We start from the raw sequence: 72089 nt of genomic DNA, 5'->3' as shown, positions 1-72089 counted from the left end.
AATATTTTCTGATGAATTATGCTCCTTTCAAAAGGTCACAAAAGAGAGGAGCCATGGTGATAAATGTCTGTGATGTGTGTAGATCCTAAAACCCAAGTTTTGAGTTCAGAAAGGTTGGTTGATTTAAAAAAATGCTCCTATGAGTTTGCATTTACTTTATTTGAACCTAACAGTTTTTTGCAGTGTTAAAATATACACTGTACAAGTAACGACTTTGAGCTTTTGACAGCATGTGTAACTTCATAACTTCCTAAAATGTAAGATAATAAAATATTTTTATTATTAATATTATATAAATTATTATTATTATATTGTTGGCTTAGCTTTAATTTCCTTAAAGCAGAACTCTCTACAGGAGTGAATGGGCTGGACTGAAGAATCATCTAAATTATAAAACTGGTATTTTGAAGCGTGGAAAGCAATGAAATCACTGGCAAAATATCCCTCTGTGTTCCTTTCTCTTTACTTGAATTGGTCTCAGGAATAAAACTCACTGTAAGAAAGCATTTACTTTGAACAGTACAATCCTCTTTGAGTGAGGACTTGATTGCTTTTGATATTCCATAATGCAATGTACACAGTTATAGATATAGCATATGAGGCTTTCTTTTTGACTTTGAGCCACAAAGTATAGAAAGACCAAAGATTAAAGGTGTTCAATCATTCCAGCATACTGTATAACTTCTTATGTCATATACTCCAGCAAGGAAATGTGGCCAAATGTAAGATGTATTTATACCATGGTGGGTAGGATTTTTTCTTTTTACCTAATATAAACCTAGTTGTTTAAGACAGACTACAATTGGTTTCTGTTTCTGAAAATAATAAAGGGTAGATTCATGGCTACCAAATAACTCCTAGAAAATTTTATTTCCCTCTCAAATATAATCAAGTCCATGGTGTAGTTTATTACAAATATTATAAATCAGTTTAATTTTAAATATTTGCAACTATTTTACAAGCACTTGGCATTTAAAGCTGTGGAAATGAAGTAAGTAATTCGTTGAGGTTAACAATGCAGTAAGGAAGAAAGATTAACTCCATATTTTAGATCACTCTTTCACATATTTTCCTGGGCAACACTGCTTCCCAAAACCTATATCGGTTACAGATAAATTGCCATAAATGACAACTATCAACATTTAAATAAACAGTAAAATGAAATACTTCCTAAACAGAGGGTTGTTAAATTCAAGAATGGATTTCTTATGTTAGAACTGTAGTAAAAGAAGAATGGTTTTGTGACTCCAGTACTGGCTTGATTGTGGTTCTGACTGAAGGCAGAAGATAGCAAAAATAATACTGAGATCTTTAGAAAAAAATGCAATTATCAAATTCAGAATTGGGTTCACATACCTCAGCAAGATTTCAAGCCACTTGCATAATGAAAAATGTTCTTAAGTTTCCCAATTCTCTATTGTTTTAACTGAGATTGTTATGCAAATTCTCTGTGTTGCTTCTTTGGCAGAGAAGGTTGAATCAACTGCCAAACTGAACAGAAATTGGCCTCACATTTCCATCCAGCTACCCCATGCTGTATAATCATCTCCCCTTAAAAATACACTTTTCTTCATACTAATGAACAGTAAACACCAGTTATTTAAAACTATACTGAATACTGTCGTTTCTGTTCTTTCAGGTGTCTCAGAAACAAAAAACTTGCCTTGATTGTTTGATGTTATCATGTTGAGAGCCAACTGACCTTTTCTCCTAATAAAGAGTTTTAAGCACGAAAATTAAATACTTTTTTAATATCTTTATTGGAGTATAATTGCTTTACAATGGTATGTTAGTTTCTGCTTAATAACAAACTGAATCAGTTATACATATGTCCCCATATCTGTTCCCTCTTGGGTCTCCCTCCCTCCCACCCTCCTTATCCCACCCCTCTAGGTGGTCACAAAGCACCGAGCTGATCTCCCAGTGCTATCCGGCTGCTTCCCACTATCTATTTTACGTTTGGTAGTGTATATATGCCCATGCCACTCTCTAACTTTGTCACAGCTTACACTTCCCCCTCCCCATATCCTCAAGTCCATTCTCTAGTAGGTCTGTGTCTTTATTCCCGTCTTGCCCCTAGGTTCTTCAGAACTTTTATTTTTATTCCATATATGTGTGTTAGCATACGGTATTTGTTTTTCTCTTTCTGACTTACTTCACTCTGTAGGACAGGCTCTAGGTCCATCCACCTCACTACAAATAACTCAATTTCGTTTATTTTTATGGCTGAGTAATATTCCATTGTATATATGTGCCATATCTTCTTTATCCATTCCTCTGTTGATGGACACTTAGGTGGCTTCCATGTCCGGGCTATTGTAAACAGAGCTGCAATGAACATTTTGGTACATGACTCTTTTTGAATTATGGCTTTCAGAGAGTGTATGCCCACTAGTGAGACTGCTGGGTCATACGGTAGTTCTATTTTTAGTATTTTAAGGAACCTCCATACTCTTCTCCATAGTGGCTGTATCAATTTACATTCCCACCAACAGTGCAAGAGGGTTCCCTTTTCTCCACACCCTCTCCAGCAGTTATTGTTTGTAGATTTTTTGATGATGGCCGTTCTGACTGGTGTGAGATGATATCTCACAGTAGTTTTGATTTGCATTTCTCTAATGATTAATGATGCTGAGCATTCTTTCATGTGTTTGTTGGCAATATGTATATCTTCTTGGAGAAATGTCTATTTAGGTCCTCTGCCCATTTTTGGATTGGGTTGTTGGTTTTTTTGATATTGAGCTGAATGAGCTGCTTGTAAATTTTGGTGATTAATCCTTTGTCAGTTGCTTCATTTGCAAATATTTTCTCCCATTCTGAGGGTTGTCTTTTAGTCTTCTTTACGGTTTCCTTTGTTATGTAAAAGCTTTTAAGTTTCATTAGGTGCAATTTGTTTATTTTTCTTTTAATTTCCATTACTCTAGGAGGTGGGTCAAAAGGATCTTGCTGTGATTTATGTCATAGAGTGTTCTACCTATGTTTTCCTCTAAGAGTTTGATAGTATCTGGCCTTACATTTAGGTCTTTAATCCATTTTGAGTTTATTTTAGTGTATGGTGTTAGGGAGTGTTCTAATTTCATTCTTTTACATGTAGCTGTCCAGTTTTTCCAGCACCACTTATTGAAGAGACTGTCTTTTCTCCACTGTATATTCTTGTCTCCTTTATCAAAAATAAGGTGACCATATGTGTGTGGGTTTATCTCTGGGCTTTCTATCCTGTTCCATTGATCTACATTTCTGTGTTTGTGCCAGTACCACACTGTCTTGATTGCTGTAGCTTTGTAGTATAGTCTGAAGTCAGGGAGCCTGATTCCTCCAGCTCCGTTTTTCTTTCTCAAGATTGCTTTGGCTATTTGGGGTCTTTTGTGTTTCCATACAAATTGTGAAATTTGTTGTTCTAGTTCTGTGAAAAATGCCAGCAGTAGTTTTATAGGGATTGCCTTGAATCTGTAGATTGCTTTGGGTAGTAGAGTCATTTTCACAATGCTGATTCTTCCAATCCAAGAACATGGTATATCTCTCCATCTATTTGTATCATGTTTAATTTCTTTCATCAGTGTCTTAGAATTTTCTGCATACAGGTCTTTTGTCTCCTTAGGTAGGTTTATTTCTAGATATTTCATTCTTTTGTTTGCAATGGTAAATGGGAGAGTCTACTTAATTTCACTTTCAGATATTTCATCGTTAGTGTATAGGAATGCAAGAGATTTCTGTGCATTAATTTTGTATCCTGCTACTTTACCAAACTCATTGATTAGCTCTAGTAGTTTCCTGGTAGCATCTTTAGGATTCTCTATGTATAGTATCATGTCATCTGCAAACAGTGACAGCTTTACTTCTTTTTCAATTTGGATTCCTTTTATTTCTTTTTCTTCTCTGATTGCTGTGGCTAAAACTTCCAAAAGTATGTTGAATAACAGTGGTGAGAGTGGGCAACCTTGTCTTGTTCCTGATCTTAGTGGAAATGCTTTCAGTTTTTCACCGTTCAGGATGATGTTGGCTGTGGGTTTGTCATATATGGTCTTTATTATGTTGAGTAAAGTTCTCTCTATGCCTACTTTCTGGAGGGTTTTTATCATAAATGGGTTTTGAATTTTGTCAAAAGCTTTCTCTGCATCTATTGAGATGATCGTACGGTTTTCTCCTTCAATTTGTTAATATGGTGTATCACATTGATTGGTTTGCGTATATTGAAGAATCCTTGCATTCCTGAGATAAACCCCACTTGATCATGGTGTATGATCCTTTTAATGTGCTGTTGGATTCTGTTTGCTAGTATTTTGTTGAGGATTTTTGCATCTATGTTCATCAGTGATATTGGTCTGTAGTTTTCTTTCTTTGTGACATCTTTGTCGGGTTTTGGTATCAGGGTGATGGTGGCCTCATAGAATGAGTTTGGGAGTCTTCCTCCCTCTGCTATGTTTTGGAAGAGTTTGAAAAATATAGGTGTTAGCTCTTCTCTAAATGTTTGATAGAATTCGCCTGTGAAGCCATCTGGTCCTGGGCTTTGTTTGTTGGAAGATTTTTAATCACAGTTTCAATTTCAGTGCTTGTGATTGCTCTGCTCATATTTTCTATTTCTTCCTGGTTCATTCTCAGAAGATTGTGCATTTCTAAGAATTTGTCCATTTCTTCCAGGTTATCCATTTTATTGGCATAGAGTTGCTTGTAGTAATCTCTCATGGTCCTTTGTATTTCTGCAGTGTCAGTTGTTACTTCTCCTTTTTCATTCCTAATTCTATTTATTTGAGTCTTCTCCCTTTTTTCCGTGATGAGTCTGGCTAATGGTTTATCAATTTTGTTTATCTTCTCAAACAACCAGCTTTAGTTTTATTGATCTTTGTTATTGTTTCCTTCATTTCTTTTTCATTTATTTCTGATCTGGTCTTTATGATTTCTTTCCTTCTGCTAACTTTGGGGCATTTTTGTTCTTCTTTCTCTAATTGCTTTAGGTGTAAGGTTAAGTTGTTTATTTGAGATGTTTCTTGTTTCTTAAAGTAGCATTGTACTGCTATAAACTTCCCTCTTAGAACTGATTTTGCTGCATCCCATAGGTTTTGGGTCATTGTGTTTTCATTGTCATTCGTTTCTAGGTATTTTTTGATTTCCTCTTTGATTTCTTCAGTGATCTCTTGGTTATTAAGTAGTGTATTGTTTAGCCTCCATGTGTTTGTATTTTTTTACAAATTTTTTCCTGTAATTGATACCTAGTCTCATAGAGTTGTGGTTGGAAAAGATACTTGATACGATTTCAATTTTCTTAAATTTACCCAGGCTTGATTTGTGACCCAAGATAAGATCTATCCTGAGAATGTTCCAAGAGCACTTGAAAATAATGTGTATTCTGTTGTTTTTGGATGGAATGTCCTATAAATATCAATTAAGCCCATCTTGCTTAATGTATCATTTAAAGTTTGTGTTTCCTTATTTATTTTCATTTTGGATGATCTGTCCATTGGTGAATGTGGGGTGTTAAAGTCCCCTACTATGATTGTATTACTGTCGATTTCCCCTTTTATGGCTGTTAGTATTTGCCTTATGTATTGAGGTGCTCCTATGTTGGGTGCATAAATATTTACAATTGTTATATCTTCTTCTTGGATTGATCCCTTGATCATTATGTAGTGTCCTTCTTTGTCTCTTGTAATAGTTTTTGTTTTAATGTCTATTTTGTCTGATATGAGAATTGCTACTCCAGCTTTCTTTTAATTTCCATTTGCATGGAATATCTATTTTCTATCCCCTCACTTTCAGTCTGTATGTGTCCCTAGGTCTGATGTGGGTCTCTTGTAAACAGCATATATACGGGTCTTGTTTTTGTATCCATTCAGCCAGTCTGTCTTTTGGTGGGAGCATTTAATCCATTTACATTTAAGGTAATTATCAATATGTATGTTCCTATTACCATTTTCTTAAATGTTTTGGGTTTTTGATTGTAGGTCTTTTCCTTCTCTTGTGTTTCCTGTCTAGAGAAATTTCTTTAGTATTTGATGTAATGCTGGTTTGGTGGTGCTGAATTCTCATAGTTTTTGCTTGTCTGTAAAGGTTTTAATTTCTCCGTCAAATCTGAATGAGTTCCTTGCTGGGTAGAGTAATCTTGGTTGTAGGTTTTTCTGCTTAATCACTTTAAATATGTCCTGCCACTCCCTTCTGGCTTGCAGAATTTCTGCTGAAAGATCAGCTGTTAACCTTATGGGGATTCCCTTGTGTGTTATTTGTTGTTTTTCCCTTGCTGCTTTTAATATGTTTTCTTTGAATTTAATTTTTGAGAGTTTGATTAATATGTGTCTTGGCATGTTTCTCCTTGGATTCATCCTGTATGGGACTCTCTGTGCTTCCTGGACTTGATTAACTATTTCCTTTCCTTTATTAGGGAAGTTTTCAACTATAATATCTTCAAATATTTTCTCAGTCCCTTTCTTTTTCTCTTCTTCTTCTGGAACCCCTATAATTCGAATGTTGGTGCATTTAATATTGTCCTGGAGGTCTCTGAGACTGTCCTCAATTCTTTTCATTCTTTTTTCTTTATTCTGCTCTTCAGTAGTTATTTCCACTATTTTGTCTTCCAGGTCACTTACCTGTTCTTCTGCCTCAGCTATTCTGCTATTGATCACTTCTAGAGAATTTTTAAATTCACTTATTGTGTTGTTCATCACTGTTTGTTTGCTCTTTAGTTCTTCTAGGTCCTTGTTAAACGTTTCTTGTATTTTCTCCATTCTATTTCCAAGATTTTGGATCCTCTTTACTATCATTATTCTGAATTCTTTTTCAGGTAGACTGCCTATTTCCTCTTCATTTGTTAGGCCTGATGGGTTTTTGCCTTGCTCCTTCATCTGCTGTGTGTTTCTCCGTCTTCTTATTTTGCTTAACTTACTGTGTTTGGGGTCTCCTTTTTGCAGGCTACAGGTTCATGGTTCCCATTGTTTTTGGTGTCTGTCCCCAGTGGCTAAGGTTGCTTCAGTGGGTTGTGTAGGTTTCCTGGTGGAGGGAACTAGTGCCTGTGTTCTGTGTATGAGGCAGGATCTTGTCTTTCTGGTGGGCAGGTCCACATCTGGGGGTGTGTTTTGGGGTGTCTGTGGCCTTATTATGGTTTTAGGCAGCCTCTCTGCTAATGGATGGGGTTGTGTTCCTGTGTTGCTAGTTGTTTGGCATAGGGTGTCCAGCACTGTAGCTTACTTGTCATTGAGTGGAGCTGGGTCTTGGTGTTGAGATGGAGATCTGTGGGAGATTTTTGCTGTTTGATGTTACATGGAGCTGGGAGGTCTCTTGTGGACCAGTGTCCTGAAGTTGTCTCTCCCACCTCAGAGGCACAGCCGTAACATCTGGCTGGAGCACCAAGAGCGTTTTGGGAGGTCTGAGGTCTTCTGCCAGCATTCAGTAGGTGTTCTGTAGGAGTTGTTCCACAAGTAGATGTATTTTTGGTGTATTTGTGGGGAGGAACGTGATCTCCATATCTTAGTCTTCCACCGTCTTGAAGCTCCTCGTAAATCATTTTTATTCTAACATAAATCTTACAAACTACAAAACTCGTTAAGATTTAACTTAGGTTGAATTTACTCTTGTATACAAATGATAATCACCTACCACCAACTAAATTTTATATAAGTCCATTAAAGTCATAGGCAGGCAAGCTTAGAAAAAAAGTCAACCAAAATAAGATTTTGTGACAACTATGGTATCACTTTCATAATTTATTTTTATTGGAACTGAGTTCATAAAATTAAGTTAATATAATTCTTGCTTTATGAAAACCTTTTAAAACTGGCTCATGTACGGTAATCATTTACATATTTATGTATTAGCTTATTTGCTCATTCATTTGAATACATGCAAGCATGTATTCATTCATTTGTTTATTTGATTATAATAATATAATAAGTATTTATAAATCAATAATCCAGGATATGAACTTTTCTTATATTTATTTACTTATATGGGCTTAATTTCATAAATATTTTTAACACTTTAAAAATTTTTGTTCTCTTTAACTTTGTAATATAGGGTTATTGTGACAGATGCAACTTTAAGAACTTAGCTGTCACTTAATATTATATTGCTATGATTCATACACAGTTTTATATCATTATTTTTCATTATTTTTGATTGATGTATAATATTCCATTGTGTGAATGTACTATAGATTAGTCATCCATTCTCTTTTTAATGAAACTTAGATTATTTCCAGGTCTTATGTAATTTGAACAGTGCTTCATGAAAACATATCTTGCTGAATATAAACAAGAGTTTTTCTTGGGTATGAATCTAGGAGAATGGCTTAGTTTATTTTTTGTAAAAATGCTAAGCTATTTCTCAAAGTAGTTAAAACATTTCAATTCTCTCAAGTTATATTAAATTTAGACTAGAAGCTGTGAAACCTCATCTTCTCCAACACCAGAAATATTTGATTTAAATATATACATATTTCCAACTAAATAGTTAAAAATGGTAACTCGTTACCTTCTTGACTTGCATTTCTCTGATCATTAATGATATCAAATATCTGTTCTATGTTTATTGAACATATATGTTTGCTTTGGGGAAAATGTCAGTTTATGACTTTTGCTCAGTTTTCTATTCATACTTATTTATTAATACATAGAATTTTTTATATTTACTAATACATATATTTTTTAGTTATAAGTGTTGAGAAAAATTCTCCATTTGAAACTTGTTTTACTCTCTTAAAATGTATTTTTATAAGCTACATTTCTTAATTTTAATATAAATGAAAATTTACTGTTAAGAATTTATCAAGGCTTCAAAAAGAAAAAGGATAAACTTTATGAAAATGTATTCAAGAAATATTAATAAATGTATAGATATACCATGTTCATGGATAAGAATAATATATTGAAAATATATCATTTTTTCCTAAGTTTATTTTCAGTTTTAGAAATTCCAATAAAAACCTCACAGGAATTTTCATAGCATTTAATAAAACGGTTCTTAAATGTGTGTGAAAGAACAAAGGGCAAGAATTGTCAGTAATAATTAAGGGTAAGAAGGAGAGACTTGCCCTTTCAGATATCAGGATTTATTATGAAGCTATAGTAATTAAGAACCTGAAGTATTCACATAGGGGTAAAAATGTTTAAGTAAAATAAGTTTGAGTTTAGGCTTTAATCTCCATTTTGTCACTAAAAGTCATTTTGCTTTGTCCCTTTGAATGTAAAAACTTTGTTCAAAAAAAGAGTATACTCATTATGAACATATTTCTATTCTCCAAAGCTATCAGTGAGTATCAGGAGAGCATTTATCTTGAAAACAATAAAGCCAAATCCCATCCCACCACTATAGCATGGCAAAAAGCCTCATTATTTTCTAATTCAAGTATACTACTGAAATTCACCTCTAGAAGTAATTAATAGCCTTATTACCAAGGAAGAAAGTGGCAAGTTTTATTGGTCCATATGTGTCGAATCATAGCTAAACAAAATTACCTTACAAAGTTGACAGAAAATAAACAATGAAATATAAATGAAATCCCTTCACAAAGATTGAATTGTGGTACATTACTGTGTAGTTTAAATAATTACTTTTTTCTACATGACTCTGTAGAGCTTTACAAAATTTTGTTGATTAAAATACATGAATACAGCTGTCCCATGGAGAATTACTAACACCAAAATTTAATGTCAGTGTCAGTATAAATCAAATCCTCTTTTCTGTTGATATGAAGATTTTATAGAATTACTTCATTAATATTATATTTATTCTATTTTTATTCCAGTTTATATAGCATCATTATTACTCTATAAAGTTACATTTTAATTGATCTTTCATTTCATATCAAGTCAAAGTGGCAATTTTTTTTCACTTTTATGGCAAAATTTGTTAAATTCCTACACCATAACCCTTGCCTTTGGTTTATCTGAGTAGTAAAACTCTTAAAACTACAGCTATGGGTTTTGCCACTCAAATTTGTGCCATCTTATAAGAAGCTTCTTTCTACTATTCTACCTTCCATTTCAATCCCATCTCAATTGCAAGCCCCCAAATGTCATACTTTTTCTGCCTGTACAAAAGGAAAAAGAATAGAAAAACCCATGTCACTTCAATTATGGCAACAGTAATGTATTTAGTTTATATGTGTCTCATACAGGGCTGGTCTCCTGAAAAAACCTACCTGAGCTAGGGAAAAAATACAGACATCTCACTAAAAAGAAAATAAAGTGAAACTTAAGTTCCTCTAATTGATTATGTTTATTTATTGATTATTTTAAAATTGTAAATTATCATTACAGAGAACTTCAAAAATGTCACATTGTGACTGAGCAGGACCCTTTGGGGCCCTCCTGGGACAGGCCTTCCCCCATATCCTCTGCTTTAGCTCCTCTCTGAAGTACCTAGATAACAGTATTTGATGCACATTTCCTGAGTTGTTTTACAGATGTAAACAACACCCCTCCCCCAATGGAAGATGTTAACTACTTGATGACCATGACCACATAGCCCCAAGCTTCCTGGAGCCTAAGGACTGATAAAGTTAACCTCTGTGACACCACCCTGTTCCCTCACTATCAGCCAATCAGAGAATTTTGCACAAGCTGATAAAATACACTGCAACCACCCCCCTCACCTGGCTTGTAAAAATGCTTTGTTGAAACCCTCCTTCGAGGAGCTCGGGGCTTTAAGGTCATGAGCCACCCATCTCCTTCAATGGCCCTGCAATAAACCTTTCTCTGATCCAAACTCTGACATTTCAGTTTGTTTAGCCTCACTGTGCATCAGGCACACGAACTTGTGCTAACAACATACCACAGAGTTTCTCCATAACAATATATGTATAAAAACATAAATGATTTCACTAATAAGCTTTTAAAAATTAATAGGACATTGAAATCCTGGCATAAATTATCAAACATTTTTTTCATGCTTGTTTGTTTTAACCCATAAATCATTCATCATATTGAGGGCCAAGCTAGGCTACAGGTATAGGTAACTCTACAGCTCACTGATTCCACAGACACCCCCTGAAAAACAGCTGGACAGGGAACCATTCCTTTGATGGTTCTTGCCACCAGAGAATCTCTCTGGAGCAGAGAATAGGTGGCTCACATTCCAGCTATGATTTTAAATAAATATGCATTTCAAAAGCAGCCCAGTCATCACTACTTTATTTTTCTGCTTTAGGGAATATCTATGTGATTACATTTGACTCCAGATTGAAAAGACATCCGATACATTGCTTCAAAGACACATGCAATTCCTTTAAATATTAGTGACAAAATGAACTTAAGGATCTAAAAATAAATGAATTATTCTCATTATTCCCAACCTAAGCAGGCTCAAGCAATCTTAACATCTTTGCACAATGGAAAATGTAATTGAAAGTCTATGAGAGAAAAATTCCCTTTAGTTAACTTTTTTCCTTTTCTAGCTGATAAACTCCAAAGTGCCTTCATTTATCTTAGTTATGCCTTCCACTGTTTCCCTCAGAGAGAGGTAGCATGACACTCTAGTCTCCAGTTAGCACAAGACCTATAGCTAACTCTCCGCTTTCAGTCTTCAAGCCAACTGCAATTCAGCACATGAGAAAAAATAACAGCCGGTGCAAAGTTCTTAGGGTCTGGCCCAGCAGGGGAAGTAGAAGCAAAAAGTCATGTCAACAACAATAACAATGAAAACATTTTTAAAAGCTCTGATATTATGAATAGCCTCAGTACCAAAGGCAAGGCCTGCTGTTCATGCCTTAACAACAGAGCAAAAAGAGCAGACATCCTCATTTACACATGCTAGTTCAATTCCAAAGACACAAAAGTAGGGAAGACAATGTAGGTCTTAGGGGAAGCATTGCAGTTAGGTTGATAGCATTATTACCGCACCTCTTACACTAAAATAAATGCTACCAATAAATGAGAACATCCATTTTCTCATTTTAATATTTTCTGTTCTCTAAAGTGTTCGTCTTCAGCTATGATAGACTAAGTGAACAGTATGTAAGAAAAAGAGTGTTGCCCACCACCAGGTTCTACAAGGACTGAGTCATTAGCTACCGCAGTTCCTAAGACACAGTATACCCTGAAAGGAATTCCGGGAGAAGATCAGAAATAAGGCACTCTGTACTCTGAGAAAACAGGACAAATAGGTTCTTTTTTTGCTTCCTTTTTTTAAAATTAATTTTTATTGGAAGGTAGTTGATTTACAATGTTGTGTTAGTTTCTGCTGTACAGCCAAGTGAATCAGTTATACATATACATATATCCACACTTCTTCAGGTTCTTTTCCCATATAGGTCATTACAGAGTATTGAGTAGAGTTCCCTGTGCTATACAGTAGGTCCTTATTAGTTATCTATTTAAATATAGTAACGTGTATATGTCAATCTCAATCTCCCAATTTATCACTCCCACCTCTCCCCCCTTGGTAACCATAAGTTTGTCTTCTACATCTGTGACTGTATTTCTGTTTTGTAAATAAGTTCATTTGGACCATTTTTTTAGATTCCACATATAAGCGATATCATATGATATTTGTCTTTCTCTCTCTGACTTAGAAATATATCAGGAGAAATTTTTTATGAACCTGGATTCTTGCATATTCCCATACTTAGAAAAGCAGTAAAATCATTAATTAAGATATCTGTTCCTTGTGACTAGCAGTAACTGTCTACTGAGATGATATGTATGCTTGATTGAACTAGCCCTTCATGAAAATCACTGGCTTCTCCCCCAACCTCTTCAGAGCAGCTCCTCAGAGCTATCTGAGAGGCTGTCTCCCAGGCTATAGTCTTCAGTAAGTCCCCAAATAAAACTGAAACTCACAGCTCTCACATACTGCACTTCATTTTTCAAATCAACAACGACTTGACAAATATCCAGGACAAAAAGTTATTCTGCTCTTAAATCTTAATCATTTTGTTAACTAAGGTGTCACTGTATTTATGTAAGGTAAATATGTAGACATGGAATATCTGCAATCTTTCATATCAGGATAAATTACTATATTTTATGAAAATCTAAACTTGACCATCTTTGGATATAAAATAGGGTTCATTTTCTCACACCCTGAAAAGGCAACTTTCCTCATATATATTGAATTCAGGTACAGAGATAAAAAAAAAACTGACAGCTATGAGCCAGTAAAATTGAAAGTTCATTCTGTCTACTATTTGTCTACATTTGATATAAAAAGTGACCTGAATGAAAGATAGGCAAATAGTTATATATCCTGGAGTATAGGATTAAAAAAAAAGTCACATTCATTTTGAGTCTGTGTTTAAAATTAATTACAGAGCACTTCAATTTCCTCTTGGCTACTTGAGTCTTCTCAAGTTTTAAGAGACCATTTTGTGTAACACAGAGTAATATTAATTGTCTTCCATTATTATCTGGCATAAAATTGGGAAATGGCTTCTGTGCCCGTATTACATTATTTAAAATGTTATCTTTTCCCACTAGTCCTTGAAATTTCCCATTAAACTAAAATTTAAACATACCTCCAGAAGAGGGTACATTTGTACTTTACATTAAACCTAACCATATCACGCATGCCATTCTTCCCCTCAAAATTAGTTGAAGCCTCAAACGACCCCTTTCCCTTTCCAACATAAATTTGTATTTCAAGCTTTTCACTAATCTAGCCTGCCCCACCCAATCTGTCCCATCTGATCAGACACATCTGTCACACTACCTGCTGTTTCCACATCTGACCTCCTGATTCTCCCAGTAGCAAAGCTTTCTCAGATCTATCAACCTGGCCAGAAATGGTTATTCCTTGCCCAACCACCAGATTTTGGCTTTCCATTTTTTTATATGTATATTTGAGTTAAACTTCTTTAAGAAAATTGTTTTATAAGTAAAAGTAGACATGTGTCATTTTAGTCTCTAAAGTCTTACAATACTATGGTCCATGGACCAGCATCATTCATATAATCTAATGCTTATTAGCAATGACGAATCTCAGGCCCCACCCAAGACTACAGACTCAGAATCTGCATTTTTAACAAGATCTCCAGGTGATCCATATGCACATTAACGTTTGAAAAGCACTTTCAATATTTCCAAAAACACAAAAAAATGACAACAGCAACAACATCACAACTAGTAGCTAGAAATGAGGGAGGAAGGGAGAGGAAGGGAAAAAGTGAATGTCAAACAAACTGCATTCATTCTGAGTTATGTGTTTAATAGAAAATATAAAATCTAGATTGTGTTCACTTAGGTACATATATAATTAGCTAGGTATTCACACAATATAGGAAGTATTTAAATATATGCTCCAAGTGTGAATAGTTTGGTCTGATAGAGATTGTTAGTACTTTGAATAATAAATAATTTACTAATGTCACATATTGAAAGAAATTTTTGTGCCCAATAAAATGGCACCAAAATAGTTACTCTTCAGGAAAAAATTGTGTCAATAAACTTATCCTATTCATCCTAGTGCAAGTTATTAATAAAAGGAGGAAATTATATGTTCCTCCTCTTAGGTAAATTCAATTATTAGAAATATGGGGGGAAATGTGAAACAAATAAGATTTTTTTGCATTTAATAAATCATTTTTATTTAGAATAAACATAATATGGTAGAAAGAATATTACAGAATCATAGATATTTAGCCATGGAGAAAGCCAGTGACAAGGGCCATCATGCTTGGGCCTTTGTGGGAGCAGATTTAGAGATGCAGTTGTATGTGTGTGTGTGTGTGTGTGTGTGTGTGTGGTGTGGTGTGTATGTGGTGTGTCTGTGCTGGGAAAGTTGAGCTATACCAGTGGGATCTAGTCATACTGTAACACCTAAAGGTAGGTAAAACCAAGTAAAATGACATTTTATTAATTTCTTTAAAATGGTGTTTTCATCAAATAACCTCCCCTGAGATGATCAAAATCTTCTAAGGCAGTGTTTGCTTATAAATTCCATGTTAGAGTCATACTACTTTTCTCCTTTATTCTAGAAAAAAACAAAAAAAAAACTTCAACAGATAACTCCTCATATGATATTTGAAGAAAATTAAAATTTTGACCTACGTCATCTGGGCCCAACATAACTTCGAACCTTTATAACACAAATACTTTCCAACAAAACTGCAATTCAGGCAGACTAAAATATTCTATGGTTCAGGGATGAAAGTGCTAATTACAGGTGAAAACTTTTCCTATCTTTAAAACTCTCCACTGCCTTGAGAGGTCATTTTCATTCAGTAAAATTTTAGCTTCAATGTTACACCCTTCATGAAACCTTTCTTTTCTCCATAGATCCTTCTATTTGGCTACTGCTACTAACTAGATAGGCTAACCTTGGTAATATAGTTAATTGCTTTGGATCTTCATCTCTTCATTGGTAATAAAAGTGGTTGGCCTAGATCTATGAATTTCTAACTTTTATTACTCATATGCATCCTAAAATAATCTTTTAAAATCTATATACTGACTCATATATTTTAAGTTGACATTTAAAATGTTTCCTCATGAGCGTAAATAACTGAAAATGATGTAACTTCCAGCATAATGTAAATATTGACATTTTAACATAAAGCTGTTACACCACTCTTTTAAATACACCCAATGGGATCTAAATATCATAGTGATTTAATACCCACTATCATGTAAAAATAAATGAACATGTCTTCTCTAATAGTCAACATTTTTGTTATTTCCTTTTCTTCTTAAGTTCATGTTTTCAATCAACTCCCCCCATAAAACGTTATGGTAAGCTCATATGGTTTTTGCTTGAAAATCTTATACTGACCAATCTATCATATATTGTTGCAATAAAATATTGAAATTAACAATTTATTATTATTTCTTTTAATTATAATGTTCTAAGGCTGCAATTTGTTTTTCTGAATTTTCTTATTACAGTTATAAGCAAAGAACTAATCAAAACTACACAGATATATAAATTTAAAAACAACTTTAATTAAAAATAAAATTTGTTAGAAATTCATGTTTTATAGCAATGAACTAGACTTTTTTTTTTCCAATTAGGATAGATAGTACTTATTGCTATGCACTCACAATCAATTCATTTCTGTTTTTTTATTGTTTTAGATGTAAGCATTCGGAAATCTTGCTTACATAAATAAATAGAAATGGAAATAGTCTTTTACAGCATCATGACTTAATTCTTTGAACTTGAGTTATATGTTAAATACCAGAGTAATTTGCCATTAAAATGATAACTTTATCAGCTGACAATTTATTAGGTCTTTCTTCAATTTGAATGAAAATAAAGAACTAAAACCACTTGACTTGAAATAGAATTTGATACACAGCCTTTCACATTCTCAATACCAAGTTTTTAATTCTCTTTTGTTTAATACATGTCCAAGGAAAAATGTACCTTAATAAGATTTCAGAAGAATGAAAGGAATGCTTTTCTTTTTACAAGAAAAAGAAAAAAAAGCAATTGTGAAAAGGGAATTGGTAAAGAGAATTAGCTTGACAGTTTGAGCTTAAACACAATGTAATTCTCAATCTTGGACATGTTCTTTGATTCTCCAGTTTACATGTACCTCAGCTGGAGGTACTCTCATACTACTTTGTGTATGTTTATGGGTTACTCAGGTGTTGCATCCTACACAGTGCTTTGCATAAAGCCTTAAATTTAACACTATGTACATATAAAATTCATAATTTCTAAAGCCAAATTTATGCCATATGATAATATATCTAATTGAACTATATACAACATTTTTTATGTAAATGAATATGACATTGTCATTATGGTTTTCAATATTCATTCCCAAATATGTTGAATGACAAGGGCACTAAATATAGTGTAAGGAGCTTGTGAATATATTGTATTTATTAGGCCTCTATGGGAACACCAGGAAATTAACCCACTATAACTGTATTCGCAGTTTCTCCCATTTGCATTTTCTACAATTTTTTTCCAAGTAATACTACCTCCCAGTCAAGTTTTCATCTTCAATATTCTCTTTTCATTTTTAGACTCTGGTGCAACACCTAACTACACATTGCCAATTACACATACCCTGTCCATGAATATTAGCCAATAGGTGAAGTTTTTTCAGCAGAAACTTTTTTTTTTTTAATTTAAAAGTGAATCGAAGTAGGCATTTTATCTGGGGACCATGTGTCTAACAGAGCAGTTATTTCCAACTAAGGATATGAAGTCAAAGTTACAGCAAATCTACTTTGCAATGTTATCACACATGCCAAACATAATATTGAACTACCAACAAAAGGACTGTGTTATGCACAATACACTATAATTAACCTTATAAATTCACTGTACTTGTAGCCCCAACATGTATGTACTTTGGTGACAAGAACCACAGTGCTGAAAGCAAATGTGAAATTTGCTAAATGAAATTTTGGAAGCTTAAGTCATTTAACCTTTCCAGTTTAAACAACCTAATATAAGAGTTAGTCATTCTTGGACATGAGACATTACAAATAAACTGCCCAAAATAATAGTCATCATGTTCTGGGATATTTGTACTCTGAATTATTATAGTAAATTTCTCTTAAGTGTTTCAATAAATAAAATAATAATATGCAGTCTTCTGAAATCACAGGTAAAGCTAAGAATCAGTCACCCCTCTAGTATCTATATACACAAACAAGACTCACAAGTTGTCCCTGAAAGGGTACAGGGCACTTGAGGAATTTTGCTCCAAGATTCAGGGTTTAAATTTATGCCATGATTTATGAGAATTTTCCTTAATATACTGAATGCTGACTTAAATATTTGATCTTTAGTGATGTGTAAGTTCCTTACCTCAATTTAATATTTACTCAGGAAACACACAGGAAATAAATTATGATTGATAAATGAGGAATCAGAGACCTGGAAGTGATCCCTTAAGCTTATCTCCTCAATATCTAAATAAGACTCCCTCCAAAGTCTGAGGTCAGTTTCCAGAATATCCAAGAGAGAAGCTATTACCTATTCTCAAAGGCAATTTGAAACAATTCAATTAAAAATGATTTAGTAGCTACAATTAGAATCCCAATGTGAGAATTTCTGTCTCTTTATTTGAAAAAAAAATGGCAGAAATGAAAATACTTAGAAATAATATTTTTAAAGCACTACATTAAAAAGAGCATGTACTTTTCATGATAGGTACCAATTACATTTTTGACTGAATATTTACATATAAAATTGAAGGACTCCTGAGTATCAGGTTTTCACTGATTTCTGTCTTTTGATCATTTTTAACCAAGGGGATTTGAATACATATGTACTGTCTCTTACTCTCTCTCTGCCTTATAATCTGTCCTCTGCTTTCCTGCCTATACATATACACATTGTCATGCTTATTACTGCATCTCCCTCTTATACTCACAATCTTATAGAGCGGATTGCATCTGCAGGATTTAAGTGTGATTAAGTCTCAATACTCATGCTTGAGCTTCAAACTTTATGACATTTGCAAAGTAGCTAATTATTTGGCCTTGAATAAGAACTGATTTTCAACATGATAAAGAAAAAGCACTGTCACAGCAAAGTCATTCAGAATTTATAAAGAAGTCAGAATGGTACGACGTGCCTTCTTTTAAAAGAAACAATCCTGAACCATGTTAGACAGACCATCAAAACCAATTATTGAATCAAGTAAAGTTGTTTGATTCTGAAACACTATCCAATCACGGATTAGTCTAAGTTCTAAATAAATAAGAACTTGAAGACTTCTCAATGTAGAGAACAGAAATATTGTATGTTATAAGACAAATTGTGTACTCTTTAGTTAGAATTTATTTTGTTTGTTTTGGCCATTTTTTTTTTTTTTGATGTATTTCAAAACTTTGATTCTCTGGAATCTGGAACCTCCAAGGGAAAAAAATACCTTTCTAGATAGCTGACTTTTCCTCCTAAGACTTTATTCTGGTTATGATAAAAGCTAATACTTAATAAGTACATATTATATGCCAGGAGCTGTTTTGTTTTCTTACTTTATCCTCCCAACACCACCACAAAGGAGATACTATTGTTATTTCTAGCCATCTCCAATTTATACATGAGTACCCAGAGTGGTTCAGTACTCTGCCCACAGTCACACAGTGAATAAGATGTAGAATAAAGATGAAATCCAGATCCTCTGATTTATGCCATTTATACTGATTAAAGCAATGATGTTCCCAATCATTGTTTTCTGCAAAGGAAACTTTATGAAGTGTGTAACTAGTTAATTCTTTACCAGAGTGGAGATAATATAATTTAAACATTTATTGATACCTCAAGGCCACAACTCTGAACATATCTACTTGCTTTATGCACTTTGCATATGAAGTGCTGGGATGCACTCAGAATTTACTCAGGCACAGAAGGCAGTGGTCCCACAGAGGCCCCAGCACCAATGGAACTCGAGTACATATTATCATATCCTTTCTGGCTTTTGTCCTGTTTCCTTGCTGCCAATATACTCATTCTATATAAATCTTTTCCCGTTTTTTTTAACTTTTAGACTTTCGTCCCCTAGCAGCTTTGAAACCAAATTAATCAGCATGTTGTAAATATGTCTGTAAAATAAGGTAGGCTCTGACTGGAGTCTCAGTATTGCTGCAAGAATAAAGAACTTCACTATAGGAACTCATGGCACACCTAGAAGAGACGTGTGCCACCCTGCATTCCAAGCTAAACAATTAGAAAAGGTGTTTCTTGTAAAATTATTTGGAAAAAAACTGTATTTTTCTTAGAGAATATATTAGGCTTTTACGTCGTAATGTTATAAACATGATAACTATTAAGCTACAAGAAATACAGAAATATGTGAGTGATTGAGATATATAAAATCTTGTAGAAAATGTAAAGGTTCCTTCCAGTCTACTTTCAAACCCAGTGTAGTTTTAGAAAAATGTTTGAACATACCAAAAGCTTTCTGGGGAAGTATAGAGTGTCCTCAGAGGATTCATAGAATATCTTCACTGACTTTCTCAGACATAGAGTCTACTAGATTATAAATGCATTTTTTCCTATCATGACAATCATCTAAGCAGCAGCACATAATCATGCCCCTTAACTGACCAACAAATGAATAGTAGCAAATAAAATGTAATTACTGAGTTATGACCCTTCAAATCTTTACATCTTAAGATAGATATTCCAGGACGGATAATTTCAGGTGTAGATAACTTGATAATTTCCAAATGCCTTTTCACCCTCTTTTTTTTTTTGCAGTACGCGGGCCTCTCACTGTTGTGGCCTCTCCCGTTGTGGAGCACAGGCTCCGGACGCGCAGGCTCAGCGGCCATGGCTCACGGGCCCAGCCGCTCCACGCCATGTGGAATCTTCCCGGACCGGGGCACGAACCCGTGTCCCCTGCATCGGCAGGTGGACTCTCAACCACTGCGCCACCAGGGAAGCCCTCTATTTGTACGTTTTAAAGGGAATCCATTGCTTTTTTAAATTTAATTTTGTGTTTTGCTTTGAATTGGGAAAGTAATTTCGCAAATCAAAGAAGCCTTTTTATAATGTATGAGAAATTAAGCAACTATTTTCAGTTACATTTTTTTCAACATTTAAAAGAGTATTTAGAATGTATGGGCTTTATAAGGGTGTCTGTATCTTTAATATAAACTAAGGGCTATTTCTCGTCTTCCTCTTTAGAAATTAAGGCAATTACGTTTCTGTTATTTCCTCTTTGCAGCCATTCTTTTCTTTTCTTTTTAAAGGAGGTTAAACAATATTTAAAGGGGAACTGATGTGAGGCAAACTATGTGTTTACTAGTACATAGAATTTGTTTATCATTTTATTGTTGATTATTCCTATTCATCTGTCCTGAAGTTCTTTTTTTTTTTTTTTTTTTTTTTTTGCGGTACGCGGGCCTCTCACTACTGTGGCCTCTCCCGTTGCGGAGCACAGGCTCCAGACGCGCAGGCTCAGCGTCCATGGCTCACGGGCCCAGCCGCTCCACGCCATGTGGAATCTTCCCGGACCGGGGCACGAACCCGTGTCCCCTGCATCGGCAGGTGGACTCTCAACCACTGCGCCACCAGGGAAGCCCCTGAAGTTCTTAATATTTTAATTTTCTAGTCAACCAGTACGGTTGATCAGTCAAATATTTAGATTATGTCTCTATTTTATGAAGTTTAATTTTGAATAATTTTTATGGAAAATGATTTGTGTAGGAAGGAGAGATGCTGTCTCTAAAATAACAAAAAATAAGGGTATAAGAAACGTCTAGGTGTATGTGCTCCTGTGTCCACCCTATGTGCCTCCATTCAGGGAAGTTACCCACATTCTCCTATTGCTTTATTTTTTCTGTTATATATTGATATAGTGCATATGTTAATAAACAAGCAAAAATCTTTTAAGTAAAAAAGCCATAATTTTCACACAAAAGATGCACCTATTTTTTTTTAAGATGCACCTATTGATACAGATTTTTTAACTAAGCTCTAAAACGATTTGTGAAGGAGTAAGAAAGCACAGCTTTCTTGTAATCTTAGAAAGATTACAATCTATAGCAATAACAAAGTTTGCTTTTTATTCACTTAAAAAATTTAGTACCATATTTTAGTACCTTATTTACTATCAATATTTTAGTGCTATATTTTACAGTTCTCTTCTAACTCTGACTCTTAAAAAATATTCTAGGTCAAGACATGCAGAAACCAAACTTATTTGTAGATATTAGATATTATAATAAAGTGATTAAAAACAGGTCTAAATAAATAAAATCGAGTGACGTTATCGTAGCTAAGGAATCGTATTGGACCTCTTGTGGTAAATCTAGATGTATATCAAGTCATGTAAAACAAATGCAATTCTAAAAACCCTGCTGGGTAAACCTCAGGTTTATTACTGGACTAAGAATGTACAGAAACCATCTACAAATCGAGCTGACAATTCCTCTGCAATGCTGACCCTTGTCTGGAGTTTACAGCATGAGCTTGGCTACTGGCCAAAATGAACAATGTTTAAATTTCTTTATGGCAGCTCAATGAGCTTTCAAACGTTCATCTGCTTTACCTACTGTGCTTACTAAAAAGCAAGCCAACACATTTCTCATTTCCTTTTCATCACTAATAAGAGCAACCATCAACCTTATGAAGGATATTGTCTGCTTTTACTTTCAGCTTTCTTTTTCCCAGTAGCTCTGCACTGAAGCACTAATAGAACACCATTATCTCACCCATCATCATTACACAGATTTGGATATAAAGCAGTGTATATCTTGTCACTAAAATATAACAACTATAAACAGTAAAACCCCTAGGGAATTACTTCTTTTCTTGAACATCAACATTTAAAAGCGTTTCTTTATATGAACAAAATAGTTGCTTTATGTAAGCATTCATGTTCTGGAAAGCTTAAAAGTTTAAGAAATTTCTAATAGCAACACAAAATTTATAATGTATAACACCAATAATCTTTTCAAAGAAAAATTAGTTTTATACATGATCCTCATGTAAAACAACCTGATTAGTAATTCAGGAAGCATGTGCATTCTAAACTACATTTATTTACCTAAAAACGTGTAAAGATTTATGACCATGTGCTATCTCTCCAAATTTTGGAAATTATTCATATTATATTTATTAACTTATTTTGTATACTGTCTCATTCTAAAAGCAATGTAAAGAAACATAAGGATATAAGCAGCAGCCCAACACCAGATGAAGTTCATTTTGACATTTTATACTTCACTCATCTTCATTTTTTTAGAAATAAATGTTTAAGTACATTTATAAGTACACATATTATAATAATTATATAAGCTAAGTATATAATGCTAACGTATATGTGTATGTAAACATACAATCTGCATATATGTATGCATATACACATGCATCCATATATGAATATAATATACATATACATGTTATATATGTCTATCTACATACATACTTATGTGTACACATGCATATATGTTTACATATATGTGTATATTTTTTTATATATCAGTGTTTATGAGCTTTGAAAAAAACCCAATATGTGTAGCATATATGTCAGCCATCTCCAAAATTCATTCCCAATCTGCCACTTGGAGATCTGTCAAGCTAATAATGAAGCATATTGTGCAAGCATACACATTGGGCACATAGCGGGTGTTTTGTGAGCCCTGGTTCCACACTCGCCATCATCTCCCATCAATCATGTCCTCAGCAACAGCAGGGGCAATGGAACTAGAAGCAGAGGTAATTAGAGGCTTGACTCAGTTCCACAGGCCTGGAAAATAAAGGCCACAAATACCCTGTTAAAACATTTTTGTGTTATAATCTTACCCAGGTCTATACTGAAAAGAGAGGAAAGTATTATGTTAATGAATATGAAGTTCTTTCCTCTTTAAATAACTATTGTCAATCTTTTTTTCTTAATTCCAATAACTAAATTCTCCGGCCACTCCTTTAGCAGCGAGAACTTGCAAATTTTCACATTATGAAGCCGTGCAAAATATCATCAAAAGAAAGATATTAGCTTACTATATTAGAAAAAGGATTGGGTTTCAGAATTAGACAGACCTAAATTTACATCATGGCATTGTGACACAGGGCAAATTAGTAAATTCTCTTAGCCCTTCCCTGGTAAAATGTGGCTAATAATATTTACCTTGTAAGGCTTAAGTTGAAGATTAAATGGTATGTTAATCACTGGGTACACGCTAGGCAATCAATAAATGGCAATTCAAATGTATTTATGACTTATACTTGAGACAGGATACCCACAATTCAAGATGGAGTCTATTACTATAAAATACTTTTTAAAAGGTGAATAATAGCGCACAAAGGGAATATAAAGGGAAAAAATAAAATTGTGAGTTTAGCATCAAAAAGACATGTTGAGAGGGTGTAGCTGTTTGCAGGATGTAGGAAGAAACATAATTCTGTGTTCTTTTATAGGGAATGCAAACAAGATGCCATGACCGTGACATGAATCAATTTCCAAAAGTGAAAACAAGCCAGTAGCCCAAGGAGCACAAGCACTTCTGGCACTGGAGCCAGAAGGAAATGTGAGGGGGTCTCAGAGAGAGGACATAATGAAAGGTATTGAATAACATCCTCAAAAGCATTCTTGCAGTAACTACGGCCTGAGCTGCACAGGCTATTTCTGAAAACACAGGCTGGTGGGCTTCAGATTCCTCACTTCCCCAGGTTCTCTATACTAGGGAGGCAGAGGGAACGCTAGTCACATACAAGTGCTCTGCACTCAAGGTCCAGTTTCACACTTACTAATTGTGTGTGAACTTGGACAATTGTGCAATTTCTCTAAGCCTCTAGTTTCCTCTCATGGGAAATGGGTACATGATAGTGGCTTCTTCATGGGCCGTTGGGAGAATTAAAGGAAGTGCCAGCCTCAGTTACATGTCAGAGGACAGAAATGGCTGTTTTTAAAAGAAACAGCTGATGTGGAGGTGCTCCTCTAATTTTCAAAGAAGGGACAGTCATAGAAGTAGAACCATAGGAACTTTTCATACAAAGGCTATTAATACAATACGTCCTGTAACATAACCACATTTACCTGTCAACTTTGCATTAGTATCACATTGCACACTAAAGGGAGTCAAATGTCAGATTTGGTTTCATGTCAGCATGTCAGAGTATCCTAAAAGGGAACTAACTTTGTAGCAGCTGTCTGAACCCTTTGCATGAGAAAATTCGCTCAGTCTCCAAAGGTTTTCTCCTTGGTATTTCTTTCATTACTCTGTTCACATTCTCAGTTCTTGTACTACCAAATCTTAGCCACTGACTGTCAGTCACTTTTTCCAGCTCTGTGCAAGTAACAGTCATTTCCTGTTTTTAAATATCCACCTTCATGTGAATATTTCTGAAATCTTTATTCTTTCTCCCAGATAAAGAATCTACATTTTGTTTTTCTTTGCATAAGTGTCACTTTCCAGTTAGCTAAGTGGTTAGTAGGACTTCACATGCCTCCAAAAGTTATATAAATTTCTAAATAAATCCCAGAAAGGATGAGTCCTGAGGTAAAATTGTGAGTGAGATGCTTCAGCTTGGGTTCCAATTTAGGATCTGCTAGTGTATAATTTGACCTTTTAGCCTTAATTTATAGCTCTGTAAAAGGAGGGTTTATTCTAGACCAGGTTTTCTCAAACTTAACATGATTTGCCTCGATAATTCTTTGTTGTAGAGGCTGTCCTGGTGCATTATAGGATATTTAGCAATATCTATGGCCTCTAAGCACTGGATGCCAATAGCAATCTACTCCCCCAGCTGTGACAACCAAAAATGTCTTCAGACATTGACAAATGTCCCTTGGAGGCAAAATTGCCTGGGTTGAGAATATTAGTCTAGGCTTTAAAATCCTATGAGTGGTACACTGAAAGAATCTGTATTAGCATTTGATTTCTTTATATTTCCAATAAAATCTAAATTCCTTGAGGGCAGGGACGTTTTTATGTTTGGTTCAGTGCCACACTTAGAGTGAATACTTGGTATAGTAGGCACTCATTAAATTTTTGTTGACAAAATGAATAAATGATGGAATATCTAACTCCATAAAGATTGAAATCTCTCCATTTATTACATCTTTGTAACACATTTCGATGGGTCCTTAAACGATATTCGTCTTTCATGCTTATTCCACTTTTATTTCCTTATAAATATTGCCTTGCTTCCTTTTAACATAAATTCAGTTCATATATCCTTTAGAATCCAAGATACTTGGGAGCAAGAACTGTATTCTCTTTCTTCCCAATTCATCACATTAATAAATTCTGTATGTCAGAGAACCTTTGTATGTGCTAAATTAGATTGAAATATTTCATATATTTTCAATACAGAAGCATGACACAGACAGTAAATGGACCCAAATTTCTGAAATATAGATTTTCTTCCCTAATAACTACCAGAGAAACAAAACTATTTCTTTCCAACCATTTACATATACAAGTTTGTTTCTGAGTTTCACAAACCTTTATGTGTTCTTTATGCATTCATTCAGGAATGGTATTCTCCCATTCCATAGCATATGCTTTCTCTTTTCTTGTTGAAAGTGAGTCTTCATGTCAAAAAGTAGCAGCTGTTCTCAATTAGAGCATCGGCTTTTAACCTTTTGTGGCTTTGTAACTGACCACTGAACAGAGAGTTCAGGAATATTTTACATTCAGGGTCCTTTGCTATTAGAAGCCATTCTTACTTCTTATTTTTTAAAAATAATACAAAAAATCTGTAACTGATCATATGATGATTATGAGTTTCATGATCTTGACTCTCCCTTGGGATTCCTGGTCTCCTCTCTCAGAGCAAATATGTGATTAGATGTCCACATCGTGATTGTGTTTCTAAAAGACTATCAACAGTTATGCATCTTAGAGGACTACAGGAACAGCGGTAGATGAAAACATGACCAAAGTTTTATTCTAGTATAGTTCTATTATTATCACAGATTCTGTTCTCTACCAAAGGTGTCCATAAGTGATTTTAGAGTTATCTGCCAATAGGATTGTTTTCCCGCATCCCGGAAGATGAGAAGCTACAATAGCAGAGTATACATGCAGTCTTTCTAGTCATATGATTCTTTCCAAACGGCTCTGATTGGGGAGATTTTCATCAAATATTACCAGAACTCATACTTCTCTCTACAATTGCTCTCTATTAAAGTTTAGTGCCAGCTGTCAGAGCTGTAATGTAAACCCTTATTAGCTCTTGTAAGTTCTACTCTGGAACTAATAAGGGATTGTCAAAACTACCCAAACACAGACAGAAATGGGGGGATAAATCACAGAAAAGAAGATGGAAAGTGTTCAATGAATCTGTATTAGCAAAACAATCTTTGTGAAACTATTACCAATGAATTTCACAAAATCTGTGTATCTCAAAAGGGAGAAAAAGATCTAGTTCTCAGTTTATTTTGCATAGGGTTTGATTCTCTTTCTTCTAGGAGGGGTTGACTAAAAACAATAAAACAAATTGGAAAAGTTAATGAAATATCAATAATCTTTTTAGAATCGCTCCATGTATTCTTAAAAAAATTACAATGCATTCCTCAAATTTTAAAATATATGTTTTGATAATATCTGAACATCTAGAAAGAAAAAGCATTAAGTTTGAAAAATTGAAGATGAATATTCTTTACAAAAGTCATAGATTATGTAATATCTTAGCTTTAAAATTTTTTTTACATAATGGCATACAGCAAATCAGAACCAAGGAAGGCTTTCTATATAAACCCCAAAATAAACTAAGTTAAAGAAATGAAATTTTAACACTTCCTGCAAGGTCCAACTAGGTTTAATGGTAAATTACTATGGCAGATCCACGAGTTATTTGACAAGGTGATATTCATTAAGATGCCAAAGTAAATATAAATTTTATATATCCAAAACAACCAATATTCCACCTTTCACAGGTATGGCTTTTTCTTGGAAAATTCTCATCACTTTTCATGTGAGTCTACATTTAATAGATATTTTGTAAGTGGTATCAGAGCAATATTCTGATCCTCCTTTGAAAATGAGACTGAAAATGCAGTGACAGAAACAACATATTTCAAGGAAAATCAGAGCTATTTTACTTTCTGCAACTGACATTACTTTTTCCATGTCTTAGACTCTCATAGTGAACACGCTCCTGGGAACCTTAATCCATACTTGTCACAGACAGACTCTCAAACAAACTGCACAATGAGCAAATTATTTGTGTTCCCCAAAGACTATACATTTGGCATATCAGTGTTACCTAAATTATTATGTGCAGCTTTGAAACACAGGGCCAGACGAAGTATATGAAAGTTCACAGACCTTATCATAGTTAAAAATAAAAGAAAAAAAGAACAGAATTTTATATACTAAAAGCAAATACCCTATAGCTATTTGATAAGGGATGATTGGTTAGAACCTCAGGAAAATACCTTAATACTGATATATCCAGGTTAGGATAAAGAGTAGTAAAACACTTAATGAAAGAAGAAATATCTTACTATTTATTCCTCTTTGAACAATGTAATTGATATTATATAACTAAAGATAATCCATATAAGGTAAAATAAATGATATTTTACTAAAACACTGTAATTCTTATTTAGTTATAATCTTGTGTGAGAATGTTAACATCTATAAAACTGCCTGTGATTTTTAAGGTCTTTATGTTGGTTCATTGTTGATTATTTAACTTGTTCTTATTCATTATGAGTTATTTAAATAGTTAGATATCATTCTGTTCTACTCTGTAAATTTAACAACAGTTATATCTTTCCTAAGTATGTTTGCAATTAAATTGTCTGTGACTGCTCAAAATAATCTGATTTGTAGTATATACAGAACAAAGATTCCACATTTCTTTCTAGTATCTTAAACCTGCAAATCCACGGTTTAAATTTATACTGTTTGTTTTTATACAGACGAAAGATGAACTACAATACTTAAGTCACAAATCAAATACACTCCCTTATTTTTCCTCTCTTTCTCATATTTGAAAGTTTTTAGTTAATTACTGTTTACATAGCGTGTTGACATAATTTGACTGAAAGTTTCCATTAATATCACATAGTAATTCATGTAAGCACATTTGGCATTTACTTCATACAATTTATACTGTTTCCTCCACTGCTATTTTTTTTTTTTTTTTTACTATTTGGGTGATTCTCAAGTGAACATAGTAAATACCTAAAGTAAATCAAATAGATATAGTTTTTTTTCTATATAGAGTCAAGTAAATTGGTTTGGCAAATATTTTTACTTACTTGATTACTTATTTTTGATTCCCATGATTTCTTCAAGGAAAGAACATTATTTATTATTATATCTTCATCAACTATCTAGTCTTGTATACAAAAAATGTTAGGGCATAAAACAGTAGGCAAAAATTCTAGGTTTAACATTTTGGAAATGTAACAATTTTATTTTACTATTGTCATTGTTTGCTTGTTTCCTAAATTATATGTTTTTAAATCAGTTAAAATCTGAAAGTCTTTCTGGGTATACAATATAAAAATGTCTATGTGTAAATTCATGGCAACCTTTGAAAAATCGGTGGAAAAGACCTGTGTTAGAGAAAATAAGAGACTGAGTCAAATACCAGATGGGAAAAATCAAGGGTCACTAATCTTTAGAAGAAGAAAAATGCTTACACCTAAAGCAATTAGAGAAAGAAGAACAAAAAAACCCCAAAGTTAGCAGAAGGAAAGAACTCATAAAGATCAGATCAGAAATAAATGAAAAATAGATGAAGGAAACAATAGCAAAGATCAATAAAACTAAAAGCTGGTTCTTTGAGAAGATAAACAAAATTGATAAACCATTAGTCAGACTCATTAAGAAAAAAAAGGAGAAGACTCAAATCAATAGAATTAGAAGGGAAAAAGGAGAAGAAACAACTGACACTGCAGAAATACAAAGGATCATGAGAGAGTACTACAAAAAACTATCTGCCAATAAAATGGACAACCTGGAAGAAATGGACACATTCTTAGAAAAGCACAATCTTCTGAGACTGAACCAGGAAGAAACAGAAAATATAAACAGACCAATCATAAGCACTGAAATAAAAACTGTGATTAAAACTCTTCCAACAAACAAAAGTCTGGTACCAGAGGGCTTCACAGGCAAATTCTACCAAACATTTAGAGAAGAGCTAACACCTATCCTTCTCAAACTCTTCCAAAATATAGCAGAGGGAGGAACACTCCCAAACTCATTCTACAAGGCCACCATCAGCCTGATACCAAAACCAGACAAAGATGTCACAAACAAAGAAAGCTACAGGTCAATATCACTGATGAATACAGATGCAAAAATCCTCAACAAAATAAAAGCAAACAGAATCCAACAGCACAGTAAAAGGATCATACACCGTGATCAAGTGGGGTTTATCCCAGGAATGAAAGGATTCTTCAGTATACACAAATCAATTAATGTGATACGCCATATTAACAAATTGAAGGAGAAAAACCATACGATCATCTCAATAGATGCAGAAAAAGTTTTTGACAAAATTCAACACCCATTTATGATAAAAACCCTCCAGAAAGTAGGCATAGAGGGAACTTAACATAATAAAGGCAATATATGACAAACCCACAGCCAACATCATCCTCAATGGTGAAAAACTGAAACTATTTCCACTAAGATCAGGAATAACACAAGTTTGCCCACTCTCAACTGCTATTATTCAACATTGTTTTGGAAGTTATAGCCACAGTGATCAGAGAAGAAAAAGAAATAAAAGGAATCCAAATCGGAAAAGAAGAAGTAAAGCTGTCACTGTTTGCAGATGACATGATACTATACATAGAGAATCCTAAAGATGCTACCAGGAAACTACTAGAGCTAATCAATGAGTTTGGTAAAGTAGCAGAATACAAATTAATGCACAGAAATCTCTTTTATTTCTATACACTAGTGATGAAAAATCTGAAAGTGAAATTAAGTAAACACTCCCATTTACCATTGCAACAAAAAGAATAAAATACCTAGGAATGAACCTACCTAAGGAGACAAAAGACCTGTATGCAGAAAACTGTAAGACACTGATGAAAGAAATTAAACATGATACAAACAGATGGAGAGATATACCATGTTCTTGGATCAGAAGAATCAACATTGTGAAAACGACTCTACTACACAAAGCAATCTACAGATTCAATGCAATCCCTATCAAACTACCACTGGCATTTTTCACAGAAGTAGAACAAAAAATTTCACAATTTGTATGGAAATACAAAAGACTCTGGATAGCCAAAGCATTCTTGAGAAAGGAAAATGGAGCTGGAGGAATCAGGCTCCCTGACTTCAGACTATACTACAAAGTTACAGTAATCAAGACAGTATGGTACTGGCACAAAAACAGAAATGTAGATCAATGGAACAGGATAGAAACCCCAGAGATAAACCCACGTACATATGGTCACCTTATTTTTGATAAAGGAGGCAAGAATATACAATGGAGAAAAGACACCCTCTTCAGTAAGTGGTGCTGGGAACATTGGACAGCTACAGGTAAAAGAATGACATTAGAACACTCCCTAACACCATACTCAAAAATAAACTCAAAATGGATTAAAGACCTAAATGGAAGGCCAGACACTATCAAACTCTTAGAGGAAAAGATAGGCAGAACACTCTATGACATAAATCATAGCAAGATCCTTTTTGACCCACCTCCTAGAGAAATGGAAATAAAAACAAAAATAAACAACTGGGACTTAATGAAACTTAAAAGCTTTTGCACAGCAAAGGAAACCATAAACAAGACAAAATGACAACCCTCAGAATGGGAGAAAATATTTGCCAATGAAGCAACTGACAAAGGATTAATTTCCAAAATTTACAAGCAGCTCATGCAGCTCAATATCAAAAAAGCAAACAGCCCAATCCAAAAATGGGCAGAAGACCTAAATAGACATTTCTCCAAAGAAGATATACAGATTACCAACAGATACATGAAAGAATGCTCAACATTATTAATCATTAGAGAAATGCAAATCAAAACTACAATGAGATATCACCTCACACCAGTCAGAATGGCCATCATTAAATAATCTACAAACAATAAATGCTGGAGAGGCTGTGGAGAAAAGGGAACCCTCTTGCACTGTTGGTGGGAATGTAAATTGATACAGCCACTATGGGGAACAGTATGGAGGTTCCTTAAAAAACTAAAAATAGAACTACCATATGACCCAGCAATCCCACTACTGGGCATATACCCTGAGAAAACCATAATTCAGAAAGAGACATGTTCCACAATGTTCATTGCAGCTCTATTTACAATAGCCAGGGGATGGAAACAACCTAAGTGTCCATCGACAGATGAATGGATAAGGAAGATGTGGCACATATATACAATGGAACATTACTCAGCCATAAAAATAAACAAAATTGTGTTATTTGTAGTGAGTTGGATGGACCTAGAGTCTGTCATACAGAGTGAAGTAAGTCAGAAAGAGAAAAACAAATACCGTATCCTAACACACATATATGGAATCTAAAAAAAAAAAAGAAAGAAAAAAGAAAAAGGTCATGAAGAACTTAGGAGCAGGATGGGAATAAAGTAAAGATGCAGACCTACTAGAGAATGGACTTGAGGACATGGGGAGGGGGAAGGGTAAGCTGCGAGAAAGTGAGAGAGTGGCAGGTACATATATATACTACCAAATGTAAAACCGATAGCTAGTGGGAAGCAGCCGTATAGCACATGGAGGTCAGCTCGGTGCTTTGTGACCACCTAGAGGGGTGGGATAGGGAGGGTGGGAGGGAGATGCAAGAGGGAGGAGATATGGGGATATATGTATACATATAGCTGATTCACTTTGTTATTAAGCAGAAACTAACACAGCATTGTAAAGCAATTATACTCCAATAAAGATGTTTAAAAAAAAAAAAGGATGGAAAATGAAAGCTAACAACAGCAATAAAAAGAATAGAGGAAATATCACCTATGATTGAACAGACTAGAGGTTTAATGGAACTAAAAATGATGTCCCCTCAGAAATGAAAACTCTTGTTTGGAAGAAGGTGGACAACAAATTAATGAATAATGAATATACGTAAATTCATTAAAGACAGTTGCTCTCCTTCAAGGTATCTCTAAGTTCTAATGTTTAAGTTAGAAGAGAGACTGTCGAATTGGTGTCTGTCATATGTAAGTGTCTTAACACAGATTTAAACAAGAGAGCAAGGAAGGTTATACAATCCAATGATACCAATGTATGACAATAATGATGTTGTTCAAATACTATTACCCAGTGCTAGATACTCTGCAATGCACTATGTATACATTCGCTGGCAATTCTAAGGGGTAGATATTGTTGCTCCCCTTTTGTGGATAAGGAAACTGGGGCTCAAATTGTTTATCCACACAGCATTTCTGGGACTCTTGAGCCCAAGCACTTGTCAGTGACAAGAGCCTTTGGCTAAATGAACAATTAGATGCAAACTAAAGGTTGAGGACAAAATTGAGGAAGTTTTCTGAATCATGTTAATACTACCACAAGTTATTATATAAATTGGTGAGAAGATGTAAAAACTTGAATTAATTAAAGGTCTTATAGCTATTATAAAGCTGTCAGAACGTATCTGTTTTATTTTAAAGTTATTTACATTTTTACTTACTGACATAATTTTTATTCAAATAAATTCTTTGGTCTGAAAAGTCACGGGATGCAACAGTTAAAGGCAAAGTGGGAATGGAGTGCTGTCATTTTAAATTCAGGGAACATGAATAAAATTTTTACAGATCAAGGTAAGAAGCCTGATAATCTCAGTGCAGTCGTTACATGATGAATAAATGCCTTAAGTACTAAGTGTGTAAAATTAAGGGATAAAGTTATTTTAGCATCTTCATAAGTAGTTAGATCCTTGCTTTATTATAGGTATGAAACTAGTGGAAATTGAATTTTGCAAGCCAGAAAAATAATATTCATCATAAATTCACAAAAGAGCAAAAGTATTCTCTTGGCTACTATATAAAGTATTGTTATTACTTTTCATAATCTATTTATTATTATAATGGTAGTTCAGATGATTCCAGTCTTAGTGTGTTGCAACTGTATGTGACCTAATAGTCAAATGCATTCATTTAAAATTAGATAAGATATACATCTTTTTTTTTTTTTTTTTTTTTGTGGTACGCGGGCCTCTCACTGTTGTGGCCTCTCCCGTTGTGGAGCACAGGCTCCGGAAGCGCAGGCTCAGCGGCCATGGCTCACGGGCCCAGCTGCTCTGCGGCATGTGGGATCTTCCCGGACCAGGGCACGAACCCATGTCCCCTGCCTCAGCAGGCGGACTCTCAACCACTGCGCCACCAGGGAAGCCCAAGATATACATCTTTATGTGCAAGATATTCTTAAGAACCTAGTGGATTCAAAGATATATAATGCGAGGTATGTTCTCTCCAGAACTTACATTCCAAGAATGCATAGTTGGCATAGAAATCTCCCAATAATTATTAATCTAGTATGTATCAAATTGAAAACTTCATCAGTTATACTCTGCTAAGTTGTAGGCACAATGTCCTTTAAAGAGACATGATGTAGTTCCTCCCCTCAAGAAACTTCCAGTCTGAAAACAACTGTAAAGAAATGCTTCTGAATTCATTAAAACATATGAACACCTCGTACTTCTAGAGGATGCGCAAAGACTAAATAGGTGCTAAGAAACATCTAAGGTTTTCAATTTTCTTTAGCTCCTCTGTCAGAGCAAGCAGAATCTTTAAATCATTGTTATTGTAGGCTTGACAGCTTCTTTTTTTTTTTTTTTGCGGTACACGGGCCTCTCACTGTTGTGGCCTCTCCCGTTGTGGAGCCCAGGCTCCGGACGCGCAGGCTCAGCGGCCATGGCTCACGGGCCCAGCCGCTCCGCGGCATGTGGGATCTTCCCAGACCGGGGCACGAACCTATGTCCCCTGCATCGGCAGGCGGACTCTCAATCACTGCGCCACCAGGGAGGCCCTTGACTGCTTCTTTAAGAGACTTTCTGAACAGACAGAGCCATGGGTAAAGAGTAAGAGCTGGTAGGTGAAAAAAACATAATTACAGATAACTATCAAGAAATCTAGATGTCTTCATATGTCACATCAAACACACTTTTCTACTCAGTTGATAATGTACAAGAACAAGGAATAAAGTTAGCATTCCACAGTGAACACACACAGATAAAACACAGGGCAACAGATTCTTCAGTGACATTAATAAGGTATTTGGTACATTAAGCTAAACAAAGTTTGTAGGAGGAAGGAATATTTATAGCAACTGCCTGGTATCTGCCTGAAATGTAATTAATTGACTATATAAAAAGCCATTAGTATTCTCATTTCTTCTCTCCAAACTAAATTAAAACAGATAACATAATTCATTAGCTAGGATTATATATATATATATATATATATATACACACACACACACATAACACAAAGTTCCCTATGTATTAACGTGAAATTTCCCCACACCTCCAATCTTAAAAAGTGAAAAATGTTATGCTGAGATGTAAGAAGGATTTCCCAAGCGAAATGAACCAAGTAAATCTTGATTGTCAATGACTGAAAGCAAATGATTAAGTCTCATAATTTTAATTTTTCAATCTGGTTAAAAAGAGGTTTACTGACATCCTATAATAACAGCTCAACCTGTAATTTGACCATACTCTCAACATTCAGCAAGTTTGCCCAAATCTCAGGAACATGGCCCAAATAAGGTTTAAGCCACACACAATAACTTAAAAGAGATGCCATGAGAGATAACTTATTTAACGAAAGGCCATATTTTAAAATTATATATTAGAGAAATTGCTAGAACCAAGTTGATGCATGACTTCTTACTTTCCTTACCAATGTTTATATTACCTCTTAGTTTAAGTTTGTGTGGTTACTTTTATGTGCATTTCTATCTTACCAAATTCGTTATAATAAATACTCTCTACCCTCCTGTAGGTGCTTTTTCCTGTATTTCCAGTTTACTTGGTATGCAATTCCTAAATGATGCTTTAGTTACTAATATTTCTTTCACCATTCCCTTATTTCCTCTCTCTAACCGGTCCTTGAAAGAGAGAGATGCATCATCTTCTACTCTTACTTTTCCCCATCCTCTCTAGCAAAGAAACAGAAGATCAGCAACATAAAGCATCTTATTGCAGAAAATTTTATTTTCCCGTCATTCACCTCCTCGCATACAAATACTTCCTCCCTCAACACACTTATAACTTCTTTTTAAGTTTAAACTATTGACTTAGATCTGTTTAATAATTCACTTAAAAACATATGTTCCTTTGGAGGCAGAGACCAAAACATTTTAAAATACACAAACACACACACACACACACACACACACACATTTTTGAATTATAAACCAAATTAGTTTAGCAGTGATAATGTTCATCTTTCTCTTTCTAGTGCGCTCAGCAGAATTTGGCACATAGTAGAGGCTCAATAAATATTTAATAATTGAATAAATGGTCAAAGCATAACTTTACTACTTTTTCTCATTTCAGGAAAACTGGACTGTTGTTAAAGTTTGCATCAAATACAAGAGAAGTATAACGACATGGTTAAAATTCTGGTCCTGTATAAAGATAACTTTGGTTTTATTTATAGTTCTGAAATTGATGGATGAGTGTTTTGACTACAGAATATTTTTAACAATATATTTTTCCTATCAAACAGAGATTGTCTCATTTTCATCATTTAGTTCACTGAACTTTAACTATCCCAAATATCCATGTAGAGTGAAATAAATAATTCAGAATATTTCATTACTAAACTCAGAAAATGACCTATTTAAGAAATTTAGATCCTTTATAAGGCCTCCCTATGGAACAAGCTCAGAACGCAAAACTTTAATGGGACTTCTACACATTATGAGACTTTTGAGATAATGATTTAATAAACAAATTATAAACTGCATCTTCTGGAATGCATAAGCTGGGTAAGTTAGTTAGCCCTTTCTCCCTACCCCAAAAGTTGCTAAGCACAATAGTGATGAGTCCAAAACTCTCGATGCAGAGACTTCTCGTTATTAATAAACAATTTCCACTATTAATTTTGAAATACTCAAAATTAATCTCTCCTTCCCCTACCTTGCCAAGGCAGTTTGTACCTGGTAGAAGATTTATTGGTCTGTCTCGCAATAAAATTATTCATTTATTTATCTGTCTTTCATACTAGATTGTGAGCTCTTAGAAGGGAGATACGCTGACTTATTCATCTATGTTTCTCCGGTGTCTGGTACATTATTACATAGAACTTACAGATGGTTACAGATATTGAATTAAATTTGGTAGACTTTTTGGCATATCTAAGATGTTTGTCAATCCACATATCCAAATTTTGTTAGACATCACCTGGGCTAAGCTTAGTCTTCCCATGACATTTTGGCTAGTAATTCTTCTTTCTTAAAAACCTAGAAACAGAAAGATGTGATAAATAAACTGAAACAGATGAACTTTATATTGACAGATTCTTGGTTAACTTTGTGCTGATTCTCTATGGTCCTACTCATCCTTCAATACACAGTACTCTAACTCCAGTAGAATCTATGTACCTGTGGGATTTCCTGGTCTCTGCCACCACTGGACTGAATCACAGGGAAGAAGTGTGGGTTGAGGTTACAACTGCAACCTTTAGAATCAGACTGCCTGGTTTCAGATTGCAACTTCAGCACTCACTAAGGGACCTAAGGCAAGATATTTAACCTATCAAAGCTTTTCTTCTCATTTTAAAAATGGAGATAATAATAAGGATGTACTTATAGGTTATTTTGAAGGATAAATGAGATAAATCATGGACATAACTTAGCAAATCAGCACAGTGTCTGGCATCCAATAAGTGCTTAATGAATCTTTTAAAAAATCTCTGAATTCTTACTATACTTCTCAGAATGAAGTAGATGCTCCTTGAATATTTGTTGAAACAAAGTGAATGAGTCTTGTTTTCCTCTGCTTTAGGTAACTGTAAGCCTATGGTTGCTGATCATTGTGTTATAAAATTATCCTGAGGTGTTTAAAATCTGGCTCTACGTGTATGTCAAGGTATTGTTCCATCCTTTTGTAAAACGAAACAAAACAAAACAAAAATGAACTCATGAAATACAGGAAATCTATTTAGTTATCTTTTTCACCTGTATCTTTTCTAAGTATTACCATTCCTTTTGTGTGCCTGAATTGAAGTACTGCTGATAAAACAATGACTTGTGAGAGTCATAAGCTATTCTGACTAGTCCACAAGCTTATTAAAAACCAACCAAATTTTTAAAATTAAAAAAGGAAAGCATAACAAACACCATCACTACCACTGACAACAACAGCAAAATTACAAGCCTCAAGCCATGATGGCTTACCCTATTACAGATACCAGGCCAGAATTAATTGGTTGAGTATTGGATTTTTAAGTCATAGTAGACTATGCACTAAACTGACCTATTAAAAGAAATATTTGTTAAAATAAAGTTGGTTTAGACTAGGTACTACATGTAAATCAGCAAGAAATAGAATACCTTGTCATATCGTCTAATAATCTGAGTACACAAAGGTTTTCTTTACTTATTACAAAAAGAGAGGAAGCCAAAATTCACCTGGCAACATCAGCAAATGTCAAGATATAACCATAAGAACAAGCTGCACCTTTAAGTTACATCACTGAAAAGTCAGTCCCAACCATATCCCATTTCATGTGCTATCTCTAATTCCACTATAATTATTTTCATTGGTTTATCTTCAAGATTTTTTCTTAGAATAAAAAATTCTATGCTATTTACGTATCTCTTATTCTGCAACCAGTATTTTTAAATGTTGAAAAAGTCTGTGATAATATAGCATCACTATATCAAGGAGGTGCTATTGATGTCTTTCAATATAATAAACTACAAGACTCAAGGATGTAAAAATTTGACATAAATATTATCTCCAGGAGTAATTTTAACATAGGGTACCACTGAGTAGAATAATAGTTACTTTAAAGAAGTGGTTCAGTAAATTAAAATGAGGTTAAAAATAGAAGCAATTATGAATCTATTGTGAACTTTCTGAATACAACTTAATGTGACCCTCTTTTTTAAAAATTCTTCTACTAGTTAGTTTGTCCTCAAGACAGCATGTAATATAGGCTAATTTTATGTATGTTTTATTTATTTTTATTAACATTTTTATGATTCTATTTACTTGCTGATACTTATTTTTCCATTTCTTGTAACTTTGAATGAAATATAAAGTATCATATAAAATTATTTAAAACCCAAACATCCAAACAATGATTAGGTTTCTTGCTCAATGGAATATTTTATGAGATAGCTCAACATATATTGATATATATTGTTGAGACAGGGACACATTATTCCTTTCTTGGTGTGGACATCAGAGACTGCATCAGTAGAAACCAAACTGGAGGGAATGGACAATTTTTCATCTTCCTGATCTAGGCCTTTATTATTTTATTTAAAATAAATCACACAAATATATCACAAACAATACCATAGTGATAAAATATAATTCAAAGTGGAATATAAAGGCTATTGAGACTTCTCTCCACTCATGAATGTACATAAGCAAGTAGTAGCTAGTATGTTGTTCCAATTTTAGAATTTTCAAAGCCATACTTAGTAAGAGTATCACGATGGCTCTTGTCAAGGATCTAAATAACACAGAGAAATATCAGACTAGAGTGTACCATTTGCTGTCATTAAAAAGAAATTCTATAAACTACCTATAGTCAAAAGCAAAATGCTATATTCTGTTCAGATTCTTAGAAAGGTCAATTTATGTATAACGTAGATTCATTTCTTCCACATGGACTTGAGTCCTACTGAATGGCCACAAGTAGAATATCAAACTCAATTCTTTTGACAGAGTTTAACAGCAAACAAAGGTATTAACACAGACTAGATTTCAAGGACTAGTTACTTAAATTCTCCTGTGTATTTATACATTTAAAAATTTAATAATAATTTCACTGTGTCCTTAAACACAAAACCTTGCCTAATGCTAAATAACAAATTTTGGGATTAAGTGGAACGTATCATCTGATATAATCTTCTATGGAAAAGATTATCTTTTAATTGATTTTACTTCAAGTGCAAAGAGATTTTTAATAAAAATCAACTTGATAACACAGTTCAGGTTCTCTGATTCTATATAAAGGATCAAATATGCATTCCCACCTAAGATGTGGTATATATATATGTGTATATATATACACATATATATATCCTCCTGAGCAGCCAAAAGGGCCAAATCATGAATCAAAATTTAAAAATTTTTACATTACTCCTCTATACATTAAACACTGAAGGACCAAACCTGGATTTTTAAATAAAATAATTTTTATTAAACACTAATGCTTTGTAAGTAAACCCGTATTTTAAGCACAGGTGTCACTGAAGAAAATACTATATTTTATAGCAATGAATTACCTATTGCTATGAGAGTGATGAGCACAAACGTAAATAGTCAATGCAGGATCTAATTCTGTTAGACTCAGATTAGCTGAGTGCCAACGATATTTCTTCCCTCTACATAAAAGAGACAGAGACTTTTTTTCTTTCAGTTCGTCTAGTGGGGTGTAGGCCAGCACCACATAATCAAACATGCTAATATTTCTACATCAAATTATGAATCATCACATCAAGTGGGATGGATAAATTTAGTCTATAAATAGACTCTGTTCAGTTTGAGGCATGTTTTGCTGCCAAGTGAGTTCAGGTTGGGTTCATTTCTTTCAATTACTCTACCATAAATTCACAGGTAAGAAATACCACTGCAGGGAAAATAGAGAAGACTCTTACCTTGGCACATAAAACCTCTTTCTTCATAGCCAGCATTGCATGAGCACTTGCCAATGGGTACAAGCCATTCACCTTCTGTACTACAGTACATCCTGGGAGGATCTTCCTCCTTAGAATTGTTAACACAAGAACCTCTAACTTCCACCAGGGATTGGGAATCCATGGGTACTGTGTCTGGAAACATAGCCAGATTCTTCACTGTAAATGGACACTTTTTGAAGTACACTCTCACAGACACTAAGGCAACACAAGCACCAACGTCTTGAAAAGCCAAATAAAATCCCTTTTTGTTGACAGGACCTACTTCTCTAACCTCGGTGTTGAGCTTAAGAATACGGTCCCCAAGATCCATTTGTGTGAAACTTTCATCAGCTGCAATGGTGTCAATCTTCGTAAACTGATGTTCTCGGAATTTGACCCCATGATCATCATCAGACTCCATGTAGTATAGGTTGAAAGTCTCCTTGCAAGTTCCCAAAACCAATGGAATGCTATTGCAGTCCCGGAGAGTGAACTTGAGCTCCACGTAGATCTTCTGAGCTGAGTTCCTGGGGACCCAGTTTGTCCTCAGCCAATTATTTTGACTATGATCCATGACATTGCACACCTGGTAAGTCCTGATGGGTGTGTAATGTTCATCAACACCGCTGATCTCTTCCCACTTGAAGAATCAAAGAAGAAAAAAAGAGAGGCAGAATTAATGAGTTAAGCATGATGAATAATAGTGCACATAAGATGAAGGTGTCAATGGAATCACAAGAAATACAAAATAAAGAGCAGAAACTGCTTAAAAAAGTTTCAAGCCTTTTTAGAACAGTGAAGCAGTGCTGTCTTTGATCCTTAGACAGGTTTTGAGAAGTTTTTAAGTTAGCAACACATTGTTTGTGTTACTTATCATTCTACAACTATTATACCATCTGTTTCTATTACTCCTGTGTCTACGCTTTCTTTATACCATGCCCAGGTTAGCCTATATTGCTACCAGGAAAATACATATTTTTCCACGTCATACTAGAGCTCTAATCTTCTATGGCTCCCCATTACCTATGCAATAACTTCACACTCTTTAGTTTGGTATTTGTGTTTTTCCAAAAACTGGTCCCAACCTACATTTAATTTTTTCTAAAAGTTTGAATTGAGATTAGTGAATTATATGTTTCACTTATGCACATACTATGTTCTTGTCAATGTGAACATTTTTTACTGTTTTCAAAAGAAATATTGGATCTTCTTTTTTTATGCTATAAAAAAAAGAGAGCACTGGTTTGTGCTTTTTCCTCCTTGATGCTTCCCATAACCCTGCCATGCTTAAGAAACTTTCTGCTTTATATAATATTTATTAAATACCTTTTTTATAAATTTAATTCATGATACATGCTTAGATTAGTTTAATTTTGTTTCATATGCATTTGTTAGATTTTAGACCTATTCATATCCTCTATAATATGCAGCACACAACTTCACCTTTTGGGAGATGCATAAAAATTATTTTTTTCTTTTAATGTATGTAGGAATAACTCAAGAAAATAATAAATATAAAGTTCTTAGAGAATATATTTTAATTTTGTAAATAAATAAATAAATGAAATCCTTCTGAAGCCCATTAGAAATGGGTTCCTAAATTTTTCTCCATTAAGAGAGTTACTTATTTTCATAAGGAGTAAGTTTTAAATACTTTTAAACTAAATCAATGGCATTTAAAGTGTATTAACATTTTTTTCTATTTATTAAAAACACATAGGAATGCCAATCCACAACTTCTAGTCACAAAATGAGATAAAATGTTATTTTTTTTAAATTGATGGTAACCAAAAGCAAAGAAATATGGCATTTATTTGGCCTTTGAACCTCATTAGAGGAGAAAATAATTATTTACATTAGGGTGTTTGAATATCAAAAGCAATTAGTGGACCCCACCAGTGTGAGAAACACAGTTTTAGAACTCCTTATTCCCCTTAGCTCTCCTACCAATCTAAGAGCAAAACAAAAGCAAATAATTAAACAGCACTTATTTTAATAACTTTGATCATTCAGGGTCTGGAATATGAGAGGCACTCATTTTCTGGAGCAAAATTGGCTAGTCTTCATTGTCACGCCCAAGATCAAACAAAGGAACAAATTTTGGTTATTTTAGAAAACCCTAGCTCTAACATACAAGATATATCTATATCTTAATATAAGAAAATACTCATACTGTATTTTTAATAATAACCAATATATCATTTTCAAACATCCACTCTATAAATGTATTATACGGAGAGCTTTAAAGAAGAAAAGTATACATGAGATTCTCAGTTCTGAGGATTTTACACTTAGGTGCCTATGATAATAAAGTCACATTCAAAACAAAATTAATGTATAACTTTAATATCAGAAAAAATTAAACAGAGTGAACTGAGTTGGAGCTCTGAAAAACTGTGATGTTAAAAAGTTAGTATTATGTTGTATCTTCTCTATTCCCATTACATTGGTTCTACAATGGCATTGTAAAGCACAGAACTAACAAAATCTTCAGAGAATAAATGTTTTCTGTGGGCATTTTATAGAACATTAAATCATGGACATCATTATTTAAAAATTAACCAACTGATTTAAAAATTTTTAGTTCAAGATTTCCTTATCAGAATAGATATGAGATTGTACTTCGACTGATGAATCATTTGCAAGTTTCTCCTGCTATGGACAGCATTTTACTAGACATCAAACAGAAATCACACTATGCAAAGATTTTCATAATTCAATGTAAAATATGATTTTAATTATGGAGATCTCACTGTATTTAACATTTTCCTCTCAACGCTAATTGGCAAGCTATCACAAGTCCTTGAATGCAAAGGTACAAATTGCAAGAAGATAATGCAAACAGCACCAGCATGCTTTGCACATGAAAAGGTTGCAGAGAACAACTGTCACTTCATTAATTTGTCATGAAGACCATATTGCCTGTAAGCGATGGTGGCTTGCCATCTCAGACCACTTGCAAAAAACAGCAGACTCTAGCATTTGCTGAGGACTAGACAGCGGAAATAAAATTCCTAAATGAGCATTTTTGCAACAGCAACGCAACAACAGGAATCATTAATTAAAGTTGCTGTTGTAATGCTTACATTTTATAAATTTAAAGAATACTCATATTTACCCTATCTTCCTATTCCAAGAACTAATGGATATGTTCATAAATTATTAGAGATAACATACTGTCATAGTCATTGCCCCAAGGCCAATGTGGACAATGAAAATGGGCGACAAAGAATCGGTGACATATAGAATTGGAAGGTACAGGCATCTATCTCTTCATTTTTCTAATCCTTAAAAAAAAATCTGTTCAAGGGGTGTGCAGCAGTAATATTGTCTTCAGCAGAAGGGGACACAGAACTAGTAAGAACTCAAATTCTTTCTAAAGCTCAAATTCCCCAAAATCAATAATTCTGGTATTCAGCGTGGTTCCCAGATCCTTACTATAAGCTTTTATCATTAGACCACAGAGACCAGAGCTGAATTTCTTGCTTTGTTGGGTTTTTTTTTCTTTTTCCAGATCATACAACTATAAGAAAACCACATGTCCAGATCTCTTTTCCCTAGAAGGGTCATTCTGAAATCTATTCCCTGTAGCATAAGCACAGTGAGCCTCCTTATCATCAAAATACAGTGTAAGGTGTAAAGGAGAATCAATTTATATTTACTAGATAGAACAGTTCCTTGTCACTGAGTCAAACATGTATTTTGAGGGAAAACATATTTTTAACAATTAATTGGCATTTAACCTAAAAACTCTCATTTTGATAAACCTCAATTATAGTAATTAAAGATTTATACTCATTGTTGATATTAATTACTCTTAGATACATTTTTAGCTACTTGCCAATAGGGATTAAGGAGGAAAATGTGTACATTTTCTTTAAGAGAGGGAGAACCTGCATTACATTTAGTGCATTGGCTAACATAAATAAATACTAAGAAAGTGAGAAAAATAACTTCATGATTTACCTTATAAGGTTTAAACCAGTTTCTTAGAAATTTTCAGATGATACTAAAAAGAAAGTGGTAACCAATATTCTTATGTTTGCAATATTACATTTGTAATTCAGTGGTTAATAAGAAGCACATAGTTCTGCACTTTACAAAGTGCTAATGATGACTAATCTTGTGCTCAGTAATTATAAGTGATATTAACTTGGTTCATGTTATTCCTTCTCCACTCACGTTTTTACTCCTATGTTTCTCTCTCTTTGTACACATCATAGCTATTTCAAAATGCAGTGTTCATCCTAGAAATATTTGGACATTTACCATGCATCAGAATTTTAAGCATGGCAATGCATAATCACTTACAGGAAGGATGTTACTGTCAAGTGTCAGGCACAGATATATCTACAAAAATCATTATATTTCCATTTATTCATAAATAGTTTTTCTGAGCCCGTAAGTCTCAAAAGTACACACACACACACACACACACACACACACACACACACATTTGTAACAGTGTCACGTTAAAAGGTAGAGTAAAATAAAACTGTCGAGACAAATGTAAAATAGAATTTTGGGGTTTGGGGAGTTTTGTTGCAGTTGATGATGATTTGGGGTCAAATCAGAGGAATACATTTGTAACCAGAGGTTTGAGGAGAGAGAAGATGGGAATTTGATATTGAAAATCTAGCATCAGTAACAAGAGGCAGGCCAGAGTCTAAAGATAAAAAGGCATAGAAGGTACATGCCTCAGATGGTATGTCCAGTAATCTTAATAATAATGACTACTATCCATTCTCCCACCCATCTTTAACTCATAAGTATTTAGCATAAATGTGATAGTGGTATTAGAAGTGTCTAGTGGAAAATAGAGAGGACAATGTTCTAGTTTGGGTAAAGTATACTGAAAAGAGCTGGAAAACTAGGAAACTAGTGAAAGGACCAGAGCTTATTATTGAGGAAAGCCAACACAGGGTTTCGGAGAGGGAGAGAAAGAGTTAGGACCAGGAAAATGTATGATCTCTGTTCAGATATTAGGTACATTCTGGTACATTCTGTAGTTAGAACAAGACACAGGCAATTCAAGGAAGTGTCTTCTGAAAGCTTGAGCATGTGGGGGTCCTTGGGACCCCATCAGCCCCTACCTTGGATTCTCTGTCTTTAGCCAGCACCTCATACTCACAAAGCTTCCATGTTCAGTCTTAGTACTTCTCAATTCCTAAAACCCCTAGACGGAGACAAGAACTAGGGCATCCTCAGCTTCACCATTTCTAGGGCTTTAATTTTAGTTATGCTCCTACCAGCTGGGATTGCTTTAGTGGTACTGTATTGAGATCTCAGGGCTGTTGCCACATCTTTGCACCTGTGGACAAATATCCCATATTTCTGAGTACAGTCTGTCTAATTTCCTTACCTCAAAGGTTCTTATTTTTGGCTAAGCATTAGCCAGAGAGCTTTTTTAAAATACTGCTTCATAGGTGCCTATTCAAGCTATTTCTTTTTACACTGCCTAGGTGATTAGAATGTGCCTAGGTGATTCCCTAAGGTTGGGAACCAGTGTTCTATGTCCCTTGGCCAACTTTTGACCTCAACTTGACCTGAGAGCATACTCCACTATCAGCTTGCAAGACTTCTGAATCTCCCCAGAAACTATGTCTAAAGTTTACAGATAGCCCTGCCTCTGTCTCTGTAGAAGAATCTTTTGCTCAGCCCTCATCCCATCTGTTTTTTGATTCCAGATTTGCCGAGGCCCAGATGTGCCTTATGTAGAAGTTCACCTGAATAACCTCATCTTCCACCTCCCACAAAGATTTGTAAGATATTATTATAATAAACAACATAAATCTAATCATAGTGGTCTTCTATTTTGCATCTGGTGGTAAATGCAAAACGTGTGCATTACAGAAATATGTAAACAGTGTGTGTGGGAGGGTTACCTCCAATCACATATTTCTCCTGGTATAAATATAAGACAACTGGTTTTAGACATGCTACAATTTTTAGAGTTTGCTGTAATTTGGTAGTCTCCTACTGTGATTTCTGTAATGATTTGTGACTTTTAAGATGCCTCTATAATAGCAGTGTTATTTGATTCCACATGCATTTATTAAATATTTCTATAGGCAAAGCCCAAGTTAAAAACTGTGGATAGTAAAGAGAAGTAAAATGTGACAGGAGTTGATGCTGAAGGGAGAGGTATAAGTATCACTGAAGGTAGATGATGATATGCTGTCTACTTGAGGTGTTGCAAGGAGCTGTGGAGAAAGGAAGGAGTACTGCTGGAAGGAGGTTCCAGGAAAGCATTAAAGAAGAAATGGAAAGGTAGGATGACTAGAACTTCTACAGGTAGAAATATGGGGACACACTGAAGGAGACAGTGTGAGCCAACAGGAAGACATGTGAGGAGAGAACCTGTTTAAGGAACTGGGTTCTACTTAGGCTGGAATGTAGGGCATTGAGCAGCAGGGATGTGAGCAGTTACTTAGAAAAGAAAGGCCTGGGCCAATTTGGGAATATCAGCTGATATGTGTTTATTTCATTTGCTACCGTGAGAAACTACTGAAAAGAGGCACATGGTTTACTCCGGACTGGGAGTTGGTTCTCCAAAGAGAAGGCAAAGGAGGGGCTTTAGAAAGACCACTGCAGAGATCCAGAAGAGAAGCCTGAAGAAGATGACCTCTGTTGAGTGAATGAACATTGAATATTTCCCAAAAGATTATAAAGGGATATATTTTTTCTTATGAATTTATATAGGATATGGCTACATGTGCAGAGAGTAACACAGCTCATTATATTATAAGTTTTTGACTACTAAAACATATTTCAGAAAGATTCCTGTTTGTACTGAAAGATTGCAGGCAGCAACAGAAAAAAAAATTCAAGGGTACATGTATGTAAATAAATGTTTCTTTAATTTTTCTTTTACGAAATAGTGTTCTCATTAGATCCTATATATATGATTTGAAGAATATTTAATTAATATTTATTGAGTAACTACTATGTGCCAAGCTCGATATTGATAACGTAGTAATGAAGGAGATAGGAATGGTACCTGTCCTTAAGGAACATACTGTCTTTATGTTATAATCATTATTATATCCATTTTTATTTTATGAAGATATTTTCATTTATTTCTTTGTTCATTATCCTTTCTCCCCTGTATGGTCTCTGGTTTGGCTTATCTTTCCCTCCAAAACATTTAGCCCTGTGCTTAAACCCGAATAACTTATAGAGGCTTACTAAAATTAAATATCATGTGATGTGCCAAATATTAAACTTATATAACTAACAAAGCACAGAAGTATGCTTTGGGGTACAGAAGGCATTGAGTTTTAAAAATCAATACTCTGGATAGTTATGTGTCACAGAGTGGCCTTAACCAAGTAAATAAAAGACACATATCATGTTTGTAAGTATTTTGTAATAATTAAAAAAAGAAGAAGGAAATGAATTTCTACAGACTATGTGTTAACAAATTTATGATAAAGATTTTTGGAATATATGGTGAAAATTTCTTGAAAGATGAAGAAAAAGGATCTTAAAGTTTGATAGATGGTGGGTGGCAATGAAAAACTTTCCAAAATTATGCGAAATGCTTAAACATCTACCAAAAAGTGAATTTCTAGCCAGAGGAATTAACTTGCAAAAGATACACTAAAATATAAAACATACCATGGGGAGCCCATATCTAAATTCACCGTTGTCGAAAGTTTTCAATTAAACCTGCTATTTAAATTTACCTTTCCTAAAGGGAAAAATGCCAGTGTAAAGGAAAGATAGGAAAAGTATACTTTGCACTATAGAGGTTTGATTTTAATGGTGAAATATTTCTATTTATAATGTAAAAGAAACATAATTGCAAAAATGTTATGTTTAGAACTATAACCATGAAGTACATATACCATTATCTGAAAATTACCTCCATAAAGAGCAGGCTAAAATAGTTTAAAAATCATTAGTAAACCATTTATCTATTCTATAAAAGTTGGGGAAAATCATTTATAATTTATCGGAATTTTTTTCACTCTTTCTGTTCATATACAGCCAAATAACTTCACTTTTCAGAGAATAAATTTCCCTTAAATATTAGGGAGTAAAACAATGAGACTATCATGTTTCCAATTCTTGGAAAAATATTTAATATGAAATTGCCCAATAAAAAGGTAATTTTAGAATTCAGTATAACTGCTTGAAAATATGGGGGAAAATTCCATGCACATTGGCTTAACTTGTCTAGACTGAAAACTGTGCTAAAATGGACATTTACAGAATTATTACAAATGGCCAACTACTTAGAAATTAATGCATAGCAGTGACAGCAGTACATTTCATACCAGTTGTGAGATTCATGTAATTTCCTGCTATGATAATGGGTCACAGACACAGTAATTCATAGCAATTTATTATATACCTGTGGAGCACTCACAGTGATGGAAATGAAATTAACTCATGTCACTGTGGAACACATGCTAAGTTTTACAGATCTTCAGATAATTCAGTTTATTTTTTAACACAATAAGTGTAATTCCTGAAAGCATTTTTCTGAGGTGTAAGCTGCTTTACAGCAACAATTTTAAAGCTGCAGCGACATCTTTGGCTGTTCTTCCCAGAAGTGTGGCAACCCTGTTTCACTGGAACATTTTTAATCATTTATCCATTGAGTATCTTAGGGGGCCCAGATAAGGGTCTAAGCTCTAGAGACAAACAGACACTAGGTTTGAAGCCTAGCTCTGCTCCTTAATAGGAGGTTTAATAATAGACTATGATTTAATTTACACAACTGTAAAATGGGAAACATCATAGTAAACTCTTTTTAGAGATGTTGTTAACAAAAGTAGATCATGCATTTTAAACATCTGTAACAGTGTGCAGCACCTGGGAAGCAGTACACAAATGTTATTATTCTGCTAAAGATAACAAAAAATGTCATTGGAATATATGGATTTTTTTCCTTATAAAGTAATAGGAATGTATTTTAAATTCAAGATATTTCTATTTCCTATTCTTACTTCACTAGTCTAGAGATTCTTCACATTTATTTAAGGTCACCACAGTTTCTGACAAGTGCAATTTATTATACTGTTTTGAAATTCAATAAATATAATTAATGACAAAAGTTGACTATTAGACTGCCTCATATTTATATTATAAATGAGCCTGCTGTCTTTTATCTATGATAAATTTGCTATTCTATGTGGAGTAAAGTTTTGCCAATGTTATTCCGCACTTTACTAGGTACTATAGTTCTATAACTTTATTAGACATTTGACTTCAATTCCTTTCACTATTCTTTTTAAAATAAAAAGTATATGATCTATCTGTATAACATATTAATGGACATATGTTTTAATAAAATAAAAATATTTATTATTACGTTTTTACTTCATACTGGTCACTGTGTTAAGTTTCAGTTATGTCATGTCTAAATGGCGATGATAATAGTACCTTCCTTAGAGTATTGCTCAGTTGCTTAGTGGATTATATTGGTAGTTAATAAGTGCTTACATAGTTGTTACCTGCTAAGTAAAACAAATATTTATTAAGCACTTACATGTTACAAAATTGTTTTCTGGTGCTACCACTATGATAAAGGTGCAGAAGTCATGGTTTCCTGACCTTGAAAAATCTTAATTATAAGAATGGAAATATGTTTGTGTAAGCCTAATGTTAGACTGTCATTCGTTCATTAACAGAAATCCACTGTGAGCCTGGCACCCTTCTATGCCCTGGGTACCTCCTTCTCCATGGAAAAAATAACAATAAAACCACTAGTGTTGGGCTTCCCTGGTGGCGTAATGGTTGAGAGTCCGCCTGCCGATGCAGGGGACACAGGTTCGTGCCCCGGTCCGGGAAGATCCCACATGCTGCGGAGCGGCTAGGCCCGTGAGCCATGGCCGCTGAGCCTGCGCCTCCGGAGCCTGTGCTCCGCAGCGGGAGAGGCCACAACAGTGAGAGGCCCGCATACCGCAAAAAAAAAAAAAAAAAACCCACTAGTGTTTTCATTGAGCTTATGTTCTCCTTAAAAGAAAACAAAGAGTAAACACACACACACACACACACACACACACACACATGAAAGGTGAGGTGATGATAATCATTATAAAGAAAAACAAATGTGAAAACAGGCTAAGGGGATAGAAGACCACAGGTCGGTTGATGAAATGACATTTCAAATAGGGTAGCCAGGGCTAAGTTCTCATTTTTGCAGCCACTTGGATGAAGTGAGTAACCAGGCCTAGAGAATATCTGTGGATATAGCATCCCCGACTGAGAGAACAGAAAGCCCATTGGCTGTGAGATTGAGGGTGGTGTTGTAATCAAGGCATAGCAAGAAGGCCACTGTGGCTGAAACAGAATGATCCAGGAGTGAAGTGATGAAACATTAGGTCAGAAAGGAAGTTGAGTATAAGAGCATTTAGGTCCTTGTTGGCCATGTGAGGGACTTTGGATTTTATTTTCAGGCAAAGGGGTATTCAGTAAAGGGTTTGGCCAGAGGGGTGACATGATCTGATTCATGTATTTAAATGGTCAAGGGCTGATGTGTGAAAAACAAACTGTAAAGAACAAAGACCTACGATGTGAGATCATTAGGAGGTTATTATAATAGTTCAAATGACAGAGGATAGGATATTGTTGGTAAAGGTGGGGAGAACAGATTCTGGAACTCTTTTGGTAGTAGATCCGAAGGACTTGATCTGATAGATTGGGTGCAGGATATCAGAGAAGGGTGGAGACTGCGACATACACCATCAAAGAGTGGCAACAGCCAATGTGAGACCAGAGAAAGAACAGCAGCCAGGAGGTGGCATATAGGCAAGAGACTTAAACATAAGTGGAATTTTGACTAGTGAGATTGGGTGATGATGGAGAAAGAGGAAAAATAACACATTCCAGGCAGAGGAAGCAATACGTAAAGGCATAAAAACACAAAAATACCAACTGAGTTTGGGGATTATGAAGCTGCTAAAGTGAAAGATGAAGGTAGTCTTTCCTTGATTAATTCGACACATGTTTATCAGAACTTGTTATGTGCTAGAGAATCTATTAGGTGCTGGAATTACAGCAGTGAACAAATGGTCGGAAATCTCTCTCTTCAGGGAGCTTACATTCTAGTGGGACAGACAGACTAAAAACATATGAAGATATAAAACTTATGTCTTCTTAATAGTGGTATTTTAAAAGAATGGTCCACAAAGACCTCACCAGAGGTGTGGTTTAATTAAAGGCCTGAAAGGATGGTTCATGACAGAGAAAGACTTCACTGGGCAGGTGATATTTGACTAAAGGAGAATGGGTATATCAGGAAAGAGCATTCAAGGCAAAGGAAATAGAAGTAAAAAGCCCTGAGGAGTGTGTCTGGCATAAAAAGCCATAAGGAGTGGAGTGTATCTGGAATGTCCTAGGAAGAAAGAAGAAAAAGAGTATGGTCGGGACAGAGGGAGGGAGGAGAAGAGTTGGAGGAGTTTAGGTCCAATCCTAGGATCTGAGCAGAGGACTGAGAAGACCCGCCTTTTCACGGGATCACTCTGGTTGCTATGAAGAGGACAGCAGAAAATTAGAGGAGTGGACGATGATCACGTGGATAGTTTGCAATGTAATTGAGGTTTTTCTCATCACTCAAGAGATTCAAAGATCAGATTTAGGACATTACTTTGTGCGTGTGTGTGTGTGTGTGGCCTGTCACTGTTGTGGCCTCTCCCATTGCTGAGCATGGGCTCCGGACGCGCAGGCCCAGCGGCCATGGCTCACGGGCCCAGCCGTTCCGCGGCATGTGGGATCTTCCCGGACCGGGGCACGAACCCGTGTCCCCTGCATCGGCAGGCGGATTCTCAACCACTGCGCCAACAGGGAAGCCCTAGGACATTACTTTGACAAGAGTATTAAGGATGGGTTGGAGGAGGAATGGAAGGAGATGAATTAGAGATATTGTAGTTAACCAAGGGAGGGGTGATGGGAACTTGTCCATTTTGTTCATTATTGATTCCCAGCACCCAACACGGTTCCACATATTCCATTTATTGAATGAGTAAATGAATGGGTTAATTTTTGAGTGCAAATAGTATTTCAGAGGTAAAACTCAGACTTGGCAATTGATGGATATTTGCTTTGAAAAAAATGAAAACGTGATAATGACTGTGAGTTAACATTTGATAATCATATTGACCATTTCGTGAGGCCATTACAGTAATGGGCTTTCCCAGCAATGCATCATTTTATCCTTGCAAAACCCCTGTGCGGCAGGTACTATTATCAATTAATTCTACAGAGGAGACAGATGAAGCTTAGGAAGAGACCCCAACCCCTCACCTCAAATCACACAGCTGTAAAAAGTGAAGCTTGGATTCAAACCCAAAGCTCTTCCATTACAAAGCCTTTCCTATTTTCCACTAATCTGTCTTGGTGACTTGGAAATGAATGTCATTAGCAGAGAGAGGCAGCAATATAGGTGGAAGAAGTTATGTGAGGAAGAGCAACAGTTTTGTTTAATATAACCTGAGCCTGATGTGTCAAAGAGAAACACAGACAAAGATGTTTTTAAAAGTTGGAAAGGTCACCCAGAAGTCAGCAGAAAAAAAGGGTCTAAGAGTGGAAATTCAGATTTTGGAGTTGCATAATTAAAGCTTTGGAAATGATTAAGATGATTTTTAAAATACATAAGACAAAAGGAATTTTAGAAACTTAATTTTGAAATGCTTATGTTTAGAGACTAGGAAGAGAAAGATGAGCTGATGAAAGAAATGGAAATATAAAAATTGCTCTTTCAAAGCATTCATATTGAAATGTTCCCCATATCAAAAATATTTTTCAAGTTAAGTATAGTAACTACTGCTAGAAAAGGAGCATTTACAGAGGTAGGAGTAGAACAAGAAGAAAACAAGTCAAAGATACAAGACGGGAGAGAATTTCAAGAACTCTGTATTTAATACGAAGAATAGAGTAAACAGCATATGGTCTGAAAAGAATGAACTGGTTAGCAGAAGGATACAGGTGACTTACAAAGATTTTTTTTAAGGTAGCAGAGGTTTGTCTAAAACTTTCTGGAACTAAAGAGGGTATGGCAGAGAATAGGTTGAGGCAGTAATTGTAGTTTTAAAAAAAAAATGTATTATTGATCAGAAAAGACTCAGTGATTCTCCAGAGAAAAAGCCTGCATAATGCATTTTACCACATACAGGGACCTAGAGACTTTCTTCACAGATGAAGAAACTGATCTCTGGAGAGACATAAAAGTGTCCAATGTCACAATGCTAGTAAGGGTTCAACTTAGACCAAACAAGATCCAGGTCTTATTCTCAGTCCTGCATTAGTACCAATATACCATACTATCTCTGCAAGACAGAAAGGACTAGTTTTAACATCAGTTTTGGTAGAGTTCTGATCCACTAGTTATCTCTAGGAAATTTTAACTAAAAGTTTCCCTCAGTTATGGGCAAAGAGTGATGGGTCTGAAACAAACGCAAGGACATGCATTGCTATATTTTGCACTGCTATATTTTTAGATGAAACTTACCGTCTTATTAAAACTTAATTTTATAAGCCCATTAATTTATCTCCTTTATAGTATGTTTTAACATGTTCTGAAATAGTAGTATTTTTTAAAGAAAAGCTACCTTTCTGGGAGAATATTTGAGAATGGACTTAACCTTATTTCAATCCTGACTTAAAGACAACTGTAAACAAATCAAAAGTGATAAACATTCCACTGTGAAAATTATATGATTACAAATATTCTACAACATAGTATATTCTGTTTCATAGCCCAAGGTGAATGTGATTAGAAGCAAAAACAATGAAATACATTGGGATTTTAAATAATCACATGTCCAGGATTAGAAATAAGTGTAACACACGGGATTTAATAAAATATTAGGGGTGAATAAAAATTTAGACATTTTGAGAATGGAAAAATGGTTCAATATTATTTATCTAATATTTAGATAGCAAATAAACACACTGGAACAAACTTATAAAGCTAAGTGGTGTGTATTCAGAACATTATTTTGTATAGCAAAATATTACAAAGCAATTGATCCAATATAAAATGATTGAGGAAATTTTCCTAATGACAAATTAAATTGTGCAAAATACATTTATGAAATTACAATAATTATTACCACAGTAATGCCAAGGCCACTATCAACTGGGAAAACAGTTATTAATTATCTTGAGAGCCATTCTGAACTTAAAAAAAATTTTGAATCCAAAAATAATAGCCAACTACATAAGTTACGGAGTTCTTGTTTTCTTTGTTCACAGTTTGACCATTTACTTATTTATGGTATCTCAAATGTTCCCATATCTTATAAATGTTCCACATAAAGAGAAGGTGTTCAACAAAATATTTTATTTTGTGATTTCAAATATTATAGTAATATAAACTACAACTTTGTTATTATATCTCTATTTACTATCCAAATAAATTTTAGTTCAACTAAAATAGTTCAACTACACAATATTTCAGAGAATATTCAAAGATAAATCCAAAGTTTAGATATAAGTAACAGATGTGTCAACATACATTTAGTAGAAAATAATTTTCTAAATTCTGCTTCTAATTTTACAACTAATGATCAGCTTCTGCTTTCCTGATCAAATGTGGCTAATGCTGGTATATTTCAAAGCAGTTGTTTGTGCTGGATTAGCAGCAGGATGGCTCCTAGTATTATTTTCCTAATATTACATGACTCCAGAATCCTTCATCATCTAGAGCTATATGGCACCCAAAATGATAACATGTACTAGTTTGTTTTCTATATTATGATCCTCTTCAAAATATGGAACCCAAGTCAACTCTGGGGAATTAAGGAGGATTATAGTACTATATTGAAGAAAACCAATATTAACTACAGATTTGTATAAGTACACTGGAAAGAAAATGTTCTGGTTGGATGTCCTAGTCAATTTTATACTCTGGTTAATGGAAAAGTAATTCTTAAATCCCACAACCATTTAGGTTGTTATAAATACCATTTAGCATTTATTTCTACTTTATTATACATATATAATATGTATAATATATAATATATACCACTTTATAATATATATGATATATATAGCATATATATATATATATATAAAGTGTATATATGGTTGTGATTTTATATATAGTATATTTTACCCTTACTTGTATTCATTATCATAGGTTTACTGTTTTAAAATCTTAGTCTTGTTGTTTTGAAGACAATTAACCCTTTATTTTTGAAGACAATTAACCCTTTATTCCTGTAAATCCGGACCCAAGAAGGTCCAGAATACACCATTTTCAAGATAGCAATCATCCAATAGTATTATCGATGGTTGAATCTAAGTTAATGAACACTGTACAGTGTAATGTGATTCTTAGAATAAAATGCCTAGGATTCTCCTCTTGGATTTTGGTGTTCTTTCATCAGGCTTGCCTAGTCCCCAACATAATCATGCACTGACTATTTTCTACTGAGAAGACAATTTTCTAAGATTTGACATGTAGAATCTAATTCTCATAACTAACCTATAGGGTAAAAGATTAGTAATATCTTCTTCCAATAAATAAGGACACTAAGCTAACATAATATTAAGTATGATCCTGTCAACACACTCCAGGAGGTGAGAGAGAAGATTTGAACTTAGTCACTCTAACTCACAGATGGTACTCTTTTTTTCTTTTTTTTTGCGGTACGCGGGCATCTCACTACTGTGGCCTCTCCCGCTGCAGAGCACAGGCTCCGGACGCACAGACTCAGCGGCCATGGCCCACGGGCTCAGCCGCTCCGCGGCATGTGGGATCCTCCCGGACCGGGGCACGAACCCACGTCCCCTGCATCGGCAGGCGGACTCTCAACCACTGCGCCACCAGGGAAGCCCCCAGATGGTACTCTTAATCACACTTCTCCATTGATTTAGTTTTGCTTATTTTACTTTTCCTTCTAGTGTTTATTATTATTATATTTATTTGGGGGGTTTCATTCCAAAAGACACTTAAGTGTCACTCTTACAATCATATAAAAATCAGAATTCCTCTTTTCCCTGCTCTGCTGCTTCCCAGTGTCTACACAGTGAGCTACTCTTTGATCTTTAAATCCCAATTCATATGGCACCTGGTCTGTTAAGATTTCTTCCCTCCTGGCTAAGCCTGAGTCCCTTGTTCCTCAGCTGTACATTTTCCATCACTTCCTAAATAATTCCACTATTGCATATGTTACCTCTTACTGCAGCACTGATTTGCTTAAGCATTTTTCTCCAAAGAGGTTACATTTTCCCTGAAGGTAAATTTATGTCACCTTTAAGAGTACAAATTTTGTGCAGCTAAAGAATCTAGCAGAGTGCTTAAAAATTCATATACTTGCAGGAGAAGATGGTATAAAGTATAAAGCTGGTTGGGCATGATGGCTTCTCAAGGGAGCCATGGTAAGCTAGAGAGCATATTAATGGTCTGAAGAAATTCCCTTTAATTTTTCTTAAACACTGTTGTCTCCTAATCTGTCATAATATCTAACTGGGGTCATACAATAAATATTTGCTCAACCAATGAAGGAGAAACATTATATTTTAATTTTTCCAATAATAAAACCAAAATGAAACAGGAAAGCATTTAACCATGTGTTAGGGCTGAATTGTGTTCCTTCCTAAATTCATATGTTCAATTCCTAACCCCAAGTACCTCAGGATTTAACCATATTTGGAGATAAAGTCTTTAAAGAGAATTAAACTAAAATTAGGTTGTTAGGGTGAACCCTGATCCAACATGACTGGGTGCCTTATAAGAAGAGGCTATTTGGACACAGATAGGTACAGAGAAAAAACTATGTGAAGACACAGGGAGAAGAGAGCAACGTATAAGCCAGGGAGAAAGGCCTGGAACATATCCTTCCCTCATGGCCCTGAAAAGAAGCAACCCTCTGACACTTTGATCTTGGACTTCTAGCCTAGAAGAAAATAAATTTTTGTTGCTTAAGCCACCCAGTCTGTGGTACTTCGTTATGGCAGCCCTAGCAAAGGATACACCATGTAATAAAATTTATGCAAAATTTAATATTCAAATAAAGGTTACATTTTTGGTACTTAGTTAATTGGTTGATCTATTACATTGTTCTCTGAAATTCCTGGTTCAAATATTTTCATACATGTGCTTGACAAACAGAATTTCAAAGAGAATTAGAAAAAGAATGTAAGACCTTTTATTATAATTGAACCAGCCTACAAAAATTATTTATCAGCATTTTCTAGCAAGGGTTACAAAGATAAGTCAAGGAAAGTGCATCCTGATTTCAATAAAATATATAAAATATAGCGGAGAAGCATGTAGAGCCTTTAGGTTAAGTAGTCCTGAAACAGTTAAGCAGCAAAACTTTGAACGGCTACAGATGGAGGATGTTTAATGGTGTCGCACAGGAAGTATCTTAGAGTCCAAGTTTCTGCACAATGAGAGACCTGTTTTCAGCTAAGACCTAATGTTGAAATTATGCTTCCAAATAAAAGGAGCTGAGTTTAAAATTTGTTTTCCGTTCTTATATCTGGGTAGAAAATAACAGGGCTATCACACAAACGAAGACATAAATTAATAATAAATTGCAGAATATATTGAACAAAATTAATGTCTTCTTTTTAATTTCCTTGTTAAAAATAGAGTAATTACAGTGATATTTTAAAAAGAGCAGCTGATGCGGAAAAAATATTGCAAATTAAAGCAAGGGTTCTTTTTTGGAATAAAAGCAATTGTGTCAGGGCAGGTTGATATGCGGCAATGAACAACTCAAAGAAATATCTCTGAAAACCATTACTTTTCAAGAAGAGATACATGATTCAGAATAGAGCTAAGTTTATTAGTATAGTTTTCAATACTATACTTGGAATGAAGAATTGGGTATTAATACTAACACAATAAAAGTTTAGACATTAATGGCAATCTCACATTATATCCATTATAGTCTATGGTATACTTCTCAATTCATAATGTAGGATCAATCATTTTTGTTTAGTCCTCCTTATACTCTTGAGAAAGACTCAAATTTAATCCCTTCAGAAATTTTCATATACATTTTCTAAGGAGATAGGAATCCACTTAACCACTATACTCCAGACACAAGCATCTGGTCTAGGTAGAACATGAAAGAAACACGTTATTACAGTCTTACATTCAATCCATTCAAAAGTATTTATTGAGGGCCTATTATGAACCAGACACTATTCAAAACTGGATATAGAGCCAGTAGGGGAAAACAAACAAACAAACAGCAAAGCCCCACGTTCCATGGAACTTATTTTCTAGGGGAAGAAAGAGACCAAATAACGAAAAATCAAAGAGGGTAAAATGATACCGTGGTCAAGAACCACTATGCTGATACACTGTTATGAGCAGAGGTCTGAGTGATGTGAGGAAGGAAACTATTTATCAAGATGAGAAGATTAACTGTAGGAGGAGCCGGTCTGCAGGAGGAATATGAAGGTATTTGGGATATATTGGTTACAAATGCCTACTAGACATACAAGCAAAGATGGCATCAAGCCTGTGTCCTTGTGAGTCTGGAATTCAGAAGCACAATGAAGACAGAGATGTGATGTGTCAATATACAGATGGTCGGATCGACTAGGAAATAACCATGGAGAGAAGAGATTTGAAGAGTGAGGTCTAGGGTTCTTCATTTATTAGAAATCAAGAATCCTGGGAGAATCTAGCAAAAGAGCCAAAAGAAAAGTGACGAGTAAAGCAAGAGAACTACAAAAATTATGCTCCAACACCAAATGAAGAAAAAGTTTCTAGAACAAGAAGATAATTAATGATAAGCTTTGTCAAACTTTCCTGCCACATGAGAAAGTAAGTTGAGGGTGCGAACGGAGCCACTGCATTTAGTAACATGGATGTCACTGGTGAGCCCATTATAAAATGAGATGTTAGCTGGCTTATTCCAGTCTGGATGTGCTTCATCTATGTGTTTATTCAACAACATTTTATTAAGGAAGTATTATTTGTGAGTACTAAAGGGGTAACTATGAAAAAGAATGAATCCATTTCTTTTTATAATTTAAATCATTAAATCACAAAACAAATGAAAACAAAATGCCACACATTAGATCATCTTTTTTTATATTATTAGAATAAAGTAAGCTGTTTTATATTGCCCATTAAAATTTTGTATTTCTTCAGATTGCTTGTTTTTACTTTGGATATACTTCCGATATGATTTAAAATATAATTGTCAAAGAAACAGAGTGAGGTGCTAAGAGAATTTTTGTGTTTATTAATATGTAATAGATTTATTTTCTAACAAGTCAAGAGAGTTCCTATATTGCATTCCTCAAACCAATCCTTTAAGTGATGCCACAGAGCTATGTCATGGCCAATTATCTCATATAAGTGCCTACAGTGACAAGGCTGCTACTTAATTTAGGCTTTTCATACACACACAAATGCACACACATGATACATATCAATCAATATTGTCTATGATGTTTACCAATTAATTCTAAGAATATACACAGTCAATCAAAACAAGGAAATATTTTTAGCATTGTACTAAGTCCAAATTCATCATTTAATTTAACATTACTTTATATTCACTATATTCATAAATGTTCAAGTAACTTTATCAATATTTATCTGCATATCTTATTCAATGTAATATTATATATTTACAAATTTAAAACACTAATTTGATGTAATAACATAATAAATGACCTCTATATAGTAACTCAACAAAGGTAAGGCATTCACATGGAAATATTGGTGAAAAAAAAATTAAAGTCTGTAGTACCTCAAAAGAGTAAGTTCAACACATGAAGTGAGAATCTAAACTGTACACTACTGTTAAGTTCAATACACTTTCATGATTAATATAAATCTGGAGGGCTTCCCTGGTGGCGCAGTTGTTGAGAGTCCGCCTGCCGATGCAGGGAACACGGGTTCGTGCCCCGGTCCGGGAAGATTCCACATGCCGCGGAGCAGCTGGGCCCGTGAGCCATGGCCACTGAGCCTGTGCGTCCGGAGCCTGTGCTCCGCAACGGGAGAGGCCACAACAGTGAGAGGCCCGCGTACTGCAAAAATAAATAAATAAATCTGGAAAAAATTTAATATTATTGAAAGAGGAAAAAATAAAGCAGCAATCATTTTGCATGACATCACTCAGCGCTCTACAAAATGGGCACATAGAAAATTAAAGATTAAAAACATAGCCTAGGTAACAAAAAAATGTAAACAAATTCAACAAACAGGTGCATAAAGTATAACTTCCTTGGTTTAACAGGTCTTTGAAATGGTATATTTCTACACAACGGAATCTTCTACGTAATTCTCTCTTCACAACCTGTTTTTCTATTGTCATTTACCTAAACACTGAGTGCACTGTGGAATCAGTACTGCCAGGCTGAATAAAGCTGTAAAAAGCACCAGCTGGCTGTATTCAAAATGGCACTTGTCCAGGTCTCAAATGTCTTATTTATATACAATGGAATTCTGCCAGCTGTTTAATATTTAGGGCTAATAAATATAATTGGCAGTACTACATAAGCACAGCTAACAAAATATCAGAAAATACTTCTCAATGTGAAGTTTGACTTGTTCTTATTTCATATAATTGAATTTGTGACAGTGGAAAATGAGTTTAAGCAGTTTTTCTTTTGAAATAATAATAAAAAAACCTTTTTTTAAGAAAAAAATGTAAACTAAGCTGTAGGTGAGTTGTAAGCTTACCATCTGGTCTACATTTTATTAAACGGGGGGGGGCATTTATTGATAGGGAATGCTTACACCATTATACGGGTGAACAGAGGTGTTTAGACAGGTCCCTGGGCCTCTCAGACAAGGTAAAGGTTATTAAGTCCTTGAGGAAGTCACAGTCTAGTGTCAAGATAGATTAGTATCTCATGATAATACAGTGAGATTCTACCAAGAGAGGTTTACATGAAAGGAAGATGGAGCCACTAACTGTACTAATCAAAAATGTAATATTGTGATTTAGGTTTTCATTTCTAGAAATATGCTCCTCGGAAGGAAGGAAGGAAGGAAGGAAGGGAGGGAGGGAGGGACAGAGAGAGATGGAGAGAGGGAGAAAAGGGCCTTTCTTGGGAACAAGACAAGTTTTTATATGCTTTAAATTTGACTGATTGACAAGAAGGTGATCTTCCTCTCAAAAAACCACTATTTAAGACAACAGAAATTCCACTCTTAAGTCATTATTTCAACAAAATCAGACTGCTTGTCCCTCCAGATGGCCGCATCCCTGAGTGTGAGAGTGTATCAAACCCAAACTTCCATTTGCGTAATAGTGTGATGATCCAAACCAAGAATGCTCTGATAGTATATAGGGCGGAAGGGCAGGCTGTGTGGAGAGTGTGAGGACCCACATGAATTGAAAAATGAGAGACTGTAACTGGAGAAGCAAAACACATTCTTCAAACCCCACCTACTCCAAACTTCTCCCAAGTTTTAGCCCTAGAAAAGATGTAAAAGATATAGTCCTTTAGCCAACTCTGAAATACTGGGGAGGCAGGGAGTGAGGTGTGATAAGAAACTGAACAATTGAGAGACCTGAGTTCTGTTTCGAGCAATGTCTGTGTGACATCTGGTAATTACTTAACGACCCTGAAGTCTCTGTTTTCCCATCTATTAGATATATATATCAAAAAAAAGTCCCTTTCTGCATACTTAGCTGGTTAAATGCCTAATTCATCCACTAGTGATGGATTAGCCATCAGACAGATCAACATCTACACAGGAGACAGCAAGTTCACCAAACTTTTAGTTTGTGGTGTTTTTTTAATTTCCAAAATCTAAAAAGATGTTTGATATATTCAAAAGAAAAAATAAACATAAATAAGTTATTTTCAGGGGAAAAGCTAGAACTTTGCTAACCTATCTTATAATTATATTACTGATACTGCTTTTACTTTGAATTACATATCAAAGGAGAGCATAACATTTCTAGGTTTAGGTTCTCAGCCATCCCCTGATAACAGGTGCACATACACGGTCATACGCTATCTTCACAACACACACATGCAGATAAAGACAGAGCTCATAACAGAAGAATAATCTAGAAATAGGGAAAAAAAGCAAATAACAAAATTGACTTCTATTTTAGACACATAGAAATCAAGAACATGCTTCCCAGGTTAGGGCTACCAATCTCCCTGTTGGACACAATATTGGGGAGCACTTGGATGATTTAATCCTGGGAGCAGTATTTCCTCTCCTGTAAATAGTAATATCACTGCTGCTACTGCTTTTCCTAAGACCCGTATCTTCCCACCTGATTCTCCATCATCATCTTGCTACAAAACATCCAGCCTTATTAGAAAAGCAGGAGGAAAAGGGTAAAAAGACTCCATTTTCAAGAGGATTGTTTAATTTTTTATAGCAATCACAATGGATAGCAGGAATTCTGGCACGAAAAAATTTGAGTGTCATGAAAAATCTTTCACTGACTTTTTAAAGAGCTTTTTCAGCCTATGTTTATATTTTGGATTATACTCTTGAAAAACATAAGAGTTTGGTTGTTCCAATGCTTGTTTATTTTAGAAGTCCTCTACTGACTGCTACTTTGTAATTTCTGCATATGCTTATTGAAAGTAGGATCACTTATGGCATATCTAAACTAAATTCATAACAACCGGAATGTAATTAGATTAATGCCAATGTAAACCACCAACCCAGTGAATCGATGTCTTTTAAGTACAAATCGAGTGCAATGGTTTTGATGCCACAAAATCCCTGTGGCCTGGAATGTACTAAGATACCATTGCTGTTCAGGGGGCTCAGTTTTGATGAAGTCACTCAAACTAATCAACCAGCCACTCAACTACTTTTACATGCTTATCCTCATGTTCGCTTCCTGAATGCAACGGAAAGTAACTCCCTGAGGGGAACTGGTTCTCTCAATTTCCAACTATCTGAGATTAAGTTGAGCGGGAAAGACTATTATCTTTTGCCAGTGATCTCTGTAACTACTTGGTCCCTGAAACATTTGAAGAATACCAACATCCTTAAAATTCCAAATGTTGCTCTGAATCAAGTGAATATTTTAAAAGAAAAAGGTCAAATCTTTAAAGAAGAGCAAGAAAAACTGACACATGAAAATGTTTGTAAAAATTACATACATAACCTTTTTATATTCATAGGATGTTTAATTGATCATTTAAATTTCAATAATTTTATTTAATACACAGAATCTCAGACTTTTACAGTCATGGTTACATAGAAGCCTAGAGTTTTTCAGAGGAATTTCAGTTAGGATGCTAGTATAAAAATCTGTAGCTATCTCCCAATTCCTAAAAATGACAGCTACTTCGTGAGTCACCCAAAAATGTATAGAGTTGAAAATTCAAGATTTTTTCTCATAAAGTAAAAAGAACATAAATTCTTTGAAAAGAAATCATCATAATAACAGAAAAGGACTAGAATGCATCTGTTTTCTTTAAACAAATTCTTTTTTTTTTTAAAGTAGATTAAATCACCACAGAGAAAAATTAGTTGTGTGGAACGTGTGTGTGTGTTATGTGTATATTTCAGAACTTTAGACAATGATTAACGACTTAAGTGACAGAGAAAGAAAGGTGCAAGATTGAAAATATTAAAATATTATGGCCCTGTGGGTTTAAGACGCACTGTGATCAGAATAATGTTAACATATCTTTAGGTATTTGATGGGGTGGCACAGTAAGAGAAGACCTAATTGCAGCCCTGAGAAAAAAACAAATCTTGCAGATCCCACCAACAGCATAATCCAACGTTGTCTTAGCTTGAGTTGTTATAAGAAATTACCATAGATTAGGTGGCTTCAACAACAAAATTCGTTTCTCACAGTTCTTGAAACTTTGAGATGTCTGAGATCAAGGCACAAGCAGACCCAGTGTCTAGTGAGGGCTCACTTCCTGATATACAGATAGCCATCTTCGTTTTACATCCTCACACAGCAGACAGCAGAGAGAGACCATTCTCTCATGTTTCTTCTTATAAGGGTACTAACCCCATTCAAGAAGCCTCCAAACTCATGACGTGATTACTTTCCAAAGGCCCACCTCCAAATCCTATCACGCTGGGGATTCAGGCTTTAACATATAAATTTTCAGGGGGACACGAACATTTACCCCATAGCAAGGACTATCCTAAATGGGATAAACACGCCTCAAGGGCTCAGAAAACATTTGGGGCAGGGGGAAATATATGAGATATTCAATTTATGTGTATTAATTTAATTAATTGTTTTAATTATCAGGGTACATCACCAAACAGTTTGGATTGTTTTAAATTATATTGGGATTCTGACTTCAAGAATTACCTTTCTGAATACTAAAAATAAAATCACATTTGTAATCAGTTTTCCTTTCAGGTTCAGAAATGTTCGACATTCTAACAAGTTTTAGTGCTGGTTTTGTGTATTTTAATCCAAAGGCCAAGTTATTTATCATAGATAAATTTCATTAAAAATATTTTATCATTTTAAAAAAAAAATTATTTTAAAAATAGAACTAACATACGACCCAGCAATCCCACTACTGGGCATATATCCTGAGAAAACCGTAATTCAAAAAGAGTCATGTACCAAAATGTTCATTGCTGCTCTATTTACAACAGCCAGCACATGGAAGCAACCTAAGTGTCCATCAACAGATGAATGGATAAAGAAGATGTGGCACATATATACAATGGAATATTACTCAGCCATAAAAAGAAACGAAATTGAGTTATTTGTAGTGAGGTGGATGGACCTAGAGTCTGTCATATAGAGTGAAGTAAGTCAGAAAGAGAAAAACAAACACTGTATGCTAACACATATATATGGAATCTAAGAAAAAAAAATGTCATGAAGAACCTAGGGGCAAGACAGGAATAAAGACACAGACCTACTAGAGAATGGACTTGAGGATATGGGGAGGGGGAAGGGTAAGCTGTGACAAAGTGAGAGAGTGGCATGGACATATATACACTACCAAACATAAAATAGATAGCTAGTGGGAAGCAGCCGCATAGCACAGGGAGATCAGCTCGGTGCTTTGTGAGCACCTAGAGGGGTGGGATAGGGAGGGTGGGAGGGAGGGAGACGCAAGAGGGAAGAGATATGGGAACATATGTATATGTATAACTGATTCACTTTGTTATAAAGAAGAAACTAACACACCATTGTAAAGCAATTATACTCCAATAAAGATGTTAAAAAAATAATTAAATAAATTAAATAAATAATTAAAAAAATTTTTTAATTTATTTATTTTATTTTTTGGCTGTGTTGGGTCTTCGTTGCAGTGTGTGGGCTTCTCATTGTGGTGGCTTGTCTTGTTGCAGAGCACGGGCTCTAGGTACACAGGCTTCAGTAGTTGTGGTGCACAGGCTCAATAGTTGTGTACACGGGCTTAGCTGCTTCTTGGCATGTAGGATCTTCCCAAACCATGGCTAGAACCCGGGTCCCCTGCATTGGCAGGCAGATTCTTAACCACTGCACCACCGGGGAAGTCCCCAAAACATTTTAAAACAAAGTAACATATACCATGTGATTTGTAAAACAGTAATGTGTAGATTTTTACATCATTATAAAGATGGTTTTGATCTTTCTAACGTTCCCTAGGAAGAAGTGAGTGGAGAACATCTTAACTCCCTTATACTGTTACAGAAGTAGAAAGATAGGCTGAGTTTCTGTTGGTTATATCTCAATTTTCACCTATATTCTATTGCCAGGTAAAGCAAAAGAATTACACTCATGGACACACAAATTTAATATCCATAATTTTAAAAACTTTAAGCTGTACTTTTCCTATTCAAATTGTGTACTGTATATACATTGACTTTTCCTTTTATTATTCAACAGACTTTAACATTTTCCTCTTCCTGGCATAATGTAAACTGTATCTTTTGAAACGACTGATATAAGTAAAATTCTACATGGACTATATGGAGAGTCAATTCAACATCTATTCAAACTATAAAATTCCCTATACCGAGCTATCAGTGCATTCCTACCTCTTATTTTTAAAGCACACCCTGATATATTCAAACTTCAGTGACTCGGCTACTCTCCACGATGAACAGTCATATTTTCTGTACTGCACAGACTACACTGCTAGCAATTATACATTCCTGAACTGATCTTTTACATATGTCAAGAGAATTTTATGAAAAGATGTTCTCAGAATGGAGGAATGATTGGGACAGTGAAGTGCCGTCACTGAGTATGCCCTAGCTGTAGGAAATAAAGGCTGGCATGAAACCAGTATTTATTTTTCAATGAAAGGGGTTATTGGGGGAAGCTGATTGAAATCATGGAAAAGAAAAGTGGAGGAAAAGGAGTAGAAGAGAGGGAAAATTTATGATTGTATGGTCAATAAATAAGAGAAAAATTATAGTGCAATAAAGCTAACATAGAATGGAAAATAAGAATTATCATTTGTCAAATGCTCTCTAAATGCCCATGGCTGCTTAAACAGTTTTATGCAGTATTTCATTAATCTTCCCAGCAACCCTTAAAGAAGGTACTAGTATTTTGCCAAGGAATAATAATTTGAAGAACTGGAAACCAGGTCTTACTTTGGAGACTATCACTCTACCATGCTTTCAGTGCCAGCTTTTGGGACATGTGATCAGTGCAGCTGCATGGGCCTCTGGGTGTAAAGGGGTCTGCATTTGGTTTAATGCTTTGTTGCCATCAAGTTAAAATTGTTCATAATTTTTGAACATGGAATTTTCTTTATGCACCATACTTCTTAAATTATGTCACCAGTACTGATACCTTATAATACTGGAGAACATCATTTAAGGAACGCTTATTGACTGAGGCACTAAAAATTTAGAAAACTCAAACAGGCTTAAGACACACGGTATTGTCTCAACATCTCTCCCCACTATTAACTCCATCACATTGTCTTTTAATTATTTTCTAGTTTGTTTGGCTGAATCCTCTTCTAGGATTGGTATTTATAACCTATCAAGTAGATCCACTTAAATGTCTGTCTCTTCAAAAATTTCAATCAGTGTACAAAACTGAACTATATGACACAATCTATACTTGCTACCTTTTGCTATAAGAAAAAAAAATTCTTCAGTAAAAATCAGAAGATCTAGATAGTATGGCATTATTCATTTATTTAATATGTCTTTGTTATATGTACTCAGCTTGATGTAAACTCCTCAGGAATTTTTCTGTGTTCTTCAAAACACCTCCTACAATTTTGACGACAAGGTAGACACCAATAAATGCATGTAAATTCAGTGAAACTCTAAAAAGAATGAACTGCAGTACAAACAGAAACAGACAGATTAAGGGAGTAGTTTAAATAACAAAACTAGGAGATTATTTTAAGTCTTTCAAACATAAATTGCTCGATTATAATATAGGAGCATTAGTGTTTCATACAAAGAAGCATGTTCGTGAAAGCAAATTTTAATTACTATATGTTAGAGAGTATGGAAAATGTTCTGTTTAAAGTGGTTAACCGTTCATTTGGTTTGTCCATATCTTGGTCAAGAGACTGTGACAAAATCTCTCTTTTTTTCTTTTTTTTAAACTATGGAAATTATTTTAGCTCCTCCTATATAAGTAAGTCTTAACAAATTACACAAACTGAACTTGCTGGAGTATTTCCATATGGATTTCACTTGCAAGAAAATGTTTTTCTTTCATGTAAAGTACAGGTTTACCACCTCAGAGTTTCATGGAAATAAGTCTTTTTTTTTCCCTCTTAAAAAATAATGACAGAGAAAAATAAATGACAAAGCTGGAGTCAAGGAATCTTGGAAACAGTCCAACTGTTTTATCAGCTGCACCACAAAGCAAGCAAACCCTAACCTTGCTTGGCCCTATAATGCTACTAAACTGCTGCTTTTCATACTTTGCATTTTGCATATATGAGCAAACTCTCCTCAGTTTAATATGCTGATTACTGTAAAGTAAGCATGATGTCAAAACAACATTTGACCCAAAGCATCATAGAGCTGTGGCTTTCTAACCATAGCTGCTGTCTCATGCCAGTCAGCAGATATACACATTATAAATTTAAGGGTATGGTCTCATCTTTCTTTTTGGAGAACTGAGTGTACAGCTTCGAAAATCAGGAGAAACTAATTCCTGACTCAGTTTCTGGTAGAGTGGAAAACTTACAAAAGATAGAAACATCGGGATTGGAATTGTATGAACAACAATGCCTAAACATTTTCACATTCAAGCCTGGTCTAGCTAAGATATTTTAGATATATGGAAGAAATGGGAGGGCTGTAATCGAGACTCTTTTTTGAATGCATAGCTGTTTTGATATCTTATAATTGGTTATAATCTACCATACATTTGTAGATTTTTAAGGAAGAAATTATTCACTCTGTCCTAGAAAAACATGGAAACAAAAAGAACAGGTTTCCCAAACATCTTCAACTACACATCACATTGTTTTACTGTAACTTTTCTATTATTTGATAATAGGAATTGATAGAAATAAATAAACCATACGAGCTATATTTCTGCATATTCAGACATTCAAATTACTTATCCTCTAAGTCTCAGGGTATTAAAAAGGAAAAAAAAAAAAAAACTGCTCTCAGTGAGACACTGATTTCACGCTGTGACAAGCTCAAAAATGAAAACAACTACACACATGAGAGGGTTTTTCACCAAACCGCAGCACTAAGCACAAATGAAACCCTGCTGGGAACATGTATCTACAAGTGTGAGTGTGTTTGACTTGGTAACATGGGTTTGTGACTCTATGTGTTAATAGGAAAAAGTAAAAAAGGAGCTAGACAAGGATTTCATTGTCCACGTTTTTTGAAGATTTTTTTTTGGAGTTAGACTTTAAAAATATTGGCAGCATTTGAACATAACACTTAGCACTGGCTCAAAGGTTGTCTTCACTACAGTTAACCACATAGTTCCCTGCTCTGCCCCATCAGGGACCTCAATCCAAACAAAAAAAGATGAGAGAAAGTTCAAACTTTTTACTTTTACATTCTCCTTGGACCAGCCTGGACCAAAGATCATAAAGAGACTCAGTATGGATCATATGAATTCCTTCTTCTTAGATGATGGAGTATGTGTTCTATTATTTCAGAAATAAAGTCAGATGGTAACTCATTCTTAGACCTCCCCTCCTTTTTCTTTAATTAGACTTATTTAAAATCCCTTCTTTGATAACCCTGTCTACACCTCACTCCAATGTGATAATTGAGGGAAGGATCAGAGGTATAGAGACCAGAGATCAGCATTACACTAGGAGCAATACTAGAGGCATATTAATTAGACTCCCAAATCATTTCTTTTTCCAATATCATTTCACAATTTTTGTTTGGATCTTTGGTAAAACATGAAAATTCACATGAAATAACTTAACATTGGAAGAAATCAAAATAACATTCCTAAAATGGTTGCTTATAGAGGATAAAGAAATTATTTTCTTCAGGTTAAAAAAAGGGAGAATGCAAATTAATTTTATAATAAAATATAAGTGATATATTTTGAAAGGCATCACATATTAATAATACATTACACCTGTAGTTTCTATACTGCAAATATTTATTGACTGTCTTATTATGGTATGCTATACCATGACCAAAAGCAATAAAATTAGGACCTTAAGCATATAGAAAAAGTTTTAGTCTCAAGATTCAGATGGTACTGACAAGCAGCAATTGATATAAAATATATCCTTTATTTTTTCTTTACTTACCCCTAAATATGAAATTCTTATTCATCTCAGCAAATAGAAGTTAAGGTATTCAAATGCTTTTAAAAATGTGGCTCCTTTAAGATGTAAGAGTCTTGAAATTATCATTTTAAATAGTATTATTCAAAAATAATTAATAATACCTACAACACAAAAATCTTTAAAATATATTCTTCAATACATGTAAAATAACTAAAGCAAGGTCTATTCTAATCCACGAACTTCACAGATATACCATCTACAGTAATAAATGATGGATTCATAGGGGCCATTATTTCCCAAGGTCTAAAAGTTCAGAACAAGAATTTCTTTTAAAACACTTGGTGTATCTTTGCAAAGACATATGACTCCACAGACAGGTTTTCATTTCTAATTCCTAAATCAACCATAATATATGTGAAATTATAAGTTATTTAATAGCATTCTTTTATATATTAGTCCTATCTTTCTACAATGAAAACTGGAACATCCAGACAGATATTAAAAATATAACTTGTAATAAATAACTTAAAAATGAATTGAAATGTTCCCATATTAAAAAAGGCTACATGTGCCTCTTGATTATGAGCCCTCAAAATATTGTTCACATCTAATTAAAAGTAATTTATGATTCATAATGCTAAAGGAAGTACACCTTGAGGTGGTTTAATTAAATGATTGTTCTCAATATTTCAAGACCATCCATATACAATATGAAGTTTCAATACTTGTTAAAATATTGGTTTCAATATTTTGGTAAAATCCAAACTAGAAATATACTTGATTAAATAGATATCAATATAGTCCACATTTTGGGATTTTCCTCCAATACTTTTATTCCTTTTGGGGAGTATTGTTTTCATTATCTTTGACATTATATTTTTGCTTTATGCCTCAAGTTTCTTTGGAAAATTCTGGGTTTCATAAATTAATCAATAACATTTCCTTGAATTGTGCAATATCTAAATGGGAGAGAAATAAAACGAATAAGGGAAAGAGAAGTGGAAGAAGAGAAAATAAAGTAGGCAGCAGAAAACATAGAATACAAATATAGAACACACGGACTGCTGTGGGCAACACCACACTTTAAGTTACCCACAGGGTGATGTACAGCATGCTGTGATAAAAGTGTGCATGTAATTTGCAATTACTAATTTGAACTCTTGATTATTTGCTTTTTTTTTCACATTTTCTGGTACTTTGGCTTTTCAAAACCTTTTTGTAACAAACCAAGTCTTACACCTAACTGACAATTTCAAAAAATGTTGACAAAAATGAAATCCAAAGAGAAAGGGAGAAAGGTAACCCTACCCATCTGCACTGTGCTGTCAGCCTGTCAGTCTTTGAAGTTGCTGACTGAAATCTTACCAAATGGGGAGAGAACATCAAATCAGAAAAGAGAAGGCAGATGCATGAGAGAGAAATCTTTTTATACTGTTAGAGTTCCAAATGCGGACAGGCAATCCAAGGCATCAGACTTGCAATCGCTCCTGGAAGCTCCCCAGAGATTTCAACACTCAGTTGTCAGAGCACACCAAGGCATGCACAACACCCAGACAAGTGTCTGTTGCATACCTGCTGCAGAGAATTGCTGGCAGGTAGCTCGTAGCATTCTGCACATGCTTAGAGGTAAAAATGTCTGTTATAAGCTATGGAATCAGATATAAGAAGAAAAATTACCCTCAGTATTTAGGAAAATTCCGAATGATTATGAAAAGTGGTACACCTCACACACACACACACACACACACACACACGCACACGCACACACACACACAGGAGCCCTTTATACTATCTACACATAGGCAAGTGTTTTTTGTTTTGTTTTGTTTTTTATTCTCAATGTCTAGAAAAATCTTGTGTGTGTATGTATGTATGTGTATAGATACCTGTAGATACCTGTATCTGTGTTTTGTGTATATTTGTTGTTTGCATGAGTGTCTAAAACACTAAAAACAATATTTGTATGTCTTTAGTTTAATTATCATACAAAATCAAAATTATATATTTTGAAAGTCATTTTTGAATTTTATTTATTCCCCTCATTTATTTTCCTACAGTGTATTCCAAATAAATTCCAAGTAACTTACACAACAAATTCTGACAGTGAAAATATTTTATTATACATTTATTTATATATTATAGTTAACTACATTTATAACTCGCCTTGTTCTAAGCAATATTTAAGGCAGCTAATACGTGTAAAGTGCTTTACAAAATACTGTCACATACAACTCTGTGAGATGTGTTATTACTCTCACTCTACAAGTGAATTTACTGAGAGTAAGAAAGATTGAATGACTAAGATAGGAATAAAGAGTCAGTGGATAAAAGATATCTCCAAGTTTTTTAACTTGGACACCCATAATCTTCCTACTGTGCCATGCTACTGATATCCCCAAATTGAACTGCACTGAGATTTGCATCACAAACACAGAAATGGAATAAGAAA

General features: G+C 34.6%; 1 pseudogene; it reads right to left on the bottom strand.

Annotated features, from left to right (window-relative positions):
- Positions 1 to 39137: 39137 nt before the first annotated feature.
- Positions 39138 to 40742, bottom strand: LOC149749299 (ephrin type-A receptor 3 pseudogene; annotated as a pseudogene).
- Positions 40743 to 72089: the final 31347 nt, after the last annotated feature.

This window comes from Delphinapterus leucas, chromosome 4, assembly GCF_059928025.1.
Source record: "Delphinapterus leucas isolate spDelLeu-1000000601 "Yukka" chromosome 4, BTC_Dleu_Yukka2, whole genome shotgun sequence".
NCBI classification, from domain to species: domain Eukaryota; kingdom Metazoa; phylum Chordata; class Mammalia; order Artiodactyla; family Monodontidae; genus Delphinapterus; species Delphinapterus leucas.
This window is presented reverse-complemented; position numbering and strand designations above follow the sequence as displayed.